Source organism: Gallinula chloropus (assembly GCF_964237585.1).
Source record: "Gallinula chloropus genome assembly, chromosome: 1".
In the NCBI taxonomy this organism is placed as follows: domain Eukaryota; kingdom Metazoa; phylum Chordata; class Aves; order Gruiformes; family Rallidae; genus Gallinula; species Gallinula chloropus.
The window spans coordinates 28,202,117-28,274,205 of NC_140085.1; the positions used below are offsets into that span (position 1 = coordinate 28,202,117).

Sequence of the window (72,089 nt, forward strand, 5' to 3'; positions counted from 1 at the left end):
GACGTGAGCAAATGAAGGTTTGTTATGTTCCAATGTTTATCAGCATGTGTACACATGTGTACGCATATGTAAGTGTTTTCTTTCCTCAGGCAATTTGCTGCTCCCTTGAACTCTGTGTAGGGGAAGATAGAGCATGCCCATCACAGCCCTCCCTGCTGTTATTGTCACATCTGTCAGGCAGAGAACTGCTATCACACTCATTTTACCAGTGCACAAGTAGTACTTCTCCCCTAGGTCGCTTGAAGAAAATGTTTGCTTTAAATTATCCCACATGGCAGAATAGACAATCTTCTGTTTCTCTGCTTCCAAAAATGATGCTGGAGCAAAGGCAACAGCTATGTTATTGTACCACAGTCCAGGATACAAACACCTGTCGCAAAAGATTGAACTTCGGTAGTACCTCCTGTAACAAATAAAATTGCAATACAATACGAATCCCAGGTTTTTAAGTGTGGAATTAACTCCTACCTGGTACTCTCCAAGGCTGCTTTGCAGGTCTGCCCCCCCTCCCCAGGAGCAGCGGCCGGAGGGAGCGGGCCGGGTCCTGCCGCTCCAGCAAGGAACACGCGGTGGCACTGTGCCCTCTTTCCAAGCAGGGGCTCCAGGCACGGCCAGGGTTTGGTTCGCTTTCCCTCGGAGGGCTGATTCAAAGGAAAGTAGGGACAAATCTAGAAACAGCCCGCCTATTCCTAACCCGCGCCTGCATATACCACCTTCAGCCATGGGATCCAAAATAAAAAAGGGGAAAAAAAAAAAAAAAAAAAGCACTGCCGTGTGTTCCTAGAGGTACAAATAAGGACAATTTTGGGGGCATTTAAGAACAAAACCCCCGCTGTTGAGCCTTTTCACATTTAAACAAAACACCTCAATGTTCACACAACCATTTCCTCTAAGGTTCCTGCAGCTGAAAATAATCTGCTTCCAGGGCACAAACCTGGTGCTAACACAGACAGAGGGGTGGGGGGAAGGGAGGGAAAGAAGAGTGAAAGGACAAACTACCACAACTTTAACAGGTCTTTTAAGTATATTAACTTATAACTTAATAATAGGTCTTATAAAGAAATACCGGCTTCTGTGGTCTGCTTGGCTCCATTAGACGCTGGACAGAAAGCAAATGTTTTTGTATGTGGTTCCTCATTCCTCTATACATCATAATTAAATCTCTTTTTCAAAAATCTAAGGGCAATTATCCATCACGAACTGTGATCCTTTCGTGGATAATCCCAACTATGTTGCTTTGCATATGCAAATGGCACTGGTCAAGTATTTCCCTATCAGAAGTCTCAAAGGTTGGGATTTTTCACATTTCAGTCAAGAAGAGGTGTTACTCCAACATAAATCAATTTCAAGGAATTGCTATTAATGGGGCAATCATTATATGATATTTTCTTATTTTCTTCAGTTAAAAAAAAAGCCTTAACACATTTTTATTTTGGATCTTTGCTAAGCATTGTCTGAACTGCTGTGCAGGCAAAATTCTTCCTCTCTCTTCTCCTCCCAAACCCCCAAACTTTCCAGCCAGCATTCCTAGTAAGAAGGGGAGAAATCTATCTTAGAAATCTCACTAAAGCCCTGAGCAAACTGCAATTTCCTTTGCCATGGATCTCACAAGCACAAATAAATGCACGTACTTCCAAAATAAAGTTAATAAAAATTTAACTTTTATTCCAACAGAGGTAATGCCAATGTGTGTGTATATATGGTGTCAGAGGCATCTGAGGATACACGCAGCAAGAACATTTTCTAAATCCTGAATCCATTTCATGTGCGTTGTATGTCTAAACCAAACTGGTTTCAACTATAAAAACTATCCAGAGTTCATATTTTTGTTAGAGATCAGGAACAGAGAAGAGGGCAAGGAAAAGGAGGAGAGGAGGAAATGTTTCACATTTTTTAAACTGTTTTCTAATCTCCTCAATAGTCCTCACTCATACGTGCGCAGAATATACTATCTATTGTTTACTGTGTGTGCTTTTGTGACTGTCTGTCTGTATGTCAGCAAAAGGGTCTAACATAGTTTCTACACATAGTTTACATTCCTTCCCGGCTGTGGCGTGTCTTCCCCATTGTTTTTCCTGCCTTATCCTGTCCTTTCTTTGATTTTTTTCTTATTCTTCTTCTACTTCTCTGTTGCATTTTTCCCCTGCCCATCATTGTTCTGCCACATACCTCCAACTTTCTCCTCTCCACAAATTCCTGCTTCTCTTTCCCAGCTGGTACCCCAGCTTATCTCCAACTTTTCTGCTTCCCTACATAACCTTCCCCCACTTACAAAGGAGGAGTGTGTCACTCCATTTCTCCTCACCAGTGAAACTATTCTCACGTATCATTAACGTGACCTCCCTTGTGATATGCCATGTTAGAACAAAAGGGGATGACATTAGCCAGACCGAGTGAGGAGAAAGGCCAGAGCTCCCTCCCCCTCTTAAAGAAAAAAATGGAAGCGAGACAAAGAGTAAATCAGAGGCAAAAGGATTCTGGACTCCTCAGTGTGGAGTCTGTTCCCTCTCCCCATGCTGAGTTATCCTTAAATAAAGAAGGTGCCCCGGTTTCTTATGTTATGGTACACCCTAAATCAAGGATCTCCACAGTTTCTCCCCAGTCACCCTGTACCCTCACTGCTCTTCTGGTGAAAAACAAGCTGCACCAGCTCAGTTTGAGTTTCAGCATGTCTCTGAAATAGGAGCACATGAAGTTAAAAGCCACAATGATTTTCATTTGCTTTACAGAAAAATTAGCTTTTCCATTAAAGTACCTGCATTTAGTTTGCTTTGGGTTTTGTTGTTGTTTATTTTTTTAATCATGCAACCCTGGATCATCTACTTTTTCCAACACCTGCGCTTGCCCCAAGATGTTGCACGTTCCCTTTTTCTTTCCCCTTTTGACCCACCGCGAGACGAGTGTTTGTTTAAAGAGTAACTCCAAGCTGTGTCCTGGGAAGGTGGGAGAACTTCAGCCTCCCTCCACATTCCCTGGGCCGGATTTCAGGGTGTAAGAAGCCACTGAGGCTGGCACAGGAAGGCACAGACCCACAGACCTTTGCAGGGGCAGAGCCAGTCAGGGTTTTTTGTTGGGTTTGCTGGTTGCCCCCCCTTCTTCCCCCCCACGCCTCCGGCCTTTAATTGCGCAGCTCTCTCGCTGCCTCTGTACAATGAAACACAGAGAGAGCGGCTGAGATTCATCTTTCTGCAAACCCTCCAGACAGCTGGAAAAAAAACCCAGAGAGCAGGAAAACCTCCCAAACCAGCAGCCTTACAGCCCCCTGACACAATCCTGCCCGAAACTTTCATCCTCACAGCCAGGGACCGCTATATGGAAGCGCTGGAGCTTCACATATTTAGACTGAAATTTACGTACAAAATGCAGCCATATGTAAGCTACAGAAGTATCTTAAATCTATACCATGATGCAAAGGACCTATAAGGGATGGTGTATGAGGACAGTATACATATTTTTAAAACGTTTGTGTGTGTTTGCTCCCGCAGGAGGGTACGTGTGTCACCGGAACCGGCGGCTCCCGGCGGCTGCGGGACAAGGCGGCACAGTTCCCCCCGCCCCGCGCGTCCTATCCTGGCTGAGCAGCCCCTGCTGCCCCGGGATGTCCTGGCGGGCTGCGGGAAGGGAAGGGAAGGGAAGGGAAGGGAAGGGAAGGGAAGGGAAGGGAAGGGAAGGGAAGGGAAGGGAAGGGAAGGGAAGGGAAGGGAAGGGAAGGGAAGGGAAGGGAAGGGAAGGGAAGGGAAGGGAAGGGAAGGGAAGGGAAGGGAAGGGGATGGCCCGGCGGGGCGGGGCGGGGACGCGGGCCATGCCTGGCACCTGCGCTGCGGGCGGGGCAGACCCCGGGGCGGTGTTGGGCGCTGGGCGCGGCCCGGCCCGGCCCGGCCCTCGGCGGCTGAGCCCCGGCGCTGGGGACGCGGCGACGCAACAGGTTGTCGGCGTGGAGCGGAGCGGCTCCCGGCTGTGCCGATGGCCGGGCGCGGGCCCGCCGCCGAGCAGGGCTACATCCGCACCGTGCTGGGCCAGCAGATCCTGGGGGAGCTGGACAGCTCCAGCCTGGCTCTTCCCTCCGACGCCAGGCTGAAGCTCTCGGGCGGCCGGGCCGGGGAGGAGAAGACGCTGCGGATCCACCAGCAGGTCCAGCAGACGCTGGCCAGGAAGAGCCGGGGCTCTCTGAACAACGGTGAGTGCCTGCCCCGGCCCCCCGGCCCAACTTCGCTCGGTGCTGTCTGGTGGCTGCCGGTGGCGGTTTCGGTGGCAGTTTCGGTGGCGGCGGGAGGGTGGGAAGGGGCTCCCGGGCGGCCGCCCCGGCGTGGGACCCTGGGCTGCCCCCGGGCGGCCGTAGCCGTCTCCGCGGCTTTCCCGGCCCCAGGAGGTGCTGCTCGGGGCAGTCGCCGTCCCTTTCTTTCATCGGCCTTTGCCGGGTTTGACAGAAAATCGTGGCTCTGTGGCTTCTTCCCTGCCATGTTTTCCCACCCAAGCGAGACAGAAGTTTCTCCCTCCCAACCGCCGTAGCTCGGGGGAGTGGCGGGGCAGCTCCCGGTCACCGCTGCCCCTGGGATGAATCGAGCCCGAGAGTCTCTTAGTCCAGCAACCTGTGCTTATTTCAGTGCCTTAGCTTTCCCACTGGCCCTATCTTAGAAATAAAATGGGAAGAAATGTAGAAAATGTTTGTCTTTGTTTAACCTGGAAATAATAATATTAAAAAAAAAAAAAAAACTAAAACCAAAAAACCCCACAAAAACCTAAAAGGAGGTTTGGTAAAGGATCTCCAGGAAAGCTGTGAATGGGAAACATTGAACTGTAGCGACCAGATCTGTATTTACCTTGTTTTATGACACACATGATACAAATCAAAGTCAATCAGCCCTCGCTTCTAAGATCCTGTAGCCAGAAGGGCCAAATTCAGCAGTCAGGTCTACACAGTCGTGTCTTCTCCCCCATCCCTGGTCCGGCTGCAGCATCGGGCATCCAGGGGGTGACTGTGTCAGGTGCTGAGGGCTGAGGAAGGCAAGCTGCCTGGGGGGTTTAGAGGTGTGCTGTTTTCAAAGTAAATGTAAAAAAAACCAACCCAAAAAAAAAAAAAAAAAAAAGCAACCCTTATCATGAAAACCTTGGTCCTGATTTTACATGGGAAGACATGACTGACTTGCAGGTTGTGTACCCAGTTGTCACTAAAGAAGCTGTCACCTTTCATTGGCAAAAAAGCTGTGAGCTAAAGGTCTTTCCATTTATGACTGTACTTCACTCATCTGTCTTGTAAGACAGAGGAATGTTTCTTTGTATGCCTGGCTTCCATCTAAAAAACACCTCATGGCAAAAATGCATACTGTGCAGACACGGACGTACTCTGCTCAGAAAAATTAGGTGCACACGTCACATAAACGGGTTTACACATCAGCGCCGTGTGCAGCCAGCTACACATCCAAGTCCTTAGCTTGGCAGGTCTCATTTAAATATGGTTTATAAGCACTTTTAGAGTGACTTGATTTCTTTTTCTCTCAATAGAGAGCCTGGGAAAAGTTTTTCAAGCGTTAGTTAATAAATGAAATGGTGTCATGAACAAATCATGTCTCTAAACTGTACTTAAAGCACTATGAAGACAAATTTTCCATCCTCCTAGCTCATCTAACCTTATCTGGAATATGTTAACAGACCTGATGGGTTTAAGGGTAGTTGTCTTGGTTCACTTTGTTTTTCTAAAGGTCAAGTATTTGAGCCCTTTGCATTTCTGAGATGCCCTAATTTTAACCTTCAGGATCAGGAGTGGTAAATGTCATGTCTGTCTCATGCATTGTTCATGCATTAAATTAACTTATCTTGTTTTAAATGTATTCTTGTGCCAAACTTGCCCTATAATTTTTAGTTCCACTACAAAACTCAGAAAAAATAAATAGAACTGGAATTTGTTCCATATAGTTATATGTGTGTGTGTGTATATATAAAATATTTTCGTGTATAATACTTGCATATGACTGTCCCATCTGTCTCTCAAGTACCTATAATGCAAATCAAATGCCTATCATGTGTTTAACATGTTGACTTTCCTGATAAATGTACATATATATACGTGTGTATCTCCAGTTGTTTTCTTTGTAGACTTGCACAAAATTTGACTATGCTTTGAGGAACATTTGGATCTTTATATATAAGGTACTTTTTAAAAATACAGAGTTTTACATGAGAAACCTCATTTTTTTCTGAATTATAAACAGTTTTCTAGATACATTCACCATGAGCCCCAGATTGTTTACTGTGGCAGGGGAGATTTAGGAGGAGCAGGACCAGGCCCCTGTGATAGAACTGCCATATCTGCAGAAGTATTTTAGGCCCTGTTCAGCAAGGTGCTTAGCACATACCTAACCAGAGTATTCATTTACATGCCTAAAATTAGCCAAGCACATAACCACTGGGTATGAAAAATCAGTGGTAGTAAAGATCTTAGCCATCTGTGCACACCCATTTCCAACTGGAAGTGGAAGCTTTGAAGCTGCAAGTACTCTCTCAGGCAGCAGAAATCCTCCTTCACTTTAAATTATAGGTGTTTGCTTACCCTTCATAATTACCTTTTAATGGAAAAACATATTTTTGCCACTTACTTCCACATCTTTTCCTGGTTTATTCCCCCCACACACACACCCCTTTTTTTTAGGGTGCATTTCTTCATTTTTTTATAATAGAAATTTAGCTCATCCTCAGATTTGAGCATTCCAGCCACTGCCAGATCACTGAAGTCACACTGCCCCAACTCCTTTCAGGACTTCCTCAAGCACTGGTAATAGTTTTTCAAGCCGTAGTTTAATAGCAGCTGCAGCTTTTCCCGTTCATGAGTTGCTGAACCATTATAAATTGGAGATTACGCTGCCCTGAAACATTTTGAACAACTAAAGCAGCCACGTCAAATTTCTGAATGCTATTTAAAGGTGGAAATGGAATGGTGGGTAGTTTAGCCCTATCAAAGAAAAATGGCATTCAGATTCATGTACTTCAATGACTGGTGTTTTTCAGCTCACATGTGATGCAACAGCATTGATTATTTTATGTTCACTTTAGTGTACTAAACTTTATTCTGTTTATGAGTCCATTTGTCTCTGAACTTGTTCCGTTTAGATTTTGATTGGGTTTTACAATTAATTTATGGTATTCATGTTTCTTTAGTATAATCCCTTGAATAAAGTCTACTTTCCTGAACATCCTGTACATCCTTATCAGTTCCATTGTAAAAAAAGAGGGCAGACCTGAGTAATATACCATACAAACCCAAGCAGCCTGATGTATTGCTATCTCTGTAGAAACTCTTTTTGTAACACAGGCTATTATAGACACTGTGCTTATAAAAAAAAAAAAAAGAAATAAAACATATGTGATTTCCAAACTAACAGCATCAGTTGCCATCAGAGCCTTATTTGTTCTTCATATTTCTAAAATTCGTAGCAGTATTATTTTTTTTTCATTTTTAAACTTGCTTTTAGGGGGTTTTAGGGTTTTTTTTCTATCCTGAGCCTTCTCTTTTAGCAGAATTCTGACCATGTTAACTGCTTCATAGCATTTTTCTATTTATCCCTCTGTGGGAAAAAGTAGAAAAAGTTCCTTGCTAGTGACTTCCACTCTTTTTGTTTCATTAAATTTCTCAATTCTGCTTCCTGCACCAGAAGAAATCTTTTTCTTAAATTTGAGCACATGTATAAATGTACTGACCAGCACAAAGTAAAAGAAGTGTTAGAAAATCTCCTTTGAGACCATGCATGTACTGGTAGAACAATGAAGGAGCGTGATCAGAAAGCAAGTTCTTTGATCTCTGGATAAAATGATTCTGTGAAGTTTTTGATACTCCATTCTTAAATTTCACTCTCTCAGTCCATCCTGAATGATGGAATATAAAAAGAATTAAAGGTTGACAGTCCAAGAACACTTGCAAGTCTCTGTCATGGATGTAATCACTCACCAGCCCAGAGCAAGAGTGGACAATGGATACCCAGCAGGTGGGCTCTCGGGATGCATGGAAATGTTGCAGTCCTTAATAGACTTCTATGTAGAGGGTACAGCTACCTAGACGCCTGCAGAGTGGGGTTTAAAGCCAAAATTTGCCTTTCAAGATAACCATTCACATACAAAAGCGCTGAAAAAGACTCACAGTGAGCGTTAGCATTGCGTGTGATTTGAGGGGAATTTGATACAGCTAACTCCTTACTGGAGCATAGCTGTCTTTTTCATATATCATATATCTTAGAGTTGCCTTTTGTCACGTTATTTTGGCAAGCCAAGCAAGACTGATCTGCCTGCAGCCATGGGCAGTGATTGCAGGGGAGGAACTTTATGGACTGGTGGAGATGTGGGACCTGTCACGTCCAGGGGAGCAAAAGAAGAGAAGAGCCTCTGTGAAAAGCCAAGAGAAGAGCGTCTGTGAAGACAGAGAGGATTTTTTTCCTCAGTTATCTCTACAGTCTCTCTCCTGATAGTGTAATTATTTTGGCAGGTCTCAAACATTTGTCGTAACTGTTGCAGTATCAGGTGATCTTTTTGCAGCTTTTATTTTAGGCATGGAGAAGAGCAAAGGGGTTTAGTTTTCCTCCTCCACTGACCACATCCAAATAGTTCTTCCTGAGATACTTTAGTTCATACTGACAAGGGATACCAGAGACTGATAAATGCTTCTGCTCAGTCACCCACACATGGGTGTCTGCCACTGCTCACGATGCCTGAGTTTTCCAAAATATCCTCATGGGTTGACAGACATGACGCAGGGCCTGGAGGCAACCCGTCCTTTTCTCAACTGGCTTCTGGAAATCAAGTGTGGTATCCTATGGCCTCTCAAGTAGTAATCTAAAAGGTGTGAAAAACATGTAGGTTTTTGTAGTATGGTGAAAATAATCCATCGGAAGCCTCTCTGACAGAGGCAAGTTTTGATCAGATCACTTATTCTGCATCTCATAACTAATGGGACACAGCATTTTAGTTAGCACATCTGTTGACATGCTGACTTTTGGCACAAGTGAACAGCACAGTGAAAAGACATAAGTTTTATATCTACCTCATAAATCTACAAGTAAACTGCTGGCAAAATATGTGGTAAGAGCAGACAAGAAATACTGTAAATGCAAAGTGAAATCCTGTAAGCTAACATATGCTATGTTTATCTCTGAAAGAGAAAAACGTTTACTGACAGAGAGTTTCACAGGGGGACTGAAGGTTAAAGAGGACTACTTGAAGATAACGGAATGTTGTCATTTCTGAATGACTGTATTTTGCTTTTGCAAAGAGAAAAAAGACACGTAGTTTATCCTCAACTAATTCACAGACAGCCTTGTTATTTTTAACTTAACCTCTTCTTTTTAATAAAGACAGGGAGTTTAGAGTTTCCTAGAACATGCACTAATTACTTGCTCAAAGGATCTTTATGCCCCAAGTAGAAAAATAAAATTTTTACTACTGTTTCCTGTTACTGCTTTCTCATGTAATCCTTGAGCTCTGGTAACCTTGTAGTGTCACAAAGGAATTATTACAATCCAAATCATGAGTTTGACCAAGCTGCATCATTCCAATCTCATGATGCAAAGTTACCATGAATGTGTCTTAACAAATCACCTAATTTGTGTTTAAATCTGTCTGTTATTGCCAATATGGAGGAATTGGAAAGTATGATTAAGTAAGTGCCATTGATTTAGGCTTCAAATGATTGCACTCTGCTATTATATGGTATTGTATTATACTGTACTATATTGTATTATGCTCTATATTTATTATATTATACTATACACAAATTTGGACTCATCCAGGTGGCTGCATGTTGATGAGAATCATTCATAAATTATTCCTAACCAAGAGATTCATGTAACAGAATGTTATTTTCATTCTTGCTAAGTACTTTACTAACTAAAGACGCTGAAGATCAAGGATACGGGAATACCAAAGTTCCTAGGGAGACCCACATGCACCTGATGAAGCCTGGAGTTTAACTGCACAAAGTGAAAATCTCAGCTATTTACCACGCATCATACACGTTATGCTTCAAAAATCCCAGCAGGCATTTTCCTGAGTGTTTGTGTCTTCTGAATTCCCATGGGTGTATGACTCCTACTATTTTTACGAGTGGAGACTTCACCAGTTTGACCAAGTCAGTGATTGGTTCTCAGGGATTCTTGTCTGTAGTATCTCAGGTAGTACCTGATATTTTGAAAATTCATGTCTGATTAACTTCTTTCTTGACCACTGTTACGTGTTCAGCCAAAAACTTCTGCAGCACACACTGGCCCCGTTTATGACTGATTTGAGGTATATCTTGCTCTAAATTTCTGTTTCACCTATCTGTGTTACAACCTGTGTTATTTTCATTCCTATATGCAGATTCTCATAGTAACACAGGAATCCTGGGAATAATTATTTCAGCAGTATCTGTTGCTTTAAAAAAAAATTATTTGTAGAAGTACTTTTTCTTTGAAAATGTGTTGTATCAGTGAAAGAGAAACAGCCTGAAGTTTTTGGTTGGTTCATTGTTTTTTAGTTGAAAGAGGAATGCACTGTTCTATTTTGAAAGCTGTGTTGTGGGGAAAAAAGAATGTGGGGTAGATATGAATCTTCTACATCATTTATAGGTGCAGATCTAAGTGTCATTAAACAGCCATATTTTGCAGCTGTGGAATTTTTCATGGACTCTGTGATCTTTGATTGAAGCACTGAGAAGTTTAGCGAGGCATCATTCACTCTAATATATTAATCATTAAACCTAAGGGGGAAGAAGCACCGGCAGTTGATGTGGACAACTATGCCATAAGCAAACTATACTCAGTATATGATATTTATTGACAGCGGTACATTGTGAAAATTGCATCTCCAGGGTACACAGTAATAAGAGGCACACACGTCAACCCACATTTCTCATCTGCAATCTGCAGCTTCAGTATATTAATTTCTTGTGTACTGTGCATGTTATAGTCAGCCTTTAATGTAAACCATGCATATATATATATATTCAAAGTGGTTACAGTGGAAAATAAGTGTTCTTAGCTGTGTAGTAATACCATTTCTCAGTACTTAATACTGTCATTATCTGGGGTATTTAAAGTGCCAGCTTGCTGTGTTAGAACATTTTTCATTGACATGAACAAGACTGCTAAAAGTTAAAAATAAGTCTTAAGTAAAATAAATCGAAAACTGAAAAAAATGGCTTACATCCTCAGAAAGCTTTGCTTTGCCATCTTTTGAATGTGATATGCTCAATAAAACTCTTTCCATCATTTTCCTGTTTGATTGTTAGTTTATGTATGTTAATGGCTGTACAGACTGGGACATTTCCCTAGTACTGTATCAGCCTGTATAACAATAGCATGTTTTGTTAAAATTTTACTAATAGGACTCTTTGATTCCAGGCCGTTTGCACCGTGCATCCAGTGTTCCAGAGCGTGTCTATAATATGGGGATTACAGAAAATGATTTTGCACCAAGAACTCCCTATGGCTTCTCATATTATCACTCAAGCCAGGTGAGGAAAAGAAGGCAACGAACAGAAATAAATATAGTATCATGTGCATAGTTTATCCATTTTATTACCACAAATGATAGAATGTAGATGGTGTTTCAAGGTTTCCTTGCTCGCTTGTTAGCTTTTCAAAGCCTGATTTATAGGAAAGAAGGTTTTTACTTTGTTACTTTGTTAAACTGAGATTTGTTAAACTTTTTTTCCCATCTCATGACTTCTGAGCCCGGTGACCAAATTCAACTTGGTGGTACAGACAGGCTTTCTGCAGTCCCGTTGGTTTTATGAAAATTGGTATCAGGATAGAAACTGGAAAAACATATTAACACTCCACTAAGGGAAAGGCTGTGAAAATCAGGGCTTCTTCCGTCCCACCAGTCAGCAGGTCAGCCAGCACATGGGTAGCTCATAGCGGCCAGAGGCCATACTGCTGCTCACCCAGCCCAGCAACTGGAGGCTGCTAGAGGAAGTCCAGCCATCCCACAGGGTAACAAACAACATGGGTAGGAGCTGGGAATGTGGTGAAAGAAGTTAGGGAATTAAGCATCCAAGAACACAGGAAAAGGGAGTGCCTTATTTTCACAACTACAGATAGTGTTCCTTATCATTTAAATTAATCCCGTTGTAACCTGTTTCAGCATTACAAGAATTTCAGCAGTACAATCCTTGCCATACAGTAGTGTTTCTAAACTGTCTAATCATGAATTCACTTGTTATTTTGACCAGCTTTTCTTGGGTTCATGGCCTGAATGCTAAGATAAATAATTGGTTTTCTGCAAGGTTTGTGACACAGCTCGTAACTGGTGTGAACCTATTTGAGTGAGTAACCATATGACTTGGATGCAACACAGAGCATCATAGCAACACTACTGGTAAACTGAAACACATTCGGCTTGGGAACAGAAATACTTATTTAATGCATAGCTGTATATGTAGGGCAAATTCCTTCTCAATTTTTAATTACTCAAGAATGGCTTATTCCTGTTAAAGGAAATAAGACAGCTTCTGGACAGTTAATGAAGCAGCTCTGGCTCTGTATGGGTAGGATTAGAGCCATTTACTTAAATACATTTCCTTCTCTGTCCTCCTATCCTCTGTTCTCACCTATCAGACAGTCCATAATATTTGATGTGAATCTCTTCTTTCTAGAAGAGAACAACTAGAGGAAAACTGCAGTTGACATAGGAACCACAAGAAAACACTACAGTTTTCCAGACGAGGGGGTGTGGGGGGGTGGGGAAAGAGAGACTATTTGTCCTTTGTGAAAGTGAGAAAAAGCGACAAGGTCTGGTATTTCACAACAGCATTCATTTCCTTGTCCCCAAACAGAAGATAAAGATATCCTTGCATAGCTTCTGTAGAATAAACTGATATAGTCAATGTTCCTTGCCTCAGCCTACTATATTCAGCAACCTTTACTCCTTTTGTGAGTTGATCATCACCCTCAGTAACTCCTCAGTGGTGAAGTTACGGGGTTTCAGTCTGCCAAGCACTGGATCATCAGTTAATAAACTTCTCAGTTTATCTTAATGCCTTTTATATTGAAAAAAAAAAAAAACCCAACACGGAAATAGACTATACAGGGCTTCGATTTATAGCTACATGGAGCTATACTTACTGGGGTTTTTTAAATATTGGGCCTCGACTCCTTTATTTCAAGGTCAGATAGGCTCCCAAATTGATTTAGTTCAGAAGGTATTGAATAGAGTGTGATGTCCAATTTAAAACATAAGAAAAAAGTAGAAAAATTGGAGCAGCACCTAAAAAGGTAAGAATCTTGAAGATACTTCCTACAGAGAAAGATTCAAGGAATCATGTTTGTTGAGTTTAGAGAAGAGAAACCTATAAAACAAGATGATGATCCATTTCTGCCCATGCCCATTAGGGATAGGAAAACAAAAATCATCTTAGATTGTAGCTGTAGAATTAGGGAAACCTTTGAGATGGTGAAATGGTCAATTTGATTTCATTGGAATGTTATGCATTCTCCTTCGTTTTTAGGTTAATACAAACAAAATCTCCTGTTACTAGATCCTAGCACAAAGTGGATAGGAAGGCTAAATAACCTTATATTGATAAGGTTAATAGCAATATGAAGACACTTTAGTATAATACCTTAATATCCGATTGATTAGTTTTCTTCTGTCTATTCAATAGCCTTGAATTTCATTTTGGTAGCAGATGTGGGTGTTAATTCCCAAGGTGTTTCAAACTGAAGCTAAAATCTCCATTAATAATCAGACTGTTCACTACCAGGCAAAACTCACTTAAGGCACCTATTTTGAGCTAATGACAGAAGACTAGATGCTTAGACTTTGTGTCCTAATGTTTAGACTGTACTTCTTCCTGCCTTTGTTAGGCCGATACAAAGAAGTGTTGCAAAATCCCATTTAATACACAGTTTTGGGGATGTTCACACTTTGTTTTCTGATTCTGATAGCAGACCTTAGAATTGTTTTGGGTTTGGGGTTTTTTTTTTGCTTCTTTGTTTGGTTTATTTGCTATTAATCCTAAATGCTGTGATCTTACCATGACTCCTGTTCTTTTATGCACCCTTGAACAGGTATCCTCACCATCCTCTTATACAAATGGCTGGGGGACAAGATTTACTTACAAGACAATGGAAGAGAGAGCTCAAAGACAGCCTCTGAAGAGGCTAGAGGTTTCACCCCAACGAGGTCCTGAAAGATTGGCATATGTGTCCAATGATTTTCACTATGATAAAGGGATTTCAACTGGCTTCTCCATGAGGTATGGAGATAGCGGAAGATCCAACAGGACTGTCCCACCAAGATATGCTCGGTCTGAGATTGTTGGTTACACTCTTCGTGATTCAATGAACAGAGGACGCTTTTTTAAGAGACATTCCCATATGGAGGCTGCTAATGATACTGTCCCTAACGGTGTCTACCCCAGGCCCACAGTGCCTCTGTACCATCAATCAGGCAACAGTCGCAGTATGTCCAACCTTTTAGAGAAGGAGAACTACCTGACCTCAGTCAGCGCAATGGAACAAGTGAGATCACCAACTTCTTCCCATTTTGGGTCTCAAAACAAGCAATCCACAAGGTCCAGCTGGTACCAAACTACTCTCAGAGGCACACAGACCAGGAGGGAGGCTTCCCAGCAAGCTTCCACAACCAGTGCCACTGCAGAAATAGACGGGAAGAGGTTGCCGTTGACAGCTGCTGTGGCAGCAGCAGCGAGAAATGGTTTTGTGCAGAGTGAACAAGTCACCATCAATGGATCTCACCTAGGGTAAGCATAATGCAGGAACTGCTTTGGTTCCGGGGTGTCACAGATGAAAGGAACCTGTTCATTTAAAAAGAGAAAGTAAAGTGACATCTTGCAGCTCAGCAGCCAACACAGTGTATGAAACATCAGTGTGGAGGTAGATTTGCTTTAAAAAGTCAGCTCCCAACGCAACAGAGTAAAGGGATAAAAAATGTCCAGACTTCTGCTGAGGTTTGGGACACCTCTTTTTCCAAGAGTTGATCAGTTTTATGAAGAAACATGAATTAGTCACTTTTCAATTTACAACCTAAGTCACAACACACAGTAACGTGTTGGCAAATTTTGTGCTTATGAAACTTGATGGTTTCAGCCATGGTCCTCATGAGAATAGGTCAGTGAAGCAGCTTTTGGCAGACTGACAATTTCCAACTAAAAATCCTTCACTTTTTCTAGGAAACATTTTAGTTTTCATAAACTTCAGCTAAAACATGGGCAGAAATTTCTCTTAGCAATGTAGCACTATCTGTCCCTAGAACAAATATAAACTGCTCTGAATCCTAGGATGCTAGAGCTTCCCCCTGCCATGAAATCCCAGAACCTCTGAGAATGCTATTGTAATTTGAAGACCTATTGGGTCCATGGCTGAAATTCTCAAACTTGTCTCCAGACTTCAGGAAAATTGTTTAGAATCTTAGAAACTTTTTTTTTTCCCCCTTGAAATTCCCTTCCAGTGAAGATTTCAGAATGCCTAAAATTGTTTCCATTTTCAAAAGAGAAAAATTTGTCAGTTCTGAAATGCCCCTCAGGAGTGATTTTATTTTTCTTCATTTTAGAATCATTTTTTTCCAGAGCTTTTAAGGTTCAGTGGATAAAACAAACAACTTGGTAAACCGTGTATCGTTACTTTCACTGTTCAGTGTGGTTTTTGTTGTTTTATAATCCAAATAGGATCCCAAGTTCTTATGTAAATTAATCATGGTGTAATTTAGAACAGTGCTATTAAGAAATTTCTCTTTTTCAATAACTGTGTAGCTGTTAAGTTCATTTTTCTGAACGCCACCTCTCTTCTTTTTCTAAATTTGCTACTCTATGAGCTGAAGCATCATCTGATGTCACTGCTATGTACAGGTCAGATATTTTCTATCATCAACTACACATTGTATGTTATGATAACATTTACAAAGATGCATGGTCTTATGCCCACATCTGGTCTAGATTGAAATTTTCATCTCTGGGTGATGCAGGAGTTAAAAGATCTGATATTAGTGATGTGACTTTTAAGTATTCAGTCTTTCCAGCAAGCATGTGAGAACTCACAGCAGCTAAAGGATCGGGAGTAGTAATGTTGAAAATAGGTTACCTAGGAAAACTTTGTTTCTCAGTAAGACAACTTACAAACAGCCATATATCCCATTGATTTAATCATTTACTTTAAGCGCATTCTTGAGTGCATTTCTCAGCCACAACCAGCAATTTTGATATTTATTTTTGTGTAGGGGCACTTTTAGTTCTTCTTTTGCAGGTGCAGGCTGGAGTCTTTGTCTGCCTGCACAAAAGTGTTATTCATACTTGTAGATGTAAACATCTATCTTCAGTCATTGTGCAACTGTCTTGCTTGAGACCATGCTGAACTCCAGGTAGAAAATTTGTGACCTAATGGAAATCATTTGACAGCTTAATTCCTTAAATGCCAGTTGTTAAGCTCAGGTTTGCTGGAAATTACAAAGGAAAACAATTGGAAGTGCCATGAAAACTTCCGAAGTTCCTTTTTCAGATGTTTACAACTTTAATCGGACTCAGTACTTCTGACTACTTAATCCACTTCACATATCTTGTTTAGATTTTCAAATATCCTAGGTTCTACTTTAGTTTCATACCTAGATTTTTGAGGGAGTGAGTGGCTTTTTATTCTAACCATAATTTTAAAAATGTCTTTGTAAAATATATTAGTAAATAGGATGGTGAAAAGCAGCATGTAAAATATAATTCCACAAGAGATTAGCACCATTAGGGTCTTAAATGACAAAGAAGAAATTATAGCCATTTTAGCTGACTAAAGTAATGATTTGTTAAATATTATCCACATACATTATTACCGTATTCAGACATCTAAAATACAGATTTAATGACTCCCTTGTAATTCTTGTCACTGAAACGGCTTGATGCAGAAGTCCTATTATGGTTGTGTCACATTCTGGTTCATCCACACCTAGCTACTGTGCAGTTTAGTGTAGAATTAAGTATTTAAAACACAGTATATAACATTTTGCTTTGGGGTATACACTGCTGTCAAATCAGAGATGTTTCATTTGAGTCCATCATTCCACTAGTACTGTAATAATTCCTTCTGACAAGACTTCTCAGTTTAAGAAGTTAGAAGAGACTTTAATATTTCTTGTCATTTCTCATTCTGTTTGATTTTAAGGTTTTATTATCTGGTACACTGGTGCCTTATCTGTTGCTCCCTTAATAAGGGAAGTGGGGGGAAGAAACCTGTGTTTCAGTAATTTGATTTTTTACAGGAATTTGTCATTTTTTCTGTAGATCACAATTTAGGTCTTTCCAAGGTTAATTAAGAGGATGTAAAATAGTTGCTTAAGGTTAAAGAGAAATAAACCGTGTACGACATTTCAAATGTATATAAAAGCATTTTCAAACATTCTGTAGAAGATTTAGCTCATGCTATGAAATCAAAGTGGAAACATTGGAGTATAGAGATGCTATGTCTCTGTCTTCTGGTATAGTGAGACAGTTAAAAGCATCCTTATATCTGAGGCTTAGGAGAGAGAGAGAGAGATATTCAACCTGTCTGAGAAGCAGCTGCTTACAGAATCTGACTTCTAAATGTGCTGAGAGCTATCACAAAATGATTGGTGTGTCTGTATCTCCATAATGTTATATTCTGGCAATTAAGATGAAGTCAGAACTTGTCAAACTATTGCCGCAATGTCCATTTGCTTGTTGTCATTACACAAGCTGATCAGCCACACGGCTGTTAAGTTTGCTGGTAAATGGTTTGAGGGCATGATAAAATTGTGGCATCAAATTCTGTTTTCACCAGAGTTAGGGAACTGCAACTTTATCAGTACCACTGAAGGTCAAAGATTATATTACATCCTTTATTGCCACCAGATAAAATGTTAGTGAATGGTTTCTTTTATCCAATGTGAAACAAACCTGCTGTGGCCGCGCACAACAGGAAAGAAAGATTTTGGCTACTGCATGTGAAGGAGTATGAGTCAAGAAGAGATTTCTCTGGTGCATGGTGGCCTCCTCTTAGACTGAATGCAGCTCTGCACATCCAGTGCTTAGAAATTTGGTCACTGGCTGTATATGTGTCAATCTCAACCTGGCAGTGACTGTTGATGGACCTTTACTAATCAAGGACATCCTTGGCATCCTGAGGATGAGTTCCCACATAGGGTCTCTGGTATCCCATGGGGGATCAGCTCATGCAGCAATCTTGAACTTAGAAAGTGCATGGGTAGAGTCCTTCTCTGCTGTTAGTCACTGAAATGAGTCATGATTTAATACATCTACCACTCTGTAGAAGGTAGCTGGTTTTGGTCAGAGGCCTCCAAAGTTATCACAGGGGCAACAGGCTGGTAGGTATGCTCACAGGTGCACATAGATAATGCGGCCACAAAACCTGATTAAAACCCAAGCTTGAAAAGCCTGTTTTTCGTTTCCACTTAGAAAAAAGAGGAAACACGATCTGGTTCTTCCCCATTACTCATTGTTCTAGGTCTTACAAGTAGTGTCTTACTGATCAGTACATGCAACTTGCAACTTAGTAACTGCTTTGTTTTTAATTCGGGCTGAAGTAAACTCTGAAAATCTGGAGGCTGTAGGCATTGCCAGGCCACAGCCCAGAGTGCCAGAGGTACGAACAATAGTTGTGCCTAATTTCACTTTGATTTAACCTCTCCATTCACATTCTCAACACACTGTCCCCTTCACTGCATCTTTGCCTTGCACAAGTGTGCTTTAGCACCTACAGGTACTGTGTATTTGCTCAAAGCACCAATGTAGAGGAGAGAAGAGAAGAAATAACATGATTTATACCACAGACAGGTAGAAAACTCGGGGTATGGGGCTATAATTTAATTTGCAACAGATGCATTGAAGTTGTTAATTTCTTCACTGTCTTTGCAGCCATACTAATTGTCTTCCTCCAGATGTTGATTTACAGTGTAGCCAGTAGGAAAAATTCTAACAAAATCCAGTTTTGCCTCAGAGATCATAAGTTCATCAGACATATTTTTGGGAAAAGAGGCAGATTCCAATGCTTTCATAGCAGGATTTCCTGTGAAAATTCTCCCTGACATACCTGGTTTGTCTACCTTGCTCTTTGCATCCTGTTATGGGCAAGCCTGGACTTCCATGGTCTTTCACTTCTGCTAGTCCATTATGATGACATTCTCAGAGCTGTCAAGTTTTTAGTTTTACTAAGCACATCTTAGAAAATTATCAAATAAACCATTCTGATTCTGCTAGCTCTAAGGCAAAGAGTTATTGCCAATGACTACTTGCTTCACTGTGAGACTGAGCTCTCATCCTTGTCCAGCCAGCATGACATATAGTTCTACAAAATTATTTGGTTTAAAAACAAAAACAGAATTTTCATGGCTTTTTGCCACTTCCTCCCCCACCTCCACCTTTTTTTTCTCAGTGTGAAAAAGGTTTAAAACAAAAAGTAAATAAAAAGTCTGGGGAACGTAACCACCTGTCCCAGAGTTAATGCACCTGATTGTGCTGTGAACTTGCTTTATGTTCCATTTACTGGGGACAAAATGGGTCTGATGACCTTTCCAATTTTTTGTATGGTTGTCGAGCACAATTGTCTTTCAAGCAAACATGCTGGATGTTTGGAGGAAAATGGCCACATAGATTTATAATTCTATCAAAAATGATTTGAGGCGCGATTTTATTTTGTCCCACCTGAAAAAAGGCTTTTCCCATCTATTTCAAGGTATAATTTTTATAAACTTGAAAAAAGCAGGTACTCACCCCCACATATATTTAGTCTGTGCACTGAGAAATTGAAGAAAGGCATGAAAACGAATATAAAAAAGCAATCATGACATTACTGAGAAAAACATCAAGGTATCTTCATGATAGGTAAAAGATACTCTAATTTGTAGTTATGGCATTCTTTGGATCTTAGTCCTTCATCCACTGATGTTTCCATTTAGTTTTTGTAATTTGAAGCACAACGTGCTTCGTCCAGAGCCTCTCACTGATGCAGGACTTCCATTCATAATTTTCTCTTCCCCCAGAATATTAGTATCTATTAAAGCTTTTATAATACTTTCAGCTGTGGAAAAGGGAAAAATTACCTATGAAAAGCTAAAGATACTTGCAAAATATGAAAATCTTGCTATTAAAAATAAATCACACTTTAAATAATGATTTTTTTAGTCTTGCTTCACTATATGTCCCCTGCCTGTACTTTTAAGGAGCCCAGAAGGGGAGATGACTCTGGAGCATGCAGTGAGCATACTGAAGAGTGAAAACACACAGTCCACAACTAGGATTCTTGCTGCAGTGACTTTCATACAGCATGAGTGCTTCCAAAAAGCAGACGCCAGAAGAAAAGTAAGTAACTCTTTTTGTGCCAGTTACAATCAGGTAGAGCAAATGCTATTCTGCACTGTGTGCCAACACCAAAAAGAAAAGACACTCCAAGAAACCTTGTGGGATACTGATGTTGAAAATCCTCCCTAAAATATGCTGATGATTTTTGCCATAGATACTTTTAAATCCATGGAATGGCTCTGGTCTACACTAGTAAAATTTGGGGTTTAGAATTTTGTGATGGGAGACTTAGTATGATAGGAGGGGTAGAAATGTAGGGTAAGGATTCATCCAAACTGTCTGTTATACAAATGTTTATGACTAACTTTAAAAAAAAAATCCCATTGATTAGGAACCCACAGGCTCCTACGGGCAAAGAGCTTTACTACCCTTACCAGTTCAAAGTATAACTTAAATCTCTCTTTGTTTAGTTTCTATCCTGTCTTGTTGGATGTGGAAAAAAAAAAGTGTCTTTTTTTCTGTCCCCTTCGTAATGGTGTTTCACCATTACGTTAAGGCTGCTGAGTGTATACACACATTATCTGCCAGGCTAAACAAACACAATTCTTTCATGCTTTATGAGTAAGTCATAAAGTCTGAATTTTGGCAATATAATTGCTTCTGGCTCTTGTTTTTGACTGGCACACTTACGCCACTGGTACAGAAATATCCCGGAAAAGAAAACTCTTGCATACAATGCAAACTTGTCCAAGCTTCAGGGTTTGCTAGGACTGCACAAATGTGTTAATACAGTGTATGGATTAAGTTAAGTTACCTAGAAGACATTTAAGACTCTTAGAAGTTTTTTGAAAGGTCATATTAAAAATACTATCTTCTTCCTTTTCTTTAAATTTCACTATCTAACACAATTATTGCTCTCTTGCCAAACAGTTCTGTATATTAATGTGCAAGGTGGTTGTTTATTTCAATCTTTTAAAAAAAATCCTTACACCTGCTTTGCTTCATAATTTGTTTGGTATTATTCATACATAACCTCAGTTTTAGATCTGTATTCATGTGTATGGAGGCCAGGTCAGTGACAGCCAAACATCACCCAGTCCTCCGGTAGTTTTGCTTCAGGGTAGATCAAAGTCTGTTTTGGAAAAAATTGCCAGTACAATTAGCAGCCTTAACTTCAGTGTAAAGACTGAGCATCAGAATGTCAGAAGGTGGTTCATTATTCAAACCTCTCCCAGGCAAGCTGCCTGAGAAACAAGTGAATAAATGAAGGAGTTCAAATTGGAGCAGCCGCTCTGAAGCTGCCGTCTGTTTTCCTGTCTATCCCACATATCCAAGCTGAGTTTTTCTGTTTGGTGCCCATCAGACTCATTCATGCTGTCATTCTTGTTCCCCCTTTTTATCTGTTCAGCCTGTATTCCTTTTCTTTGCTCCTGATGCTTTGTTTCCTGATACCTGATAGTCTGTGGGTCTAGTGGCATTTTTTTTTCTTGTGAACTAGTGGTCTCACAGTAGTTTGGTGAATTTTGTCTACTAATGAAAATTTAGACAAACCAGTCGGTAGCTTTTGTAAATTTTCCCCTGCACATGTGGTCAAAACTGCACAACTTTTTTACAACAGTTATAAATCTCTTAAAATTACTGACAGAAAGTCTTAATAGATTTTTAAGAAAACCCCAGCCAGCTATGTTATCTGTGTCAAAAAGGCTTATCTACTGTAATAAAATAATTTGGTGTTCCTTCAGCGTGTTTTATGCTCCACTTACCTCTAAGATACATTTCTGTATTTCATTCTGTTAGCATCTGGGTGATTGTTGAATCAGGGGACATCAGGTCAGCAGTGCAGCAGCAAGAAACCATGCCCTTTATACACCAGAATTCAAGGAAAGGCAGGCAGGCAGCGAGCTTTCCCAGGGCATGAAGGGCAAAAGGCTTTATTCTCCTTCATTTCTTCGTGTCGCCAGCACCTGTTGGACATACTGAATTCTTTTTGTCATTAAACTTGGGACTACTCAAAACAGTTGTATCACATTTCTAAGTCTTTCACATGCTGTTGATTCTACACAAGCAAGAGGTTGTCCACAAAACTGTATGGCATTTTGAGATGCCGGAGGAAACCGGCTTCAATTGTACATGACTGTAAGGTATTTTACATAGTAAACTCATTCTTAAATGAGCCAAGGCTTGTGTATGCCACATCACAGCTCATACTGAATTCATCATTTGCCACAACATGTTGTACTTGGAAACTATTTGTACAGCTGGTGTAAAATAACATCTTCTTAATTCTTCATTCATTTGGGTCCAAAACCTCATTTTTTAAAGAATTAGACACTGAAGAGTAGTCTTTGTTAAATGTGGGTGGTTCAGTAGTTAACAAGCTTACATTGTTTAATTGTCTACAATTTGAAATTTACTAGTTTACTATTTTATTTCCAGAATGTAACAGATAAGGACTAAGTAACATGTATTCTTATTTAATACACTTTCAATGCATGCACAAAACAGAGAAAAACATTTTCTTTCCATCAGGCTGGCTGACAAGAAAAAAAAAGCAAACTTGGCATATCCAGAACAATTTACATCCAGAAAACTCAAAGCAACTTATAGATGTTCAAGAGTTAAAAACTCAAATATTCATTTCACCAACACAGTCACTAAACTACAGAGCGATTAAATGTCTTGTCAGAGAGTACAAATCTGCAGCAAAGCTGGAAGAGATTTAGTTTCATTTTCTTACATCAATTATTAAAACATGATAGCTCCTTTAGTTGTGGATTTTAACTGTGACTCATATGAAAGCCTAGAAGTTAAGAGTCATGTCCAAATAATTAATGATCCGTGCTTCAAGTCTTTCGAAAAGGACCAACTGAAAAAAGTCCCTATGGCTATTTGAAGGTTCGCTGAGGGAGGGTGGAGTTTGTCTTTTGCTGTCTCTAATTGTTCTCTGCTGTGTTTTGTTTTCCTCTCAGGTTTTCCTGCTTGGTGGTATCTCCAAACTTTTACAGCTTCTTGATGTTCAGAACGAGGACATTCAGCGGGCAGCATGTGGTGCTCTGCGAAACCTGGTGTTTGAGAACAATGACAACAAACTGGAAGTGTCCGAGCAGAAAGGGATCCCACTCTTGCTCCGTGTGCTCCGACAGACCCGGGATGTAGAGACTAAAAAGCAAATAACAGGTAGTGTTTTCTGTGCAGCCATGCATGAAGTGCTTTAAGTGGCGTGCAAGCGTTCCCCAGGAGTTACATGACTGTTTACTTAGGCCAATGTTAAGTGAGTATGAGAAAGTTGTCACGCATTCTAAGCTCTTCCTTTAGTGTGAAATTCCAAAGTCCTTTCCCAAAAGCAGACCCTAAGAGACTAAGTTGGGAGGAACTCCAACTTCCCTTCTTAAAGCTTCTTTGGGAACAAGAAGTCTGTTGGAATGCTAAAGTCCTTGATACTCCAGAAAGGAAAGTGAGGCTCCAAATAGCCATTTCTTTAGAACCACTTTGGTGAGAAGTGATTGGAACAGTCCCAGAGGTGTCTGGGGCCGTAATTACTGGCTACTACTTACACAGCAGCTCAGCCCTCACTTTTTGACACTGTTGCTTGTCCAGACTGGGAAATCTTGATGAAGACTGTCTCCCTGCACCGCCAGGTGCTGTGGAAAGAAAGTGGGTATTCTCCCCACAAATCCTACTGCCCCAAATTTCTGTTCTGAGTTCTGTCACTTCTAGCTGCTTACACCCCAAAGTCTGTCTTCCCAGGTGTGTGACAAGCAGAAAACTCTGCCCCAGGCAACACCATGGAGGGTGTGCACGGCAGAGAATTCCTGCAAGACATCTGTCTGACTGTAAAGATCATACGGTACCATCGGTGGAGTGATCTGCACTCTGGATTCAGTCTTTGCAGGGCTTATGTTTTCATCATCCTAGTTCCCATGTCCTTGAGGAAGAACTGTTAAAAAGTAGTGGGGCCCATTGCAGTTTTGAAGAAAGAGGCTTTTCAATCAGACACCCTGTATTACATATACCTCTTGTTGTACATCAGTGTAGCAGAAGGAGCGGTGGGGGGAAATGTTCACTTCTCACAAAGAAAACCCAATGCTGTGGTTACTGCCCTGTTGGCTTTACAGGACCTTGTTAAGAAATGCCCACCATTTCATCCCTGCACTCAGATTTGACTGTAGCATGTCTCTAGGAAGTGAAAGGCTTGTGACCCACATTCATTCCACTTAGCATGCAAAGGAAGAACAGGCTTAAATTTTATACGTGAAAGAAAACATTATGAATAAAAGAATGAGGATTTATTTCAAGTGATCTTTAAAGTTACCAGGAACACAAGCCATTAAAATAACAGTGCTTCTAAAGATACAGAAGGTGTCAAGCAGCCCTGCCTTAAAGCAAAGGCATGTTGAGACCTTCTGTAATTCTGCATTCTTTTAAGTATTTGAAATACTGGGCTTGCTAAGCTGGAGAACAAAGCTTTGTATTGTTGGCTCTCTTGGCTCAGTTCTACAGCTCTGCAACATTAAAATGTTTTAAAGTTTTTTGCACTCATCAGATGCAGAATTGGGTCACTTACTAATTTACTGCATAGTGAGTTGTTTATCCGGGCACAACAGTGAGAGGAGTGACAATGGTGGTACAGTGGCCAGAAAGCTCACACTTTTTTCTTTTTCTAGCAATTTATAATTTCTGGCAAGATCTTTGACCGTTTGTGCAGGATAACTTACATGGATATTGTGAATATTACCTTCTTCCCCTTCACCAGTGTGAAAATGGATGAAGGGGCACCTTCTTTCTGCGATTACTGCTTCCATTGAACTTGAATGTTTACTTATGAAACATGCAAAATATTTAAGCAATATTGAGCAGGTGTTGTAATTTGCATAAAGTAAAAGATTTTCATGTACTGTCTATCAGCTGCAAGGGATGGCTTTAAAAACACAGGAATAATGTAAGTATTTCTTGCTTCATTCAAGACCAAATGTGCAGATAGGAGGAAGTACACTGGGTTCCTTGACGAAAATGGCACTAGGGCATACTTTTTTGCCATCACTTGAGGAAATCTTCCAGCTCCCTAGCAAGCTGCAAAGAGCCCACAGCCAAAAAGCAGCCTGGTTGAATGAGTTTCTATGAGAATATTAACTTTGCTTCCAGCCACTTTCTTTCCCATCCACACTTCAAAGGTGGACATTGCAGACAGCAGGTTGCAGACAGCAGGTAGACAGTCGCTGTTAAGCATATGTTTCCAGAGGTCTGTGCTTCCAGATGGTCTCAGCAGGCACAGAGATATCTAGGAAATGCTGGAATTACTGTCCTGTACAGATTGCAGCAAAAAGGGCTGCAACTGAAGGCTTTTCCAATGCAAACCTCTGAGTGCTTTTCTACCAACATGGTTAAACACCGCTAAGCAAGTTTCCCTGTCTGACTGACGGCTCAACTACAAGTTTTGTTTCCCCTCTTGCATTGCCTTTGGCTTCCTATAGGACAGGTGGAGTGGCTTAGGTACGCATGAAACTGCACTGCAGTGCTGTAACACTTCCAGGAAGAGGTTAATGCAGCACCTCTGGGCTTCCACCTGGTCAGCGTGAGAAGCCCATCAACTTAGTACTTGCCTACTTTGACTATAAATTAGAGACTTCTGATGCATGATATGATAATTAGATGTCTTCTCCCATAAAATATTAGTAAAATAATCTTGTTACCTGATAATACCACACAGAACTCTGGTGTAAGACTCCAGGCCAAGGACCGAAAACATGTGATACTCATCAATAAAGATGTCCAAGCTCAGCAGACGAAAGCTTTTTGTTTCTATTGCAGTGTAGGAAGCTTAATACCAAACCACTCCACCTGATAAAAGCACACAGAGATAAGGAAGTTGTTGGAGAGAAGGAAGTGAAAACTCCAAGACACAGAAGTTTTGTCATACTGTACTCTATGTATTACCAGTCAGAAATATGATCTAGTACTTGTGCACAGGATATAAGTACATCTCAGCCTTAGAAACTTATCTTGAAGGTCACCACTGGCCATCTATATACTATTAGTCTGTATTTTCTTCTGACTTCTTGTACTGGCCATCCTTCTCTTTTTTTTTTTTTTTTTTTTTTTTTTTTTTTTTTTTTTTTTTCTCTCACTAATGCAGAGAGGAACTAAAAAGCCAGGAACAGGAAGGTAGGGAAAAGATCTCCCAAGATCAAAAATGTGATTCTCTTGCATTGATTTCACCACACAGAAGAACCTGCAGATGCTAATCCATTTGTATATGGTCCCATAGGCACACCAGAAATGCAGGAGCCGGCCAAGACCTGGGCTGAGGGTGCTGGTAATAGCGAGGGCTGTGTCCTGCCTCACCATCCGGGCATCCCAGAACAACACACAAAAAGTGTACTAGTACCCCCACCCATGGCTTTGTGCCCATGTCAGTGATTTGGAAGTTGCCACAGACCAGTTTCCCTAATGCTCATGTGCAGAAAATAGCTGACTGGTGTCTCTGTGCGATTTCTGTGCTTACATGACTTGTCCTTAGGGGGAATAAGACCTCTTCAAGGTCATACTGACTGGATTTGCTGGCTTCATAGAATTATTGGCACAAGTAAAGAAGGGGAACCATAGGCTCTGTTCTTTGTTTGACATACAAACATCTTGCAGGTCTCTTAGGAAAGGAATGAGGTTACTCCTGAATGGTAGGAGAGGATGTCACTTGGAGACAATGCAGAAGCCAAGATAGAAATGGCATTTTCTAGTATTTGGAGAGAATAGTGGGGAACAGAAAGTAAAATGGCTGTGGCATGAAAAAAAAAAACAAAAAAACCCACCAACCCTAGCTTTTGAAGGTAAGCCAGATAAGCCTCCAGGGAGTATCTAGCCTCTTGATCTTGTTATCTTGCACCATAAATCTAAGGAATCAAAGATTTTTTTTTCCTACAGGGAAGATTACAGCACAAACAGAGCTGTCATTAAGATAAAAATAAATTTAAAATGAGACCCCCACCCATTTTCCCAAATAAGCATCTAAGAGAAAACTATGTCCCTATGGATGCGTTATAGCAGAACTCCATGGAAGGAAAGAGCCCACTCCTAAAGACATTTTCTAATGTGATCAAATTCACCCACACCCAGAACAGCACTGAGGGAATCCTTCTGAGCTCAGTGAGACAGTGCCTGTGGGTAAAGGTAGGATTTTTGCTGGAAAATTTACAGTGAGAGCAACATCTCAAATTCTGTTGTGGTAATTTTATTCTAGGTACCTGTCTATCACTCAGAATGCACTTATTCCTTTTAATGTGATATTCTGTTCTTGTGCCCTAGTGTTTCTGCTATTCTGTTTTAACCTGCTTCCCTTACCAATGCCCTTTGGACTGCATGTCTGATTTCCTATAAGCCTTATTTATCCTTCAGGAAAGTACATTCTTCCTTTTATCCCGTGATTTAGAGGTTGAAGAGCTGATGCCAGAAGCAGGAATTGCTCACAATAGCTGTAATTAAATTCAAAGTGTAAGGAGATACAAAAGAAACATTTTTTTGTTGTGAACTGATGAAAGGAACATTCACTAATACTCTGCCAGCGTTTGGAGGAGGAGGTCTGTGAAACTTAGGGCAGCAAGCTGGGGAAACAATGAATGCCTTTGTAGTGAAAAGCAGAAATACGTGTCTTTTTCCAGGGAAAGTGTACTTTAAAAAGAATTATCATCTGTTGGAATAGAACATAAGCAAAGTTAATCAATTATACAATATCATATTTGAGATTTGTTTTGGTGTTTGGAAATAGTAAGTAGACAAAGTGTACACTGGTACTTAATGATGAATATAATAGCCCATCAGTGTTTTCCCTCCTATGTGGAATTTTGCTATCAAGTGTCAGAGAAACTTGGGAATGGGTATCTCCCACCCTCCAGCAGATTTCCAGATACCTGTAAACTCTCTCTGTAGTTCCCATCTACCCCATTCACATGCGAGTTTATTCTCCCACCCATTGGTCTTTACTTGGTACTTGCAAGTGAAACTAGTTCTACTAGGTATCCAGAAGAGAGGAATTCCTCCCTGGAAGCATGGAGAATCATCACCATGTCTGTGGTGGTAGGTCTGTTTAGCTTGTGTTACTTTGGTAATGGAGAAGATGATTGCTGATGATGGGCAATGCACGTACAGAGCCATGGAAAACTGCACTTCTTGATTGGGTATTAGGCTGATTATAGAGAGATGGATAAGTGTGCCTCGTGTTTTATCCCATATCCATATCCTCATATCACAGCTGCTGAACTCCCTTCTGCTCCTCTGCAGGATATCAAGTGCCAGGCAGGATCCTTCACTCATTCACTTCAAGGAGGTTGAGATTAGTCTTTCCAGCTGTGGGAGAGTCTTTTCCCACTCTGATTTAAATTTGGATGTTGCAGGTTTGTTATGGAATTTGTCCTCCAATGACCAGCTGAAGCACCTGCTGATAAGAGAAGCCCTGGAGACGCTGACCGAAGCTGTTCTCATCCCTTACTCTGGCTGGCCAGATCGAGATTACCCAAAATCAAGTGTTTTACCTGACCCTGATATCTTCTACAATGCCACAGGATGCTTGAGGTGAGCACTCGGTCTACAAGTACCCAAAACAACAGTGATGTTAGAACAGGCTGCACGCTTGCTTTCATTCTTGCTTTGATGTCTCCAAGAGAAGAGCTCGCATACTGATCATGTTTTGAAATGAGGCCTCATGTGTATCAGACCAGAAGAGTTACTGCTCAATACAACATAAACAGCCTTCTTTGTAAGGCTTCTTTATACTCATCCAAAGGGCACTCTACAGATTACATATAACAGAACAGATGATAGTCATCAGGGATCTGGTTGCAATGCATAGTTGCATGGAACTCAGAAATCTTTCACTGAAAAACAAATGTTGGCACAATGTATAAAATTACCCCCTAAGTGATGATGGTAGTAGTCATAAAAAAGGTTTGTTTTAATACTTGTAGGAATATCTCCATATTAGCACTGGAGAAAAGCTAACAGTGATTTGGAAGAAACTTTAAACCTCTGTGATCTTTCTAAAGTTAACTTAAGACTCTAGTGAAGTGGCTTCCACAGTTTTTTGATCATACCCCCCTATGACTAAAAATATTTTGAGAACACCCCCTCAGTATATGTATATTTATTTATTTATAAATTATATGCATGTGCTGTGGTAGTAATATATTCTGTATATTATGTATAAATTTAATAGGCATATATTAAATATATATGCATTTATACATGTATAATGTGTATATCTATTTAAATGTATAATGTACATATTTACATACATGTGTATACATGTATATATTGCATGTATATGCAAGTAGACATGTGTATGTTATGTATAAATTCATTATTAGAAACACACAGAAACCCAGAATTAAATGGATGATACAACAAACAAACGCTATTTTCATAGAATCACAGAATCATAGAATGGTTAGGGCTGGAAGGCACCTGAAAGATCATCAAGTTCCAATCCCCCTGCCATCAGCAGGGACACCTCCCACTAGACCAGGCCGCTGAAGTCCCCATGACAGTTTCACCCTTGGTATCCTATGGTTAATTTTACATGCGTATCACCCAGCTGGCCCATATGCATGTGCTGACTATATGGAGGTCTACTGCCAAACAAGATGTGGAACAACAGTCTCCTTTGACCCTGCCCTCAAGTTTTAGAAGACATATAGGAACAGAATTGTTTCCAACCCTTCATCCTGCTTTCAAACTCGGCTAAAATTAGCTAACATGTTCAATTTAATTTTATTTATTAATCATACAGCAATATTGCTTTCCCAAACACCAATGGATTGCCTTTTGCACCCCTTAGAGAGAGCAGTGCTCTAGTATGTATAGCATGGTGACCTTAAAAGCCCGGCCCTAGAGTTGTATGATCTATTGATACAAATACAGAAGTGACACTTGATTAGGATGTGAAGTTCTTTGACCCATATAAGTATAGTTTAATAACCACTCTGTTAATACCTTTTTAATAAACAATTCCCACTTCATTTTAATTTCTAAAAGTTATGAAGCATAAGAAGTCACTATCCACAGGAGTCACATAAAATTATGCCTACTTTACACACTCAATTAAGACTCTCATGCAGAGCTTGAGTATGTTTCTATACTTCTGACTGGCAGAACTGATTTACGATTGTATTTGTTGAAAAGTACCTGCAAAACACTGTGAAGAGTTCTAGGCTACAGGAGGTAAAGCAAGCAAGGTTTCTTTCTTTGAAACAATTTCATCATTGGGCTGGAGCACAGCACAGTAACATGCACAAGTTAAAGTAACTTGAGGCCAGGCTGCAGCCATGGGGTAAATTAACAGATGTACAGTTGTGTATTTACTACTGCAATCAGCTAATAGCCTCATGAACACAGTAGCAGCTACTACAGAGAAACACCAAAGGCCTCAGTAAACACACCCCTAAATGAACCACAGCATCACAGAGTCGTAGGGGTTGGAAGGGACCTCAAGAGATCATCGGGTCCAACCCACCTGCCAAAACAGCTCCCCAGCTCATATTGCACAGAGAGGCGTCCAGATGGGTCTTGAATATCTCCAGAGATGGAGACTCCACCACCTCCCTGGGCAGCCTGTCCCAGGGCTCTGTCACCCTCGCTGTGTAAAAGTTCTTCTGCATGTTTGTGCAGAACTTCCTGTGCTCCAACTTGCAGCCATTGCCCCTTGTCCTGTCCCCACAGACCACTGAAAAGGGGCTGGCTGATTCCCCCTGCATCCCATACTGAAGATTAGTCTTCTTTTCTCTAGACTGAACAGTCCCAGCTCACTCAGCCTTTCCTCACAGGGGAGATGCTCCAGGCCCTTAATCATCTTTGTAGCCCTCCTCTGACTGAAGTATAAAAGTTACACCTTTAATAAAAACACCTTTGAAAAGAACAGTTCATAAAACTGTGGTCCTTTGTGAGTTCAAAGTCATTGCATGTTAAGTAAATATGAGTATTAGGCGTACATGTCTTTTGTTTCCACATTCAAAAATGCATGAAAGGCCATAGTTTGAAATAATTAATGAGTAATGTATGAGTGTGAAGGCATGGCCTGAGTTTTAAACTCTTCTTAATAAAGTACAAGGAATTAATTTTGAAATTTAGAGGCTGGGAAGCTGCCCAGTTCTGCCTTACACACACGTGTTTTCCTAGTATGTTCTATAGCAGAGTAGTTCTGTCTGTGCTGCACGAATTTTTATTGTGTAAACAGCTCTATGCATGACTCATGGGTTGTTTCAGAGGACAAATGAATTGTTAGCTATACAAAATGCTCAACAATAAAGCACCTTTTTCTGCAGGAACTCGTCAACCCACTAACTACTAATTAACTACACCTCTAAGTAATAATTAACTTTTATTTACTCTGATGGCTCAAAAGCAAATACAGAGAAACGTTAACTACCCATAATAAAAATCTTTCTAGCTAATTCTAGTGGTGCTGTCTGTGAAGCAGAGCAGGTTGTCTTTTTTTTTCATATGAAATAGCCCAAGCTGCATGGGTGCAGAAACTGACTACCTGTTAGCTGTGCCACTCTGCGGTGGCATGACCTGCTCCTCTCCTGCACTTGGACTCTGGAACCATCTTTGCCCAGTGAGCCAGATGGTGAGGACACTGGATCATTTTCAGTACTACTCTTTCTGAACTTGTTGCAGCAACTTGACAAGACTGGATATGTGACAAATGAGGGGTAGCTAAGTCATTTTAAATTAAATAAAAGCAGAATCTGGACTTCCCTTACTCTGTAAATAAATTCTCACTTTTAGGAGTTTGAACACTAAAAATTTTAACTGAGGAGAACAAGAAGGGTTTGACAAGTAAAGTTGATCTACAGGTTTGCCAACATACTTGCTAGCAGAGAACAGCTTTTAATGAGCTTTACCAAATAGCTACAATTTTAAAGACACATCAGTTTGCTTTTCTTCACTGGAAATTAACACACCTCCCAAATTAGGTCACTAGAAATATTCTTTCCTTATGTATTAATTTTAAAAAAACCCTCTGCACAAAGAAGTGTTGATAACTAAAAGAAGAGCATACAGAAAATAAACAAAAAAACCCTGTGCACTGAGGGAATGATGTTACTAATGAAGATATTTAAAGAGTGTATATATTTGCCAGAATATAAATTTGAAATTTGTCTTCCCTTTTGTAATACTGACCTGTTTGTCATGCATGTTGATAAAGTCTATAGCCTACAGCTTCTATTCCAGGGTAAAAATAGTACTTTGAAGTGCAATATGTTATGCATAGTACTGTACTTAGTTATAAGAGAATGCCAAGACTTCTTTTCAAAAATTTACATATACCTATTGACTGACAGGGATACACATGGTCCAGATCTGACTCTGTCATCTGACTTGGGTGTATGCACTGTGCCACACAGTTACCAACCAGTAAATTAAAGCCCTTGTCATGCTCTTTGACAGAATTTCAGGAGGAGAAGTTAATCCATACCTAGCAGATAGTATGGCAGATACTAACATTGGAATGAGGGAATGACTAAATCATTCCCCATTCTGCTAACCAGTTATGGCCAGACATTCTGTGGAGTCCTGAATCCTGCCTGCCTCTATCAGTGTATGCAGTCAATGATAAGGAAGCCTTAAACTAGAAGGATTTGTTAATCGCGTTCTCTAGGTCTGTAATTTGTCTCAGGGATCTGCTCCTGACAGTTTTACAGAAACTGGGGGTCACAAAAGTTTGTACACTAAAAAGAAGCTGTGTAGACCACACAATTCTGCATTAGCAATTAGAATACGTAATGGTATTGTTCCCTCCTGTAATATGATAAAAAGCACTGTGCCCCAGACAGGCAGAATAAGCCAAATCAAAAGATTTCTCTGTTTGCCTGACAATAAGCTGAACAAGTAAAATTAGTGCATTAAACTATCTAGAGGAGTATTGCAGACTTTCATAGACAAGTCTTGATGGATTTAAATGGTCGTCACTTTTTCTTGGCCCGAAAGTCCTACACATAATAATTCTGTCTCCAGTTCTGATACAAAGGGCTAGAAATCTTCAAGATATTTAGTCTCCTCCTCCATACTCCTCTGAGTCTGAAATGTTAAGATGCCAACAGTGTGCAGAATATAAAACTTTGAATATTATTTATATAGATAAGGGAATTTCTGGGACGACTCTTCCTCTGATTAAAAGAAAGGCACGTCAGTATTATACCTTGAAAGCCGATAATGAACTTGTTCCATTTTTACCTTGAAATACTTGTTCCCAAAAGTTCTTCAATGCTGAACTTGCAAAAATTTATGTTTAGTGGTCATGTTTCCTCCTGGAAAATATTTAAGTGTTGGAGCTAAGGATCACAACTGCTGTATTTCATTAGTGTCATCCTTTTCAATTGCTCTCTAACTGGATTATCCTGTGGCCATATGTATCCTAATTCCTCAAAATGTTTTAGACAAGTATCTCCAGACAAGTGAGCTAGCATCTCTGTTCCTGGTTCCCCAGACAGTGAAATAGAAGTAATCCTTCCTTTTTCACTATTATTTTTCATACTTCGTCTGTCTCAGGTCCCTTTTAAGCTCTTTGTGAGTTACACAGTGACCCACAAGGACAGTGGAGAGTTGCAGGTGGAGAAAGTTGTATCATTGCACTTCAGACCAGGAGGCTGCATAAACATCTACTTGCATTTGCTCTGTAAAGAAGCGAAGCCGAATCTCTCATCACACGTTGAAAAGTGTGATGGCAGCTCAATTCCATAATGGAAGCTTCTAAGAGCGAACATAAACCAAATGACTGATGATAACAAGTCTTTGAACCAAGGCCTCTCGCATAGAACTGCCTTTCCTTTAAGTTTATTTCCATCCATTCTTATCTTCTCTGGCCTCCTCCTCAGTTTATCTGCTCCCCCAATTCCCGAAAGGAATCTGGTTATTTCCAGCAGGCAGCTTGCAGCCTGGCGCCTGTAGTTACTAGGTACATCCCCAGGTACCTTTCTCTCCCTGGTGCATTTTTGAACTGTGTAAGGCATGGAGGGAATAGAATTTCCCAAACTACTTCAGGAAATTGTTACCACGTAATTGTGTTAAATTCAAATTGCCAGTTTGAGCAGAATGAGTCCCAGGAGCAAAAGCCTTCTTCTTATCAGTCATCTGGATCATTCACAGCAGTGCAAAAAACCTCTTCCAACATGTGTGACTCAGTGCTGGCTTAAAGGGAGTATCCCTTTCCTTTACAATCTGACTGAACGTTTATTATCATGCTGTTCCTTTCAAAATCGTGTTGTATTTTACTATGCTATGTTTCTTTGTATTTACCTCACATCTCTGAATCAGAACAATAAAGCTGTGTGCCCCACTGTGTTCATTCTAGACAGCAAGGCCAGGAGATGGCCTCTCCTTGCTCAGCCATTCAGTATCATCGTAGCTGTCAAAAGTTATGGGGTTTTTAGAATAATGGTCTGTGACAAAGTGAAATGCTGTGTCAGATGAAGTGTCTTTGGTGAGGGAAATTCCATGCTTATCTTTAAATAGTATTTTTAGTCTCTGTGCCTCAGAAAGTATTTTTGCTATGTGATAGAAGGGCTGTAACATGTACATTTCTGTCAGCATAACCATAACCGTGTGAAAGGGTGACATGCCTCAAGTATGATATATATAGGTAAAATTAGATTCCAAAGTGATATCTATAGTAGGCCATATTGAGGAATCTGAATATTGATTCTGTGAGATACAGATGTATATACATGAGAGACCAGATAAACTCATAAAAAGGGATATTGTTAACAGTATGACCTAAAGTAAAACTATGATTACAGTGAATTATTATTTAATCTGACTATATATAATTCCTGAGGGGGTAAAACAAAAGAACTACAGCATATAAAATGCTACATTCGTTTTACAGTCAGTAGCCACAGGAAAGTTTAAACCTGTACATTACTGGCCTTGTCATTAAAACAATTTTAAAACATTGTAATTTCCAGTGTGTAAAGTATGCAAAATAAACACCCTGAAACTATCCAAAGGAACATGTCCCTATCTGCTTGTGATGGATGCTAAGATTGGATTATATTAAATGTTACTTCAAACGAAGAAGCTGGAATGTGATACTACATGCAGCCTTTTGGCCAGTGGAGCTGTGGGAGTCCAAAATAATGAGGGCTTGGGTTTATAATTCCAGCATTCCATAATTCAGAGTTTGTTCAGTTGTAAAAATAATTATATCCCCAAATCATAAGTGTTGTTACTTCCCTGGAAATCAGTAGCTTGTTTAGAGCCAAACTTCAAGCAGGAAGTGTGTGTTTGGCTTTTCCATTTTTTAAATCACTTTCATATTCCTTTTCAAGTTGTACGTGGGTTACTGCAAAGCATGGAAAATGTTACTTGAAAGTCGGACAAACAGTGGCTTCCTTTGGGTCTGGAGGAATCAGAAAGCATGTGGAACATTGCCTGAGCTGCTGTACTAGAACAGAAGGCATCTGCAGAAGGCATCTGGCATTTCCCTCTCTTACCAAGCAGCTTCTGATGGCTTCAGCTTTTACCTCCTTAAGATACCAACAGCTTCTCTGGGAAGCTGGGAGTCAGCTGAGCATGGTGCATTTTTCACTTTTCCTTGTCTCAGGCTTTTGGTCTGGCAGCAGTGGCAGTGGTAGCCGTATTGCCCCATTCATCCCCACAGCCTCTCACCCAATGATGGGGCCAGGCTGCTGCTCTGACCTACTAAGTTGTTGACATGTACATCCCCTCCTGCCCGCTAACATCCCTCAGAGAATGTCCACGAGTACGTAAATCGTTATGTGAATTCGGCCCTGTAGCTGACATAGGTTATCTTTACGTGTTAACGTGCAAATGTTGCTAAAACTTTCAGAACATGTGTCACTTGGTGGGTCTTCCGGGATTATGAACTGGCTTGGTGCCAATAAATGCTAAAGGACATTTGTGTGGATGGAAATTTTTACTGGTATTTTGACATAGGTACTGTCCCAAATAGTCAAAATATAACTACAAGCAGAATAATGGGGAAAAATGTCCAGGTTTTTGGACTGTTTAAAAAAGGTTAATTCAACTTCGAGATGAAGATTTGAAGCAGGTCATACTTCATCCATCCAAACAGATCAGTTTGTTTTTCTGTAGTACTCGGTTTTGTCTGGGATTGCACTAAAGGGAAAATTTTACTTAGCAGAGGCTCAGATTATTTTACAGCTCTGAAAAAAGGAAGCAGTCAATCTTAACTTCAGTATCTTGATTTAGCTGGAAAACTTTATCAGAGGAGCACGAGGAAATACCTTTCACTAAATCTCTGCTGACCTATGTATTCCTTCCTGCACAGAAACATGAGCTCTGCTGGCCCAGAAGGAAGGAAAAAGATGAGAGAATGCAACGGCTTGATTGACTCTCTTGTGTATTATATTCAAGGAGCTATTGCAGACCATGAGCCTAACGACAAGGTAATCTTTGAGATGAAAGGTCTTTTCCTAGGGGAAATTGCTAGAAGAACATTTTTTTGTTTAGAAACCCATGTTCAGAAACAGTTGTGATATAACTGCCAAACTTATACTTCTTTCCAGAGCTTTTAGAACTGTCACCAAAGATGAAAGTCCAGTAAGAAGCTTTCTGTAGTGTTTTTTTGTTTGGTTGTTTGTTTTTTTTTAATCCTTCAATTTGAAAGAATAACATGCTTTAGCTTTGGGAAAACATTTTCTGAATCACCAGAAAGAGCTAAAAACACCTGTCTATTCTTAAAATGTGACAGAAAAATCTCAGCTTTCAGCAATACTGAAACACATAGTCAGATACTACCTTTTTAATTGTCTCGGAGCTAGAAGCTTAAAACATTAATCTGTATGTTGTGTTATACATCCCTTAGGAAATGAAAATCTCTTTGGGTAGCATTGTAATTAAGGAGATTGCATCATTTAGGAAGAGATTGATTTTCCTAAGTTTTTTAGAGGTTATCTATTTTCCCTAAGCCAGTAACTATAAGGACATGGACACCTCCAGAAGCCAGTTCCTTTCATTCTCTTCCACCCACCATTGACTGCAGATGAACCCTGAACATTGCTTAGACTAGGATGTTTGTCTTTAGCTGGGTGAAGACCAGCTGTCACTTCTGAGAAGGTTAGCTGCAGCCTGCGAGGCACTTCTAGCATGCCTGCTATAACTTGCGCTGAGTAGAGGTAATTGCTGCACATTTATAGTTCTATTCTAGGATTAGTTACTTGAGCTCCTCCATCTCCTTGTTTTCAGTGCCATTAGCTTTAGGGTGAATCTGACAGACCACACTTGTGCCAATAGTTCCCCTGCTGCATTTTGTCTTGAAACCACTCATTCCCTTTTTACTTTAAAAATAGGAGGAGCTGGTAATAAAGCTGTTTGCCACTAGACTCATCACTCAGAAATTTTAGACCTGATCTTACCCATACCCAAAAAGGCACATCTAATTTTAAAAAGCATTCTACCACAGAAAAGTGCTTCCTCCTTTAGGAAAGATACAAAGCTTTCCTTTTGCTGACACTACAGCAAGGTGTATACGTGATCATCTCTACTCTTAAGCTCTTAAACACTGCTTGGCACACTTCTGGTCCGTGCCAAATAGCACTCGCCCAAACAATTCCCAGGCACAACTCAGGAATTATAATGCCCCGGGACCACTTCCAACAGGCATGTACCCCACTCCAAACGCAAGCCCTGTGTGCCAGTTGGCATCAGTGCTCAGGAACATCCCAGGGCATGCTTAATTTATCAGTGTAAATGCAGTCTTGTGGATCGCTGGCATGAAGACTAGCTCTTCTGTAAGCCATTAGATGCTCTGCAGTTAGATGTTGAAGATCCAAAAATGAAAGCTCTTCCCATGTCTATACATGTCCCTTCATTACAAGCCAAAGCTTTCAAGATTTCTATTCTTTTGTTATTTTAGGCCACAGAGAACTGTGTGTGCATTCTTCACAATCTTTCCTACCAGCTAGAGATAGAGCTTCCAGAGAGCTATGCCCAGAGCATATATATGCAAAGAAGAAACATTTCTAGCAATGATAAAACACCAGGCTGTTTTGGAACACGGAGCAGAAAAGTAAAAGAGGTAAAGCACATGTTTAGTTACATCTCAGTTTGTTAATCAGCTGTAGCAACTTGTGGAGAACAAGGCTGTAATATTATTGATGTATCTGGTAGTATGACACTTACTTGCCCCAGAAATGCAAATCTATTGATAGCCTTTCCTAATATCCATTATCTTGTTCTGCTGATGATGGTGAAAATGAAATAGCAATTTACTGTTTTATTTGTTGAGGAATACTGCCACTCAGTTTTATCCCCTCTGATGGATCTAAGTGGTATCTGTAGCATGTACAGTAACTGTGCAAGTGCCCTACCAGTGAGTGGGTGTTGTGGTGGTTTCACTGGTGAAACCAGCACAGGGTGACCTGCCTCTTCTGTGACTTGCTGGCTTTTGGGCTATGTCAAGACCTTTTCTTTTGTTGCCATGTAGTACAGATCACAAATACTCTGTCAACTGGGAACTGCTGGAGAGAAAAGAGATATCAGGAGGCGGAGCAAAATAAAAGGACTGATGACCCTTCCTCATCTCTTAGTTTTGCTTGAGAGTGTTTTGTCTTCTGTTCCATTCACAACGAAACTCCAGCTGGCTACTTCTGTTTCTCCTTGGCCTTGATCCCTACTGGCAGTTGCTGAGAGAAGAGAAGCAGCTTCTCTCAATACCTATCTCCTCTTTTTGGATGGAGCAGCCAGTATTATTAGATATTGAAATTTTACACATTGTCATTTGTGTTCACAACTTGATAATCTGCAAATAATCTGATCATAGATAGTTATGAAATGGCTAGTTTAGATTGTGATGTGTTAAATCATATAAGGTCACTGTTTCTAAAGGCTTGATCTGTTTACATGTTTAGAAGCAGCAGGACACCCCACTACCTGAGGAGAAGAGCAATCCCAGAGGTGTTGAATCCCTCTGGCATTCCACACTGATTAGGATCTATCTCTCCTTAATAGCAAAAAGTACCAGAAATTATACCCAGGAAGCATCCCTGGGAGCTCTTCAGAACCTCACAGCCGGCACTGGACCAGTAAGTCAGCTTTTTTCTTTCACTTGTCATTTAATTCTTAATGTGAATTCATTGAGTTTAGGCGTGGAGTGCAACACGCCCTCAGCACTGAGATCAGGTAAACACTGACAAGTCACTGTCGCACAGACGTGAGCAAGGAAATCAAAGAACACTGAAGGGAAACTCGTAACTGGCAGTGAAAGTATTTCTTGCTTCGCAAATATGGGGACTGCTTCTTCACCAAAAGGGTTGTCAAGCATTGGAACAGGCTGGTCAGGGACATGGTTGAGTCACCATCCCTGGCAGTATTTAAAAGATGTGCAGATGTGGTGCTTAGGGACATGGTTTAGTGGACTTTGCACCGCTGAGTTAATGTTTGGATGTAATAATCTTAAAGGTCTTTTCCAGCCTAAATGATTATGTGATTCTCTGAGCCTCACGCTTTGTACATCTCTGTGTCTGGAATTTTGCCTATTTGTTGCACAATGGGGCATAAGTAGATGTTAAAGGCAACAAAAAAATGTGGTTTTATGGAACCTAATCAGTCCCCTGGGGAGAGGAATGCTTGGAGACAATCCAGATCACTTTCATAATGAAGAAAGTAATGACCTCTGTCATGTTTTGGCTGAGGAACTGGCCAAAGCGCATGCGGGAGAAAGAGGGCTCAAAATTTCTTTTGTATCACCTTCCTTTTCTGTTGCAGCTCATGTGTAGCTCTGGATTTAAGCTATATTAAACATGCCTAAATTAATGTAGAGAAGCTGCTGCAGTTGTTTATGAGGTTGTGCATTCATGGTAATGACACGATGTTGCCTTATAACAGATGCCGTTTGCGGTGGCCAGGACTGTTGTTCAGAAGGCAAACGGCCTTCCAAGTATTCGAACTATGCTGCATGTCAGCCACCCAACAGTGAAGAAGACAGCCGTGTCTCTGCTCAGGAACTTGTCTCGCAACACCTCTCTGCAAAGCGATATAGGTGAGCAAAGACTAACATTGTCTCTTGGACCTTTTTTCTCTGCTCTCTTTGCATTAAGCTTTCCTTCTTTGAATACATATAAAAAAAAACCTTGGAAAAAAAAAAGTGGGTTTTTAGGTCAGATACCTTCAGTCATTTTACAGGGTTGAAAATGTTTTACCTAAGAAAGACTCTAACCTCAAGTTTTCTTTGAAATGTGTATTCCTTATCAGATACTCCCATTGATGTTACTTTCCGACAATACATAATGGTAGTAAAATCTACACAGATTTGGAGAGGGAGTTTTTCTTCTGCTTAAAATAGGGTAAAGGAAGGTGAGTGCTGAGTTCTGCACTGCCATGGCTTCTTAATCCTTTGGAGATACCATAGAATATCTCCAGTTCTTCTGGCAAAAATGATATTTTCTTCCTTTAGGCATAAAACTTAGGAAGCTTGCAGCTTTTATAATTTTCTTCTGTAATTTTTCAGAGAATGGAAGCTAGAATATGCTATAGAGAAAATAATTCCTTTTTTTTTATTTTATTCCTAAAATATTACAATTATTTTCACATCAGAAGCCATTTCTATTCTGAGTTGGGTTTTTTTTTTTCAAATCAATGTATATTTGAATATTTTTCATATTGATAGGATAACATAAATTCACATAATTTGTTGTCCTTTCCTGTGTTCCTGCCAGAGAGGGAAAGGGAAGGTGCAGGCATACAGCTGGTTCATTGGGCATATAAACCTCCAGAATTCTGCAGAACAGTGTCCTGGGCACTATTTAGTCCCTAGAGATCATTCTCTATTAATGGAAATATTATAATGTGTTGTTGGGCTGATTTCAAAGGGATAATTTATATGGTGTTAAAAATTATGAGCAGTGAGTCCTCCATAAAGAGTAGGAATTAACCTGAGAAGAAAAAATAAGGACTTGATCAGGAAAATAATTTATGAAAGAATGTGGGAAAGATAGAATAGCATGAAGCTTTGTAGAAAGGTGCTTCATCTTGCACATTCACAATCATTTTCTTGCTTTGCCTCTGGTAGGAAGAACTGGAGGAATTTCAGGTGAACCTTTTCTCCATGAAAAGGTGTGAAATCGGATCAAATTCTCTGAATAATTTTGGCCAAAGGAAAACATTTGGAATGGCATACTGGTTTCTAGATAAAGTGTCTGTATTTATCAAGCAAAATGAGCCTTTGATATGAAATTGAGATTAATTTAATATAAAATGTCTCTAAAAGTTAAATTATTGAAAAACATCAGAAAATTTACAGGTTTACTTGAAAAAATAACATTCATTCTGAACAGGTTTCTTCAAGACACTGCTAAATGTTTACTTTCTAAAAAGCGCCTTCCTTGATTTACCAATGGAATAAAAAATAAGTTATTATACCTCATTGGTGGTTCATCCAATGTTAAAGGTCCTTTTCTGAACTGTGTGTAATTTAATCTCAATATACATGAACCTTGTCACAAACCCATCTGCAGGAATGAATAGAACCCACAGAGAGCAAAATGCTCTATCCAAGTGAAACAGACATTACAGAGGGAAGAATGTCCCATTATGCCCCAAAACACCCAGTACTCCTTCTTACAGTGTGAGCAGATGGCTACAATCTATTTCTTTCATTTTCTCCATCAGCTCTGGTCCACGCAGCACAGATCTCCCAGTATATAGTGGGACTCGGTTGCTGTCCCAAACTGTTGTTTGCTGTTGGTTAACTGGTAGGGTTGTATCCAGTGTGGTCAAAGTGATGCGACGGTTCTTGAGTAGGGACAGATTTCAGAATAGGACATTCTTCTTAACACACTGGCTCAGAAGTTGAGTGTGTACAACCCCTTCTAGCTGCCCATTGACAGGTTCAGCAGTAAAAATGGTGCTGTAGTCACCCTTCTTCAGTTTGCTGTATATCACCATGCCCGTGATTACCTATAGAACACACAGTGGTTCCTTGGGAAGTGGCAGCCTGCTGGTAGCACGTGCCTGGAGACCCCAGTACAATGCATGAGGTATTAACATATCGTGTAGAAGAGGCAAAATAAATACTGTCCAATTTAATTCAGGCATGTGTTAACCTAAACTGTGAGGATTTTATGCAGGTTTGAAACCACGACACAGCACCCTGGTAGGTGATAATGGGAGGAGTAAGGTCTTGTGGGACCCCTAGATAAATATGCACCTGTGAGTTGCTTGTCTTTCTTCCAACTTGTAGCTAGAGAAGTTTTGCCTGATTTGGTCTCGATACTTCCTGAGTCTGTCCCGGCATCTGATATTGCCTGTGAAACCACAGCGTCCATCTGCTACACCTTGTACAACCTGACACAGAACAGTTCTCACAACACGAGGCTTCTCCTGAGTGCAGATGGCCTACCGAAGATTATTACCATCAGCATGAATGACAGGTAAGATGCTTGAGAAGCCTTCCCTGCTCACCCCACCCCACCTGATTTGCCTGGAGAAAAAAGAAAATGCGATCTCTGCCTCCTGGGGGGGAAATCCACTGCATCTTAAGGTACATGTCAGCTTAAACAAGTGGTTGTGATGTGAATAGAATCGATAATGGAAAATATAGAAGAATCTTGTACAGCAGCTGTTCCATCCGCAGCTAAATTTGCCGTGTTCCAGCGTGTTAAATAGTTCCTCAGAAGATGGTGGCACAATAGTATCTATATTCTAATATATATATTGGCTGACGACCAGATCTTACCCGTCCCCAAAAGTTTCTGTATTTCCTGTTCTTTTTAATACATCCATGATAATCTTTAGCAGAAAAGTGCAGAGATATATACATTTTATTGAGCTGATAGAACTGTACTTAAAAAAATATTTATAAAGGGGCATTTTAGATAATAGATGATGAAATTCCTTTAATCATTATTTAATATGTTATCACATGCAACCAATGTTTACTCGAAAGAGAATAATTAATGTTTTGTGAATATGAATAATTATTCTGTTTGCCTTCCTCTCTCTTAACAAAATGAAAGGGGAAATTCATCTCAGTAAAGGAGGCCTCATGAGGGTTTGAATAGTTTATATCCTATCTAACTAGGAGACTTTAAAACCAGAGATTTTACCTGCTGGAAAGATCCTTTCAAATGCTTGCTATGTTGAAGTGTATTTTCCTCATCTGATTATGAACAGTGTGATATCTGCTCTAAGATGAAGGCTATAGAGTACTTGATTTCTCCCTAATTTTGAAGAACACATGAAGCAGGGGGGTATGCTGCATTTGTTTCAGTAATCAGAACAGCATGAAATGTGCTAGAATACCTACAGAGGAGTAAAGCAGTATTTAGGAGGAGAGAAAAAGGCAGGAAAAAATGCTACGAGGTTATATTTGCTGAAATTTGCACATGCGCTGTGACTATGACGTGGAAATTTAAACATGTTTTATCTTTTTTTTTTTTTTTTCACCCCCTCACAAAACTGCAGTAATACATTCAGCAAAGCTAGTAGGGCTGCTTCCGTCCTCCTCTACTCCTTGTGGTCACATACCGACCTCCACAGTGCCTACAAAAAGGTAAGATCTAGGTTAGAGAAAAGACACATAAGCTGTCCTCTAGGACCTAGAGCCCTCTTGTTTATCCTCTGGGGCTCTTAGCACCTCTGCACTGTTAATTTGCCATTTTTATATACTTTATATACCACCCAAATAATGCATGCAATTAATTTTTGCTGCTCTCTGATCATTTTTTCTCCCTCTGTGGCTTTATATCCACGGGCAAAGTATGTGAAAAATGTTGCCGCTGCCCACTAGAAGTCTGAGATGGTGAAAAGGGATGCACAAGAGGTGTCTGTCCACCACTGACGGAAACAATCTGATGCAGAGGGCCTAAGGTGCCAGCAAAAGCAAAGGCAGGGCAAGGCAGCTTCCTGCTTTAGAACCAAAGCAGTTTTGTTCTCCTTGTTTGTATGGTCTGCGAGCCCAGGTCTTGGTTATATTCATACAAAAAGACAAGGCCTGGGAAGGGTGTTGGCAAATGTTTACTGCCACAGTAAAAATCAAACAAAAAATGATCAGCATGAATCGACCAACAAAACAGTTTGATTCCTTCCTTTCAAAGCTTTGTGACTGCTTTTTCAACACACAGCTGGGTCGACTTCAACCTACCTACCTTTGACCTGCGTTTCAAACTGTTTTCACTCCTTTTCTTGCTGCTAGGAATTTCTGTCACCTAAAATTTCCTATAACCTAAAACAGTCCAATTTTTAAAGGCTCTAGTCTTTAGCATTTACTAATCAGCTCATTTCTTCTGGTAGCATTTTTGTTGAAATTTACTCAAAAAAGATGCTGATCATGGTGTCCTTTGTCAGTCTTTCATCACAGTCGGCAGTGTACTGCCCCACTAACTTGCGATCAAGGATAAGGGTGATGTACCTATATAAACTCTAAATAGATTTCATTCTCTCTGAGTTTTTACTGCTGCATTCCTGACTTTCCTGTCTTTTGGTGGCATGAATTTTCTGAAGTCACTGGTACTTAAGATATGCATATAAGACGCATTTGTCATGTCTGAATTTCAAAAAAAATGCTGATCACTTGCTGTTCCTGTGCAAACTGGGCCTTCTACAGACATCAGGTACAGCACTGAAGACAGCAAACCACCTAATGCCTAGACGTTTTTGAAAGGTCAGTCTGATAAGCCACAGAAATCACTTGATCAGACGAGACCGATAAAATCCTGAGTCATTTTGGCATTGCTCCATCCTTTTGTTCAGATAAGGTTAATCTCAGCTGACATTCGTCACCTAAGAGGAGTCTGTAGAGCTGAGCTAGAATAGGCTCCCCATACAGCCGGTGGCAAGAGTTGAGCAACTGAAATGATTCATCTCACCTATCTTAGACTGAACAGTATCATTCCTGGGAAATGCCTGCTCTGGCCTGTTCTGTCTCAGTCTCTCAGAGACAGTAGAGGACTCTGCCTAGATCCTTACCATGTAACCATATCTCACTTTTAGGCAGCAGAATCCACTTTTACCTTCCCTTGCAGGATGGGCCCTGAAGATAATGAATTATTTTGTTTCTTTCATTCCAAAGGCCGATTTTAAGAAGGTGGATTTTGTCAATACCCGGACCACGAAAGCCTATAACTCACTAAAAGATTGAATGAGACCTTAACACCACTGAAGACAAATGAGATCATACATCAGCTAATGTAACTACTTCACGCAGTTGGTGTTGCCATCATGAACCAGGAAGTATCTCAGAAAAAAAAAAAAGAGGCGGGTTTTATATAAGATCCTAGTGACCAGAGGACAGCTGTTCTGTGGTTTGAATCCTAATTACCTTGTTGTCACTGTGTATATCAATTTAAGAAGCTTATATTAATATAAGAATAACCAAAGATGGATTTTTCAGGATGTCTGAGATGAAGTTTCATCCAGGTTGACCACTAGTCAGAGCATCAGGTGGCTGCCTTTAGTCTAACAGGTATTTATACAGAGATGTTAGAAATGCTGATTGGGAGCAAACCCTTTTCAGACTGTTTTGTACAGACAGTTTTCTACAGTGGGTAAGCATCAAGTGCACTGCTCAGGATGTAGCAATTTTTCACCCTATTGTTCTTTCCCACATGCTAAGAATCTCCAGTCTCTGTGAGTGTACACACCACGCTGTTTCACTACCTGCATTAGAAAAGCACCAATGAAGTTAAAATGATTATTTTTTTATTGCTTGTATTCACGTGCTCACCAGTTCTTAAGCCTTTTTCCTTTGAGATTTCACCAGTAACATTTAAGAATTTATAATTGTGTCTGGAAAGGGTTTTAACTAGAACCACTAGGTTTCAGACACTTTGGGCTGAATTCAGAACCCATCATTTTTGCTAATGGTGATTCAGTGATTATTTTAAGAAGATTGTGTTTTCAAAATGATTCTGTTGATAATCTGTATATGGTAATGGGAGTGGAGGCTTGCTTTTATTTTTGAAGTAATAGATAAACACACATGGGAGGTTAGAGTCTGTGCTGCATAAAGAATTCATCTGATCCCGCTTCATATCCTCTTACTTGAAATCATCATCCTCCCTACAGCAATTACGTGCAATGTGATAACTGAAGGACTCTGTCTGCACATGTGGGAATAGGTAAGGAGAAAAATTCCAAAGCACCTAAGGGCTGTTCCCATGATATGATACTCAGAGAGGGAAAAAAGCACTAAAAAGCCCCATCTGATACCTTTAGTAACTGGATTTATCTCAACAAACCAGTAAATTGCCCATTAAACCAATAGGAAGATCATACATAAAAACATAAAACTCTATGATTGGATTATCAGATTAAGTCAGCTGGTATTACTCTCCTAAAATCAGGGGAGCTAAGCTACATTTATGGCAACCAAGGCTTTGACATATGTATTTACAACCTCTCCTGACATTCAGAGCCTGTCCTGTACCCCCACACTGAACTGCTGGTGCAGCAGCTATTACAGCTGCTCTTATCCAGAAAGAGATGCATATTCCTTCAAGGAGGGACCTCACAGAGGAGACCAACTCTCATGGCCAAAGGTCTCACTCCTACCAGAAATTTGCAGCCAGAGGATTGTAACATTGCACTGTACCCAAACATATTTCTGGATATTGAGGAGCTAAACTCTGCTGGTAGGTGCACGTAGTTCTCACAGTGTTCCCAGGAAGTCCCACACTTGCACACAGAACAGAACGTGTCCTGGGGAGTTGAGCAAACAACTCTGCTTTCCCATCACAGATCATTTTCATAGGTCGGGTTGTCCTCTGCACTTGCTTTGAATAACTCAAATTGAATGCATTCCAGTAAGAGGTTTCAAAAATTCTACTGTTTTGTTTTTTTTTTTTTAAAGAGGTTATTTTCAAAATACTCCAGGTCCAAAAACAACACAAGGGAAGGGAACATTCAGCACCACATGTTGAGGAAATTGTTTTAATAATTTTTAATAAAAATATTATAGAAAACATAATTAAAATCTAACTTTTTCTTCTAACTTTTTAACTCAAGTAACACTGCATATGCCATGAATGAATAAACACCAGGAAACCTGGACAAGTCTACTTTTGCTGCCCAAAAAATAGTGGTAGGCAAAATTAATATACAAAAAGCAAACCTAAATATGAAGCACAAGAATGAAGTACTGCGGTCAGGAAGGGAGCTTTTAGAAATACTCAAGTATTGGTTTAGTTTGAGAGAATTTTTTTTAAAAATGCAGTGCTGGGCATTTTCAAATATCATATTTATTGTATCTGACTCCCTGTAAGCTGTCCACATGAATGGGGTGCAAACTTTTTGGGTTGTTTCTATGGCTAGTGTCTCTTTAAAATCAGAACAGTGCTCAGAAGACACAAAGAAGAATATCAGACCTGGCAACAACTGAAAGCTATAAACAGGGATGAGAAACAATGACACACCCTAATTCAACTGATCTCCTACTTGTATGCAATCAAAAACATTTCAGCAGGACTCCAAAGAAAGCAAAGAATGTTAGTTGGAGAAATAATAAAGTGTTCTCTCTAATGAAAAAAAAAATCTGTCTTTGGTCTTTGTTGTTATTAGTGAACCTACTTGCTGTGATGCAGCAAATGTATTTTCAAGCCTTAGCCCTTCCTTTAAAAGGACAAAGTAATTTGAAAATAAAATCTAGGTACAGATTTAGACTCTTCTACAGCAGGAGAGTGTTACTGAAGGAAAGCTATGTAATGCTCCTGGTGGCATCAGAGTGCTCCTGCAAATAATTTATTTTTACTTGAAACATCTGTTCCAGCTCTCTGTCCAGTAATGCTGACCTATCAAAGCACCTGGCGTCCCATCTTCACCCCTCATTAGTTGTTCTTTGCCATTAAACGTTACCATGAGCTATGTCACCACCAGAGATCTCCAACATAATTAGAATCATAGGATCTCATAGAATCTTTAAGGTTGGAAGACCTCTAAGATCATCAAGTCCAACCATCAGTCCAATACTACCATGCCAACTAAACCATGTCCTAGAGTGCCATGTCTACTTGTTTTTTGAACACCTCCAGGGATGGTGACTCCATCACCTCTCTGGGCAGCCTGTTCCAATGCCTGACCGCTCTTTTTATTTTTTCCTAATACCCAATACAAATTTCCCCTGACACAACTTAAGGACATTTCCTCTCATCCTATTGCTGTCTACTTGGGAGAAGAGACCAGCACCCACCTCGCTATAACCTCCTTTCAGGTAGTTGTAGAGAGTGATAAGGTCTCCCCTCAGCCTCCTCTTCTCCAGGCTAAACAATGCAAGTTCCTTCAATCCTCACCATAGCCTTGGACTTGGGAAATATGAAGTCCTCACTTGCTGTTTTACAGAGAGATTTGAGACCCTGAATTTAAACATACTGGGTAGCATCCAGAAAGTCCATGACTGAACCAGGAACTGACGCCCCCTTCCTCCTGTCTTGAGAGAGTGTCTTAACTACAACTGAGTTCAACAGCCTTTTGCTGAATTGTTTTAGGAGAAATTCTTAATTAGTATGGATAGCATTGTAGAAGGTAACACAGGATATAGATGTTAATAGAATGCCACACAATTTTTCATGCTGTTCCCCGTTTCATCCTCATACCTTTTTCCTGCTAACATTGCTCCTAAGTATCAATGTTTTATTCTCTGCCACTGCCCCCCCATTGCGAAATAGAATTCAACTATGTAAAATACTTCATTATGTTGTGCACAGACACAGGGTTTAGATTACTTGGTTTTTGGGGGCAGGGAGGGTGTTCTTGAGTAGGAACATGCTATATATTGAGAAAGGTTCAATCCTCCCTTCTGGGACCGTACACAACTGCAGGTGAGATGAACTGGCACTGTCGTGAGCGATGATACAAGAATCCCAGGCCTTTCTCTGACTATTGCTTAGATGACAGTGTGCCCTCAAAAGGCAATTCATTAAAGCTGAAGGCACCTCAAGCTGCATGTTTGCTTGTTACCATCTTTAGCCCTTGGGCTCCAGCTTGACAGAAGTGTCAACTTTTCCTTCCCTTTAGGGTTCAGAACCAAAAAGCCCAACAGTGTCACTTCACAGCCCTCTTGGCAGGGTGGGTCACAAGATAGCCTCGTGAGCAGTCACACAAGCCATGCAAAGTGGTGAGAAAGATGTTTCCTAAGCTATTTCAACTTCAGCAGCAGCTCATCCATTCTTCTACTTTGACTGCTACTGATTGAAACCTAAATTTGCATTCCTGACTCATGCTGTATACCCAGCCAGAGGGGAAGATAACATGACCTTAAGACATCATCTGATGCAATACAAAGATCTGCAGAAATCAGACCGCAGAAAATGCATGTTTGAGCTCAACATCATAGTACATCAAGAGCAAGGCTTGAAGAATCAGGTGTACTGTAACCACGTAAGCCTACACCTAGCTCATTGTTTTAGATGTTGCACAGCATCTGCTCTCTGAAAACCCAGCAGGGAGATCTGTTCAAATGCACCAAAGACAAAAAGGGAGTGTAAACAGAGCAAGGTTTTTCCATTCTCTACAGTCATGCTTTGGGCATTTTAATAGTTTTGCATATGATGAGGAAAATAGCCAGTTTTATCTTATTTCACGTGTTCAGAGCCAAAACCATGTTGCTATACACAGTAGAGGTATTGTCAGCTTGGGATCAGGAATTAAGGTTTCCATGCATCCTTTCCTCAGTGCCATCTGTCAGTGTTGTACACAGTGTGACTGCAACTAATTCAAGTTTGGGAATTTAACATTTGTTACAGATGTTTCCATTGGTCAACCTAAGCTCCGGTTCCCTTATTTGCATACTGTTACTCCTAGAGATCTCTCAGACCCGCCTAAATTTTCACAGATGAGAAAAAGGCATTTGCCTTACGTGGCCTTAGCAGCTGCGGTTTGGAGCCACTATTGCAAACTCCACCCAAGGTACCACAGGGCCCTTGGAACATGCCCATGCCCATGCCCAAGCCCATGCCCATGCCCATGTCCTTGCTCACAGAACACCACCATGACCATGGAAGGAAATAGGGACACCAGCTGCAAATACAAGGCTTGTCATTAGGCTCTTTTTCCCTTGCTGACTGCATAGTCCCTCCAAAATTGTGCAAGTCCCTCTTGCACCTATGCTTGTGATTGCCTACAGCAATCTCTAAACTGTAATCAGCTATAGGACTACAAGCCAAGCTGCTATTGCTCACAAGTTGAAAGGTGTTGACCTGAAAGGTCCCCAGCTTGTTCTTGCTTTCTGGGGCTCAGAAAGACACCACTACTGCCTTAAATGTTTTCAGACATCTGGGAGCCTCAGTAACTTCGAGATTTCAGGTCTCCCACAGTTCTAAAGAGATCTAAAGTCATTGTTTGACCCTCAAAAATATGTCTTACTGTGTGTTCACCAGGAAATGAAATAGCCAAGCCTGAACTGCTGGGTGAAAAATGATGAAGAGTGTAAGTGGCTTTCTTAGCTGCTGTCTAAGAGAGGAATGTCTTTCAGAAAGTTCAAAAACTTTCTGAGGCCCGTGAAGGTTATAAGATAATGGGCCCCAGCCAGAATAGCTGTGTTTGGCTTGGGCTAACAACAACATAAATCAGTAATGTTGTAGTATCAGAGCTGAACTCTGCCTGGAAAGCACACTATGCTTCAGGGTACATAAGCACACTCGAGTTTAACCCAAAACACTGGACATTGGGCATAGCCCAAAATTGCGCGAGTTTAAACCCCATGCAACTTTTTAAGGCTGGAGAAGCATGTATGTGGCATGCAGGATGAGTGGCCTGTAGCTGAGATTAAAGCAGACCTTGTAGAATAAAAGCTGTTAACTGAAAGTGAGGAAACAGTGTAAAGAGGAAATACACTCTTTCATCATAAAAATTCCCTTCTGTAATAGAAGCATTGTTTGATGGCATAGTTGGAGTGGGTTCTATGGTGTGTTTGTGCTGTGGCTGCCTTTGTGGTTGCATTGCAGTTACAACACACAGGATGCTGCAGAGAGAACAATGGAAGCTTTCAAAGACAACTCTTCGCTAGCACGTTGGGTTAGGTGTGTTACCCGGCTCCTGCTTCATGCTTAGAATGAAAGCTGGGATTACAGCAATCTTAGTTTGTCTTTTTGAAAATTACAATAAGGATCATCAAGAAGTTTCCTGATGCCAGGGAAAAATGGCATCTCTAAACTTATGATACATTTACCCTTGAAATAGCATTTTACTAACAGGATCATGTTTGTTGTTTTAAAAGCATATGGACAAAGATTAGAGGTTTTTAAAATAAAGGAAGCTGTAATGAGGAGCCCAGACCTGGTGATATGTACACTAATGAGAAGGATCATCTACAACTAATATTTGCAAGCAGCATTGTTGTAGTCATCTTAATGATGCTACTACTCAACTGAAAAAAGTGGAAATCAATAACTGATGATTTAGATAGCTGCAATGTTCCTGCAAGCGTTCTTGCAAAAGCTTTGGCACAGCTTAAATGACAAAAAAAGATGGAAGAAAAATTGTGTTATGGTGTGAAAGACTGAAGCAGAGGCATCTGAAAGAGGTGTGAGTGCCAGAGCGGTTCATCAAGGAGGGGGTGGGAAAGCCAGCACATGGGGAGGAGGGACGGGATCTGGCTTCTCTCTGGTGAAAGGGGATGGATGCCAAATCTCCAGTGAGAAGTGTTACCAGACAGCTTCAGGCAGCAAACACTGTCTTGGCAAAAATGTATGAGGTGGGTGAACTGTGCAAGCAAGAAGGGCCAAGTAATGAGTGTGGAAAAGGAGAAATTTGAGAAGCTCTGAGATTTGCTTAGCAGAAAGGAAGACCACCTGGATCCTGTAGCAGATGTATGTTTTGCTCTGCCACAGTTTCCACTCCTATAGCCTGGTTGTAGGGCCTTGTCTAGATTTTTTTTTCTCTGTAAACACACACATTAAAAAAAAAAAAAATAAAATCAGTGCAACTTCTCAAGCCAAAAAAATCTTTTAACGTAATTCTTGTTAAATCATGAAATCCTTAAATGCTCATGACCCCATGGCTTAGGCAAGAAGACACTCTCCTACCTGCTAACAGCATCACTGACAAGGTTTCTCTCCTTCACCCCAGGCAGTCCTCAGGATGTTTACCTCTAGCTGCAAGTGAAGCCCCAGCATGACCTGGTGCCTTCACAAAAAGGAAAGCAAATAGCCCAGAGTTTACTGGAACTTGAGCTGCTTCCAATTAAGCAGAGGGATCTTAATTGGAGAGGGAGAGTTTAATTTCTACATTTCTGCCATTTGACAGTAGCTTTTTCAGGGTAAGAAGAGGAAGGAGAGGAAGAAAAGAAAAGTAGGGTTTCTGTGAAGATCTTTCCAACATTCTTTCTGGACCATAACAATAACTCTCCTCCTAAGCTAAGCAAAATATTATTCTTCACCCACCCCACTCCAAGACAAATTAATTAATTTTTTTGGAGAATATATTTGTACAATAGGCTTACTGAAAATGGCGAACAGGCTGTAAAGTTCAAATCAGTTTTGCTTTGGCTTAGCAGGCAATCTCTGAAGGTGACATCTCACTGACACGATTGAGACCAGAAATAATCCAACAGCTGCATCTTTGCTCCCACATCAAAGTCAGTACCATCTCCTGTAAATTTAGCAGTGAGGTCAGGGTAACATACTGCTTACCTCCATAAAACACAAAATACATTCCCAGACACAGAAAAGTCAGGACAGGGTGAAAAGAAGGGAGGTTCCCAAAACAAAGGGTGTTGCAAGGGTGGCTTGAGGATATTCTTGCCAGAACAAAGCCAGATACATCTGCTTCAGTCCTTCTTCATTACAACAGTAGTTGTGTTAAAACACACACACACTTTTTGCTTTCCAACCTGCCATTTCCCTGGAAAGGGATGTATCAGGAGCTGCAGCCTACCTCACTGAAACTTTGTTCACATGCAAGATATTTTCTGAAGGCACAAGAGACCCATGGCAAATGTCTCATGCCTATGTATTACTCCCTGAGAGCTTTGAGGGGAAGCATCTTCAGTAATACTGTTCTAGTCATTAGAGTCCCATGTTTCCCCAAACATACTTCTCAGAAATGTGCCATAAAGTCTGAGGTGGGGGGTTGTGGGAATACTGCGGCATCTCTGCGCAGAGTGGTATGTAGAAGTCCTCCATGCTTATGTTCCCTCTTGATGCCAGCTCACTTCACCATCACTGGCTTTCACTCATGGCTGGATTTAGCAGATCATCCCCATATTGCATACCTGCCTTTTTTTTATTTCCACCAAGATTCTTTGAGACCTGTGAACCTTTTCCTGCATAGCTCTGACCCTTGTAATTTACAAGTAAGGAGGTACAATGGCTTTCTCACGCCAGTGCTGTAAAGTAGCTAGTTCTTCACACCTGGCTGATAACTGCAACCACTATAGAGATTTCTTAGGATAAATTCTTTTTGGAGTCCTTTTCAAAGGCTCCTTACATGAGACACCTGTCCCCACAAACAGCTTTCTACTCTAAGGGCTTTTGGGGGTGCAGGAGGGAGGGGGTAGCACTATGAAAGTCGAGCTTGTGGTTCAATATAAACAACAGTGTGGCGAAACCACAAGTTGTAAAAGAAAAGAGGAAATTAAATCACCACACTTTGGATTTTCAAGATCCATGACAAGCTTTCTGCAACTGAAGCTATAACCTTTTTTCCCCAGCAATAAGGTAACATATGATTCAGACTGTTTAAAAATCCTCCATGTTCATTGGCCTGTAATTTTTAAATGCTTCTCTTTATTCATTACTAGATGTAGCCAATAGAGGTTTTAATTTATTACATTTCAACATTATGCTGAAGTAGTAACTTCATTTCACTCTGCTCAGGTCTATCCTGTGCTAGGAGTGGGCATAACTGGCTCTCCAAGAAACTGGGGAGGATCCAGCACAGAGATCTCAAGGCAGTGAGAAATGTAGAGCACATAAGCTTTAAGAAGAGACTGAAGGACATGGGCTTGTTTGGCCTGGTGAAGAGGAGGCAAAGCACTGATATAGAGCAACCTAACAGTACTTGAAAATAAGCCCTACCTAGAGATGACAGAACCAAACTTGTCACAGTAGAGATAGATGGTAAAGTAAGACACAACTGGGCAACAGCATCATTATGAGGTTTGGGAGATTCAAGGTAGGCATTAATTAAAAATTTTTTACCGTGACAGTGATGCCATGCTGGAAATGGCTATGCAGAGAAGTCAGAGAGACTCCAACCTTATCTCTTTTGAAGACTTGACTGGAAAAAACCATCATGGTAACTTGGTATTTCCTATTCTATGCACAGTAGAAATGGTGGCATCTCCAGTGCAACCAAGACAAGTGGCTAACAGCAGGTGACATTTCAGTGGTGCTCTGTGTTTGCTCCTCTTTAGTACTATATAATTTCTGCAGGATTTTAAAAGCTTCTTGTCATAAAATAAAAGAATAACAAACCAGTTTATGTTCTTGGGATAGAAAAATAAATTCTTCAGGCTAACTTTAAGACTAGTAAACACGTTCCAGATGAAGGCAATGTCATCTGTTAGTTGGGGATCCAAACACCATGTTTTTTTTTTTTCTTAAGCCTTTATTTCTCGCAGTGGTGACATCTTCCTTTACAGCATTTCTGTCCTTTTGTCATCTCTTTTCAGTGTAACTCTCACATTACAGCTCTAATAGCCACCACCAGTCAGAGCCAGCCAGCCTGAGAAATTCCCTTACTCAACCCACTAATTGGGAGCTTATATGTGAGCACCATATCAAGAAGCAGCCTGATCTCTTAAAGAACTTTGAATTTTGCCTGCCTCATGAATGAGCAACACAGTCGATTACGAAAAAAAATCTCAGATAAAGAGGAAAACTAACCTTGTTTGTTAGCTGCTTTCAGCAGCTATAATCAATAGATGGCTTCCAGGCAGGTTAAAATCTTGGGCCTCAATGCAGATGTTTATATAATGTGGCACTTGTTTATCTCATTATCGTTACAGTGGATATAAATTTCCGCATTCAGTAGCTAAAAATATTAGAGTTTATTATTAGTTAAAGTGCTAGGACTCAGATGTTTAGATTCATTTTGGTTTAAGGGCCTTCATTCTTTTCATCATTTTTTCCCCTAGAGCTAAAACCAGGGAGGGAAAGGGGAGAAGGATAATAATATTTGGAGCTTTTGCGATCAATTCTGCAATTAATATGAAAACTTCTTAAAGATCAGTTGTATTCTGCTTCTGGTTTTTTCAACAGCTGCTAGTTAGAGAAGATAGCTTGGGAGCTGAGGTATAAACAAGTGGTGGATTAAACAAGTTCCCATGGAGGTTAAGTCTACATTTTAAACATATTTAAAAACCTAGTTCCTGCTTAGGAAAGGAAAATGGGAAAAGATCTGTCCTGTGAATAACAGTTAATAGATGGGTAAAGTTTGTACTTCATATGTCACCAAATGCTGAACAAAGTGAAGGGGAGGAACAGATATCACAGCTCGGCAGGGAACAGTCCAGTTTTAAGAAATTATACAAAGTAACTTAATACTGAAATAATTTACTTGTTATTCCCTCAAGGCAGAACACTGCAGTAATCTGCTCAGTAATGGAAATGGAAGTAGTTTGTTCAGAAGACAAACCAGACTCACACAGACTGGTTTGGGTTAGAAGGGACCTTAAAGATCACCTCATTCTATCCACCCTGCCATGGGCAGGGACACCCTCCACCAGACCACGTTGCACAAAGCTGTTCTTTGGGGCTATGGGAATATCCATAGCAACACAATGTTTTGGTTTAGAAACAAAACAATCACCATTCCTGATGATACTCATCCCTGTGGAGCTGGAGGCAGTAATAGTAATATCAGTCAAATCTTTTCATTACAAACCACACAGTGATATGGCCCTGCACCAACTGGGAAATCTGCTGGGTTGGTTTTTTTTAAATTTTTTAATAGTCCTCTCTGGTTTCAGTAGATACATCATTTTGGCAAGGAGCTGGTTCTTCACTGATGTCCGGTGCCAGCAATGGACGCTGTGGAGCCCTCCTGAGCGTAAAGCACACATGGATGCAAGACTGTACATCACCTTCCCATCCTTACTGACAGAAATAAGAAAGGGAAGGTCTGTGTAAATTAGAGAATGGGCGGGCATGGAAATGTACTGGTTCAGTATTTTTTAGTAAAATATAGTTTGTTCTTACTATTAAAAATAGAAAACATAAGTTTTCCAATTGTATAGGTAATCCACCCATACTACAGCGCAAGATGCCTGAACTCAGCTGTGTAAAAAAGCTTGATGCAGACAGTCCTGCAGCCCAAGGTTAACCTCAGACTAAGATAAGGAAAACTACACAATTACATCATTGCTGTGTGACCCAAGACCCAGAGAATTTTTTCAAGAGACCAGAAAGGCCACGAGGATATGGATAAATCTGTCACTTAACACAGAATCACAGAGTCACGGAATCACAAGGTTGGAAGAGACCTTTGAAGATCATCAAGTCCAACCATTCCCAACACCACTTTCTTTACAGTTTGGATGGACTATAATTTCAGTGATTTCTATCTCCCTGGTCTGACCTTGGCCACTGAATACTGGAAGATTACTTCAATACTTAGATATTAAACATACTTGATATCAAAGAGAATCAATGGTCCTTGCAGGAATACCTATATTCCTGAGCATTCAGACTTCTAGAAGTAACTTCAGGAGCTGGTGGGTGTTACTCCACCTTCAAGGTCAAATAACTATTAATTATTTTTTTTTTTACATTTATTATATCTGACCGACAAGTGTAGATTAAATCTATTCAGCAACTCCCACACATATTTATTGTAGGAGTTTTCTCCTGCAATATGCTAGCTCAAGGGCACCCTTTTGCCAAGAGAGCTTTCATATCAACTAGGTTGTTTCTAGAAAGGTGTGAAATCCACTCAGGCACACTAAATTCCAATGTCTCTCCCTATATACGTGTGTGGTTTTGTGTGTCTATATAAATTTATGTACACTGGTTACATGAAGAATGTCCTCAGGAATGAGGGAGAAAAGTCACACTTTGAAAGTTAGGAAAGACCATCAGCAAAATTACATTTTTTAATCTGTCCTCTCATGTTTCCAACATATGTTCTGCATTGGAACAGTGAAATTAAATTACAATCTTAATGACAGTCTGATGTCTCTGTCCACAAGAATTCACAGTACTTCACAAGTAACTCAGCCTGTGTTGGCATTAGCAATTTTTGACCCCGTCTTACTGCTCACAAACACTTCCTCTGGTTGAAACATTTAGATGCCAGCTGGATGTTGGCAGCAGACTGTAATTCTAAAAATCAGCACGCTTTCTCTTTCTCAGCAATATTAAAAACCACACAGGATAATTACGGCAGTTCTGCAACTCAGACAGAACGCTGAACCTGCCCGAGCCATTCTCTCACTTGAAAGTGACATACCAATTACAAGTTTCATTTGGCTAGAGGCTTTAATTTATTACATTTCAACATTATGCTGAAGTAGTAACTTCATTTCACTCTGCACAGGTCTATTCTGTGCCAAGAATGGGCCAGATGCACAGATAAATGCTGAAGAGAACTTACATTGGCAACCCGTCCCCACAGTCCTGGAAGGAGGCGTTTAGGTGCCAGTTTTAGACACAAGCTTCTGCTGCTTTTTGATTGTTGCCTTTAAAATATTGCTGCAGTGCATTTACCACCATAAAGTGAAGTGCCATGCCAAAAGTTACCTGTAGAGAAGTGAGAAAGTGGCATATCCATAATATTACTTTTAAATGCACTCTTGCAAGGACTCGAGCAGCAGCGACTCATCTACCTACGAGCTCTGCAAATTCACCTGGCACCTTAAAAAATACAAACGTAGAAAAAACAAGAAGACACTCTTTCTCGTTCACATTGCAAAGGAGAAGTAGAAGGGTAAACAGCTCAGGTAAACTAGAACATCTGGTTTTTCTAGCCCAGTTTGGGCAAGAAACCTCCTGATAGAAACAAAGGCTTTGTATCTCAGAATACCCTTCTCATAACGATAGTAATAACACATGAAAGCATAGCCTTCCAAAGTGTATTTCTGCCACTATCAGAAAACACGTACAACAGAAGAGTTTCTTTTAGCATGTGACATGTCAAAGAAGGTACTGCTTATCTAGGCCAGTTTTGAAGATTTCCAGAGGAAAAAATTTTACATTGGCTGCACCAGAGACATGTCAGAGCAACCCTCTGGCTCTCCAGACAGCTATCAGCAATCTTCCCACCTCTGTGTGTGTGTTTGGTGGCAGGGGGTTGCCTAAAAGCAACACTCTCTTGGTAGGCAGCATCCATACAGAAATCCCTACCCGGGGCTGTGGCTGAAATATCAGCGTGGTGTTTCACTACCCGCAAGGGTGAGAACCTGTCAGTGTCACTGCCGTGATGCTGTCCCCTGGGAACACACAGCCAGGCAGGTCTGCCCGCAAGGGAGGACAGGATCCAACTGTTCTTTTCATAAAAGTCTGGAGATCCTGGCTGCAAACTGCTCAGAGCATGTAGCTCCTTTCATGACAATAGTAAAAACCTCTTCTCAGCACTCAAGAAAACTGTATTTCTAGCTTGGCCAGAATAGAAGAAGACACTGTAATTAAAATCATCAGATTTTCACTCAGGGCATAACATTTTGTATTTCAGCTCTGTAGTTTTATAGTTCTGCAGAAATTCCTTTGCAGAAGCTGAGATCTGCTCAGAGTTCATCTTAGGATATGCTTCCTCTCACAGGGAATGCTCACCTTGGTGCTTATGCTAATAAAATAATTCCTCATGCTTTTATTTCATCCACACTGTATATTCTCTTCCAGTTCTAAATTAAAGAGGCAAATGAAGAAAATTGTTCCAGCGAGGCCTGTAGCACGTCCAGCTATGTAGTCATTTAAAAAGTTTTAACTGTATTAATTTCAGAGGCCTAGCTGCTTTCCTGTCAGACTCAGTACAGTTTCAGAATTGGCCAAGTCAAATACCTAAGCTCATGTTGAACCTTTCATGTAGATCAGGCAGTGCTCTAAGAGGACCCTTGAGCTACACATAAAGTCTTGCTAAGATAAAGGAGACAGATGAAAGAAGACAGATTGGGTGAAAAACTAGTTAATCACTAATCTAATATATGTTACAGTTGTTAGGGTCTAGTAAAATGTATAATAGAATACTTATATAATCTCTGGAGATAACCAATTACGTCAAGTACAAGTGGTGCGGTTCAAAAGGACCACAGGATAAGCATAATGCTTAGCATTAGAGAGAGTAAAAGGCAGGCCATAAATTTATAGACTAGTCACACCAACCTAATCTCTGGTATGATATATGAAGTTCCATTCTAACAATAAATAAGGACTGAGACCGAGAGTGGCTCGTACACTACCTGCTAAGGATCAATGGCTTCTGTCAACCAAATTTTTTAAAATGCTACTCCCATTGAAAACAAGCTAGAGCAACAGAAAGCAAATAGACTCCCTGATTTGCTGTCACCACTGAATCTTCACATAAGCTCAACGAGAGAAGGCTGACATCACGCAAAAAAGATGTCCTATGATTTAAGGTGAGATTTAATTGACTTTGAATTGAACTGAAAGAGAAAAAACCAAATGGATGAAACCAAGAAGATTGCCTCAAAGAATTATGAACCCTCAGTTAATAGTACTTTGACCCTCTTTGTAAAGAACACCTCTGCAGTCTGATCCGGTTGCTGACTAGTTCTCAATCAGTTGTAAATTGCAAGTATTTGCAATGCTTCCTTAGTGGAGTTGCTCAACGCATGATCATTGAGCAGTTTTATGGAGCACTTAGAAGCCTGAAGCTTGCATTCAAGGATGTTTACCGAGGACAACAAAGGCAGGGAGCCACAACAAGCATCATTCAGGACAGGGAAATCCTGTTTCAATCTGGATGTCACTGCTGATTTAGACTGTGGGTTTGCAATAGTTTAAACTAACTTTCATCCTTTTCATCCCTCATTGACTGCATTTTCCCTTTGCCTTCTCTTGCATCAGCTCTGACACTTATTCAACACCTCCTTCTCTGTTTTTCACCTTTTTGGCTGTGGCTCCTTAAACCTGTGTAGCTCTCCTGACAGTCTGCCTTGATGTCAGGCATGTGTGACATCATGGGCCAGGGCAAGCACACATGGCCAGGGACAGGATAAGGCTCTGCCTGCAGATGCTCCAGCACAGTTCAGCCTGGTACAGACACAAGCCTTGGCTGTGGTTCTGGCATGTGTGACCTGAAGGGCACCTTACTCATCAGAGAAGCAAGATTCTTGCTGCAGTTCTCAGGAGAAATCAAGACTGCAATGACAGTAATTGAGTCTCTTTTAGCTACCATCTTTCTTGCTATTACTTCATGCAATTGATTCCTATATGCCTTTCAGTGAGGTCCTGGAGTCCCATCAGAGGTCTCCAGCCAGTTTGCTGTGCCACACCTACAGGTCGGGGTTTTCAAGGAACAGCAGACTGAGCCAAGTATCATGAAATGCAGTGTCAGCTAATCAGAAGACAGGCACTCCAGGAAAAGAGTATCTCAGTGTTTACATACATGCCTGTCATACCATGCCATCATGCTCTGTTCATGCAGTGAGTCAGGAAAGTGGGTCATAACCTTGTATGTTAGAGTCTGGAAAGAGCTTCTCCCTTTCTCTTTCCTTCATAGGACAAGAGGAGTCATCCTTTCCAAGTCTCTTATTGCTTGAAGCTATTTGACTCAGGTCCCAGACCTGTACTTCCTCCCTAGGGAGATGAGAAAAACCAGAAGCCTTGTTGCTTGCATTGTTTCATGACCATGGATGATGTTAATTGCCCAAAAAGTAATTAATTTCAGGAAGCATTCTTTTAGATTGCCCACTGAGTGAGGAACCCAACCACTAAACAAGCCATAAAGATACATATCATAGCCTATTATTTAATTAATCTTGGAAGAGCTGCAGTCACATGCATTATGTGCAACCCACAAATGTATGTTATTTGAATATTACCTGGCAGCTTAAACCCTGGGTTATGAACCACTGGCCGATGCAAGCTCTTCCTTTGGATTAGTTGAGGACTTGCATGCTTGAAAGCTTCAGCACTGGATCTCCAAGAGGGTGCAGCATCTCAGCCCCTGCTGGGTGGTGCTACACAGTAGCAGTCCCTAGTCAGAGCTGTCATCCCACGAGAGCCAGCAAGATTTAGGGAAGGACTAAATGAATATTTTGAGGCTTGAGTAAAGTGTATGTGTCCAAGTCAAAAGCTGACCTTGACAGAAAGGGAGTTCATTAGCTACTGCCAGGGTTCACTAGGATTTCTGTGGAGAAATAGGAACCAACATTTGGATTTTTATTAAAATAAAGGGATGTGTAAAGGGTTGTGTGCTTTCCCCTCACCTATACCTGCCACTCAGGCAAAAATCTGCAGTTCTGGTTACCCAAATGTCACCAGCTATTGCCATCACACTTTAATGCTGCCCTCTCAGTCTTCTTGGAAAATTCTTAGAGTTAAAAAAAATTAAAATAAAAACAAAAGAAAAAGCACCCAAGCAGACCCTTCCCCAGCTGTGCAGGTTTCATCCATTCCAGATGTGGATGCGGACAGGGGGGTGCAGGTCTCCCAGTGCTGCTGCTCAGGAAGGCACTAATCCTTGCTCCACGCCTACCTGAGCACAATGGAGTTATGAGCTCTGGTGGGGCCATGTTTACATGTCAGCCCTGAGCCATGCACACCAGGAACTGCCTAACACAGTTTCACTCCCTAGTCCTTTGTCTACAGCTGGGGTTTAGTACTGTGCAGTGCAGTGTATCTGCATTTAAGGAGTGCTATCTGATTACTTCTGGGAATAAAAGGCTGTTGAAGCAATTCCATTTAGAGCTGGCCGGCTGAACTCTAGACAGGAAAGCCACACCCACCCTCCCCTTCAGTTTAAACTAGATTATTCTCTTTTTTTCACATGTAATTTTACTGAAGGTCTCTCCTCTGCTTTACTGCAGCCGCAGCTTTATGTATACAAAATCAACGCATCCCATGAATTCACAGCTGTAAAGGGAATGCCCTGCAGCGGGAAAGAGAGCAGTGTTACCTCACCCTGTTCCTGCCTGCCCCAGCCCATGCCTGGCACAGGCCTACATTGCTGCTGGGACCAGCCTGCTGGAGTTGCTCAAAGCCAGCACGGTGGAGCAGGGAGGAGAAGGCGTTGGCCTCCACCTGGAAGTGCCACCACAGAGTGCACGGTGACTCACTGGGCACTGTTTCCACAGCCACACCCGTCGGGCTTGGGGCTTATCAGACAGGGCAATAATTTTTAGTAGAATCATTGATAAAATGAAACAAACTCCCCGCTGGGACCTTGCACTTCTTGCCATCTTAGTTATCATGGCGGTAACAACAGCAGCAGAGTGGCAGAGCAAGCCCAGGCCAAGGCGGACACACTGAGGCTGCAGGAGAGGAAAGAGGGCCATGCCAGGGCCTTCTGCTCTGCTGTGCCCTGTCTCCCATCTTTCCTGCTTCTAGCTGTTCTTGATCAGTATTACCAAAAGTGAAAGGAAACGGAGGACACAAAAATATAAAGAAAGGATGGGAGATGCACAGAAGTCCCCAGTAACCTCAGAGGCAGCACATTACAGGAGAAGGAGAGCCACAGTTAAATCTCTGCAGCTCAGAGGTTTAGAGAACCTAGAAGCCAAAGAGGACACACCAGCATGCCCCTCCACAATATAGCATGATAGGTCCAGCCAATCCTTCTTTCAGAGATGGTGCTTTAAATATTTAGGCTCAAGGTAACACAATAAAACAAGATAACGCTTCCAGAGCACTGTCAGGAAGGACAGGGAGTCCACTTCCTATTCCAGTGAGCCTTTCTCGTGAAGGTGTAACACAGTGTTGCCGGAAGCAATTTGCCTGGAGCATATAATCAGAATTCCTGTACTGCTCAATAGCAAATTTCCAGAGGTAACAGCTTTCTTCTCATGAAATCCTTTCGTTAACACAGTACCAGTACAACTTATCTTCAGTTAACCAGTTTCTACTAACCCCACCCTTCATTGGATGAGTCCTAGTTTCTTCAGTAGGGTGGACTTGTGTGCTTTCCTAATTGCCAACATATTCATTGTTTTTCCAGGAATTTTGCAGGAGGGCGTGTAGCCATGTAAGGCAGTTTTAGTGACTATGACCTGGCCCCCAAAATTATTTGACAAGTTTAGTAGCTTCGACATAACAGAATCAAACTTTTAAAGGCATTTAGGGTGTGCATGTAAATTGAAACAAATGCTGGCAATAAACCTGACAGACTACCACATAACAAAGTAAGAGTATTGTTTTGGCATCTCGCAGGGCCTCTGATTCTGATAAGAAGGAATCCAAGTAAAACAAGAGGAATTATGACAATAAAATCAATGTTTCCCGATCTAAAGTTAAGAACTATTGCCTGCAGTTTTGTGTACAAGTACCCCTGGTCCAATTGTGCAAAATGCCATTAAAAAATAGAAAAAGGAAAAAATGCATTCAGCCTAATGGGGTAAATACATTTTAACCGAATACTCTTAGTCCTTTTCATTATACACCTTTGACAGGTGAAACTCTTCTGTGACGGTCTGACATTCCTTTCAAATGATACTGAGCATTTGAGATTTTATGGGGAATGGAAAAAAAGTTGGTGGGGCCAGAGCTGCTGCTGTTGGAACACGCTCCTATTTCCTATAAACCAAGTATGTACAAATGAGCAGAGAAAGGAATTAAGCTAGAGAAAGACACTTTTGACCCTGGCACTTTATTCAACTTGCAATATTACTGCTGAGGAAGTAAAAACAGTCAACTGCAAACTCCCTCCCATATACTAGAGACTGGGCTTTTTAAACGCATGATTTTAGTGCCTCATACCTGTTCTGTAAAAGTCACTTTGCAGGGAAACCAACACGGGGTAAAAAAGAGAGGGGAGTTTGAGAGATTGGGTAATAAAAGCAGGATGACAAAGAGCATTACAGGACCAGGAAGAAGGCAATTGCAATTTCATATACTGTAGGTGAGTTGCTGAAGCCAATGGGCCTCTTTGCTGGAGCATGCCCAAGTGCAAACAACCTGGGTTGTAAATTGTGTGTAAACATTGATTGTGAGGAAAGTAAAACTCTTGTCAAAGGAAAGAAAGAACTGAGAACTGCAGCCAGCGTGATTTTGGCAAAAGGGCCCTTAGACGGGCAAATCACAACTTGGTACCCCACACCAAGTTTTTATGGGAAGATTCCCATTTTTGATGGGGCCAGAGCTTGGAGAAGGGGGAGAGGAGGATGGAAACTGGAGAGATGGGATTTCCTCTTTTCCAAGCTGTGGGAAGTTTGATTGGACTCAGAACATGGAAAGGAATAGCCAAAGAGAGAGTAACATTACTCAGAAGTGTTGTAATGTCTTCAGCTGGGTAGAGACAAAAGATTAATAAATCACACTTCAGATGCCAGAAATACTGTAAAGAAACCAAACTATCAACCAAACAAAAAAAACTTCACCAGCATACCTGAAAGGAATGCATTTATTGTGCTTAAAGAATACTATGTATCAAGGTCACCTGAACAGATGACCTGAGAAAAACTGAAGTGATAACATGAAAACTTCACATTCTATTAAGAAATCTGCAGTTCTCTCTGCCTCAGACTGAACTGCATTTCTGTGTTTATGCCAAGTAGTCTTTCCTATATAATATATCTTTGCCTTTAGCCAGACAAAGGGGAAGTAATAAATTTGAGTGTATAGAACGAGGGAATAAAATGCAGAAGTTTTATACCGCTATCCCGTCAGCCAGATAAAACGTATGAGATCTTGGCTTAAGAAACACATTGATCAGCATTAAGTCCTCTTGAGAAACAGATTCTCTTATCTCAGCCCCAAAGTTACCCCTGTTCCTTGCAAATGTCTGCCTTAATCCCAGCAAAGGGATAGCTACGCTTTCAGTAGTGAAAAATTATTTGCAGAGATAACAAACCTATTGTAACTGAAATGATGGATGGAGCTACTAACCTCAAAGGGAGGAAATTCACAGAATTCAAATTTTCCCAATTTAATTATTCTTGTGCATCTCTCACTCCAGGAATTCCTCCCACATTAGCACCAACAGTGTGGGGTCACAAAACATGAGAGACGTGCTCGCACCAATACCTGAACAAGGTTTCTTGAGCTGTAAAACCTGTTTTCTGTCTGGATTACAGGAGGAAACAAGATCTGCACAAACAGTGTTTCTAAAACTGATGGGAGATTAAAGCTGTTTTCCTATGCAGCCCAGCAACAGATTTATCTAGTTTTGAAATATTTAATCAAAAGGGTTTTTTCCACTACGGGCTAGCCTCTACCTCTTCTGGTTGAAACAGATGGGTTATAACATCCTGCAAAGAAGTCTGCATGTTGGGACCACAGCCAAAATTTTATCCAGATAGGCATAAGAAGATGTTAAGTGAGAGTCTCAGATGTGACTTACTATCTCTGTGCCAAAGCAAACTCTCTGATGGACCAGCACAAGTCATTCAAAAAACCCAAAAGAGCAGGACAAGGCCCTTTACAGTTCTGTATGCACAGACAAGCTGTCCTGAAAATCTCTGCAAAAGAAATGAGTAAGCCCTTCTTGGCCAAGATCAACCCATTGACTCTTTTTACCTCAACAGGAAGTTGTTCCCAAAGTTGGTGTCCATTTGTTTCAAGGAACTGACTCGCAGGTCAGGGCTTTCAGTATTGATTCTGCCATCCTATTAAAATCATATTCCTGCACAGCTTACCCAAGGAGATCTATCATTTTAATACAGAAGAGCTACCATTCCCATTTTTACTCTCCTAAGGTCTGCATGAAACAAAGCACACAGTAAAAAGACTATGGGTTGCACAGGGCACTGTACACATTTGAAAGCAGACTTTATTGTCGGTGTTTAAAATTGATATATATTTAATTTGCCATTTCTGCTGTACTTGAGAAACAGTAATGGGACCCCCCTCAGGGCTAATTTAGTACAGTTTTGTGAACAAAGCATCTGCTTCACATCTCCAAGCAAATGAGTTTAAAGTCTTTGTACAGAGTGGATTGCATTAACCTTTCTAATTATTTTTCTCCTGAGAAAGCACTTTCGGATTTCTCCTGACAAAACATATTTCACTCCTGAAGCATATTTACCACAACAATTAAAACCAAGATGGAGCAAACACACACATGCTCTTGTAACATAGGCAGCCCAACAGCAGAGCTGCGAACGTTACATTGCCTCATGATTCCACACAGCCTTGGACCTGCATGCAACTATGCCTGATAACATAGCACAATATGTGTGCTAGCTACAGATTAACCAAAATAACTAACCCCCCTGAAGTTAAGGTCTGACACCAGGGATGTATTTAGTCCTCTCATTTAAAAAGTCCTGCTTGTGTTAAAAGCAGAGGCTCGATTTGCTCCAGTGGAGCACTGTCCATGCATTCCAGTGTGGCAGAGGATCAGTATTTATCATCAAAACAACCTCAGGAACATCCACAGGATCTTTAAATGACTGAAAACAGAATGTGTGTCCTCCCTTTCTCCCCCGACCCCAACTTGCTTCCAACTCTGTAGTGTTACTCCACAGAGCAGCAAAGACACTGGAGTGGTGTTTTCCTGTGATAAATACCAGCACAAATACAGGGAGCTCAGCACGTCCACAAAAGTGCGATGAACTGAAGTGACAATGCAGTGGCTGCTCCCTTTGAAGGGAGGTGGAAATGGGAGATGGCAAATGAGAGAGGATCACCTTTCTGCTGCCTCTCTCGATGCTATTCACATACCGCTTGAATTTTTAGCTCAAACCTACAAAGGAAAAAATTCTTTCATAATGGCCACACTGAACTGAGAAACAGTGGAAAATTGCTGATTTGATTTTATTATAAAACATACAGAGTTATGTTGGACTAGGCATAATAGCACTAAATTCTATTTCAACTTGGTGTAATTACAACTGGCCATTCATACGCTGAACTTACATCAAAGAGCAATTTATTTTGAGTAATAGCACGTAATTCATCCTAACATATGTAATTAGAAACAAAATGCAACATGTGCCCAGGCATCACATCGGGGGAGAACGGGAAGTGCAGACTTTGAATTCATACTTTGTAGGAACCACTTAATAACACAACTGCTAAAGATTAATCATTCATCACAGTGCAACAGATCAGGTAATTTTAAACAACCAAACAAAAAATCAAGCTGCTCAGCACAAAGGAAACCCATTATAAACAAGTGGAAGTTATACGTGCCAAAGCTAAATTAATTCTTGGTATAACTCCACTATTAAAGGGAAAGGGGGAAAAAAACAACCAAACCCAAAGAAAGGAAAAAAAAACATAAAAACCGCACTTGGCCCTCTATCTCTGCAGGACATGGTATTCCCAAAGACAGGCTGAAGCTCTGCCTTGGACAGAGATGGAAACCAAACTCCCAGGACCCCAGCCCTGGAGTAGCACCCCTCTTACCGCAGCTGCATGTCCTGGATGGCAGGAGAAACAGGACGGGTGGATGGCAAGGGCAGGCTGGAGCCCACCACCACCCTCAACGGGACCACAGGACACACCATGATAGAGGTGATTAGGGTGGCCAAATCCACCTTCCCAGCTAGAGGAACCTCCAGTGAGCCTTGAGGGGTCTCAGATGAACCAGCAGCAACTGCTTGGGTTACAATCATCCTCTGCCTGCTCACAAGGAGCGTGGGCACTCTCCAGGCATCCTGGGTCCATACTGCTGCCACTTTTCACATGTTACGGCTAGTCAGGTGAAATGACATCCTCGTTTCTCCAGCAAAACCCTCCACATTCCCAGTCTTTTTCCATCCCAAAGTTCTGCTGATCAGCAAATCAGCTTTGTCCCTCCACAGTCTTCACACACAGTTGGCACAATCCTTCAGGTAAGCAATGAAAGATGCGATGACCACGCCACTGTGTACCAGGCAGCAAACAACAGTAATAAATAACCTGAAGCAAAAATGCTGACATGGAAACCTCTTTGTAAACTGGAAAGGGCAAGTGGAATACAAATGAGCAAAAAGGCTTTCAGCTGTTAAAGTGTAGTCTTATGCAAAAAATACTGCCTGCACAATACAGTGGCTTATCTGCTTCAAATAAATGAAGTGGAAATGTCACCATGATGAAATGTCTGTATCGTGTAGCACACGGGGAACAGACACTTGGCTAACGTCTGCCTACCTTTCCAAGGATGTCCGTGCTTTGTCCCACTATGGTATCTTGAGCTGGTGTGTCACTGAAGCTTCTGTATCTGATTTATAGTCTAATAATTGTGATTTCATTTAATGGATTTACCATTTACCTTTGAATGGTTGGATTTAAATCCTTTTTATTGTGATCATTTATCCGCATACTCTTTGATTCTGCTTTACTATCTGTCAGTCAAACCAACACTGAAATTTGGCTTCAAGAAAGCAGGAGGAATCTTTATGTATGCAGAGACACAAACACCTTACTAAGGCAACCAGTCAAGGGACTACAGTGAACAGAAAGTTCTCCCTTCAGATTTCAGTGTTTTTTTACCACATGAAAATACCCATGCAAAGCAAAAAAAAATTGTGACGAAAGGCTGAAAAGATTCTGGCTGGACACAGACCACCCTTCTTAAATCTCTCAGGTAAAGAATGTTTCTCTGAAGTATCTTTTCCCCAGCTGTTTTTCTCCCACCTGATTTGATTCTTCTGCATTCTTCCTGTTCCCCAATTCCAATCTTGTTTGTTCCCAAGACTTGTCATCATTTTAAGCTGAAACAATACTTTGTGGAGGGCACTGAGCTCTGAACATCTCCACCTCTTGTAATTGGGACGAGAGGGCACAATCAGAGGGCTTTTTGAAAGCTGTTGTGACCAGAGGTAGGGGCAGAGCACTCCAAAGAACCAAAAGCAACTAGGGACAGTAAGCATAAAGGTGGACTTGCCACACTTGTATAGTAAGTACCTCAATGTATTTTGGAGGTAACTGGCAGTTGCTCTGGATTACCAAGGTTTCTATAGCTCCTGAATGACCTTCATAGCAGCTGCCAAAGCTGCTCGTGCTGGGCACAGACACTACCCTTCTGGGTTTTTTCTTTCTTTTTCTAAAAAAGATGGTTTCTGAAGTGACCTATCCTCCTCCTTTTTACTCAAATGCATTTGACCAAACAAATCTCTGCAGGCCATAAGCCAATTCTTTTAACGATGGATAACAAAGAGCCAGCTGCATTAGTTTTTGCCAGCTGGGAAACTCTCCAGCAGTGGGGTTAATCTCCCTGTGCTTTGCTCTTCCCCCCACATGTGAGCTTCAGTGTATTTTAAAAGTTGTGTGTATGTATGTGAAGGCATGTATTTATTTTATACATACTTAAAAAAAAAAACCTTCACTTTCATATACATATGTGTGTGTACAGATATAACCCAAAAAGTTATATAGTAATCATGGTTATTGCTAATAAATGTTAGAAAAGATCCACTGCTTGTGTGTAACCACTATATGGAAGCCACACATGCAAGAGGCTCCTTTACCTACCACTGTTAATGAAATTGCTATTTATAGAAAACAGGGTTGTTTATGTGCTCACGATAAAAACTGAATGCTGAATTCCTCAGGGTTATTTAAGGTTCACACACACAAAAAAAAAATCAAAGTGGTTACACAACTGCACCTGGACTTTTTCCCTGCTATTTGGCAGTCAGGAGTTATCCTGGGCTCTGAAACAGCTTGTCGTGTTTAATATTGAAGTTAAGCAATGTAAACAGCTAACAATGCTCTATAGTAGGCCATAATGCTAAGACACACATCGTACTAAGGAACCCTCATTCTTCTTACTTCCAAGGATAATTAAGTAATTGCAGACAGGGATATACAGGGCTGTTGTTTGCCTGGTTTTCATGTCACTGGGGTCCTACAGAAATAAGGATGATTGTCCATTGCCATGATCTGTTCCAACTGGTTAAGAAAATCTTTAAGTCTCCATTACCCAAATCATGACTAAGCAGCTTTTATTTCCACAGACATCTCCCAGTCTGCAGCTGCTGTGTAGCACTAGATTGGCAAAGGGAAGGTAAATAATGGGCCAGACTTTACAGCTCTGAGGACATGTGGGACTACAGCCACACTTTCAGCTGATAGTAAGAGCAAGCATTAGGCTGCTCTAATGTTATTTAGCAGCTATCACCTCCACAGGTTTGCTCCTGGTGTTGATGGGAGACATTATGCCTTGGATTGTCATGGAGAAGCTGGTATTTCTGGCTGCTCTTCAATCTCTGCTGACTTGGTCTGGACAACATCATAACTTCAGAGCTAAAGCAAGGCTTCTGGGCTGACAAACATTTCACCCAGACACTTGCTGCAGCTCATAGCCAGAAAACCCCACTGCCCCTTAAAAACATCATGGTTCCGGGCTATCAACTTTTACCAGAACCATGTGGAAGTGCTGAAGTGTCCTTGCAGTGTTAATAACTCCAGCTGGAATGAAGCTGACCTTGTGGAAAGCTTCAGGCAGGCAGAAAATAGCTGTAGCTTAATGGCTAGAAGTGAGATCTAGGAACAGGCTCACACCATAGCTGCAGAAGAAGGTAGGCAGAACCTACCTTCTAGGGGAACCCAGAAAATAAAATGCACTCTTCTGAGACACCCAGCACCCCTGTGCATCCTGCATTTCACTGATGGACCCACCTTTCCTAGACATGCCCTGTAATGGAGCCACATTCAGGCTGCCTGGTGCTATGGGGAGCCACACAGAGGACTGCCCCAGGAGGGGGAGAAGCAGGGGGCTGAGGGAAACCCCTGCCTGACAGACCTCATCAAGGGGCTTAGCCCCACAAGGTCCATTGAAGGGTTAGCGAGGACCAGGGCATCCCATTAGGAGCAAAAGGAGATGAGGCTGGAGACAGGGCTGATCAGACACCTGTGTAAGGTAGCCAGGACTGGTGCCCAGGCCTGAGCTGAGATGGGGTCCTGGACCACAGTTAGAAAGGGGAGGCTGGGCAGGGCAGTGAGGGCTGGCGATGCCCTCAGGGCTCAGAGCCACTCCTAAAAGCAGGATGAAAACACAGAATTACCTGATGTGAGACCTTAACACCTGAGTACCTCCTACCTACATGGGTCTCAGTTTTATTTTTGCAAATCTGCTCTGTCACTGCTTTCCCTGGACATGCCGAAGTCATAGAATCATAGAATGGTCTGGGTTGGAAGGGACCCCAAGGATCATAGAGCTCCAACCCCCCTGCCACAGGCAGGGACACCAACCTCCAGGCAAACCCATTAAATTAATAATCTGTGAACATCAAAGACAGGTATTTATATATGTGATGCAGTATAAGGAAAATAACCACTAACCTGGAATGAAAGCTGGCACTGTTGTCTACTTCAGGGAACATGATGTTTAATCACTTGCTTAAGTAGTCACCAGGTTCATGCTCTTTGGTTTAAATATATATTGAATACCATAAATCAAAACCAGAAATATGCAGTACAACAAATGCTCAGTATCTACATCAAGATGCACACAAACACAGTAAGATAAGACACATCATCATTGTGCTACATACAAATCCAAAGTGCTGAAAAGTGTTCCAGGTGTCTCATGGAAATATGGAGACCTGGCATTGGTAGTTAAAAGTTACTCGGTTTGAAAACTCTGCTTTGCTTGGAGTTTGAGAACCACGTTTTGACACATAAAAGTGAGGAAGGGAAAAGGAGGTTGAAAGGAGTAAGGAAGGTTTTATCACCTAAGGTACATCTCAAAGAAGGTATTCTCATCCCAGCTTGCTGAATATGTCCATGTGTTGAGTCAAAGTAGCATAACACCTTCTGATACCAAATAGACATTAATTTAATTTTTAGCAAGACTTTTGGATGTTGCCATTTAATGTCAAATAAAGCGTATCTGTTGACTTCACTGAAAGTTGATGCCCAGGTCAACAAATGCAGAAGAGAGACACAGAACACTGGAGGAACACAGACTT

At 40.9% G+C, this 72,089-nt stretch overlaps 1 protein-coding gene across 1 annotated transcript; it reads left to right on the forward strand.

Annotated features, from left to right (window-relative positions):
* Window positions 1-3,917: 3,917 nt before the first annotated feature.
* Window positions 3,918-45,344, forward strand: PKP2 (plakophilin 2; the record flags this gene model as incomplete). Its single annotated transcript, XM_084276918.1, has 13 exons — window positions 3,918-4,177; window positions 11,361-11,473; window positions 14,031-14,725; window positions 20,161-20,299; window positions 23,209-23,416; window positions 28,624-28,801; window positions 36,537-36,654; window positions 38,124-38,285; window positions 39,118-39,291; window positions 40,094-40,247; window positions 42,447-42,636; window positions 43,670-43,757; window positions 45,276-45,344. The coding sequence occupies exons 1-13, from the start codon at window positions 3,964-3,966 to the stop codon at window positions 45,342-45,344; spliced, it is 2,502 nt and encodes an 833-aa protein (XP_084133044.1). The 5' UTR covers window positions 3,918-3,963.
* Window positions 45,345-72,089: the final 26,745 nt, after the last annotated feature.